At 43.3% G+C, this 72,089-nt stretch overlaps 1 protein-coding gene across 1 annotated transcript; it reads left to right on the top strand.

Annotated features, from left to right (window-relative positions):
- The first annotated feature begins 27,585 nt into the window (after positions 1 to 27,585).
- Positions 27,586 to 64,267, top strand: GATA5 (GATA binding protein 5). Its single transcript, XM_066585825.1, has 7 exons — positions 27,586 to 27,668; positions 28,008 to 28,622; positions 47,371 to 47,540; positions 61,118 to 61,243; positions 61,331 to 61,412; positions 63,121 to 63,242; positions 63,506 to 64,267. The coding sequence occupies exons 2-7, from the start codon at positions 28,130 to 28,132 to the stop codon at positions 63,653 to 63,655; spliced, it is 1,143 nt and encodes a 380-aa protein (XP_066441922.1). The 5' UTR covers positions 27,586 to 27,668; positions 28,008 to 28,129; the 3' UTR covers positions 63,656 to 64,267.
- Positions 64,268 to 72,089: the final 7,822 nt, after the last annotated feature.

The following is a 72,089-nucleotide window of genomic DNA, read 5'->3' as shown; positions in this document are numbered from 1 at the left end:
TCAATGGAGGCTATCCAACCTGCAGCCCATACGCAATTAACATTGTGAATGGGTACCCATGTTGTCGCTTAAGGGCAACGCAGAAAATGCAGACAGTCAAAAAAAAACTGTGAGCCACCACGGTCATACGCAATACAGGAAATTCAAGAATGCGGGGTCACCGGCCGGGCTCACCAACGGAATTAGCTGCGGGCCTCCTGCATACAGAATCCGGCCCGCCCGGTGAGCCCGGCCTCGGTCTATATATGCATGGAAAGAGGTTGTATACCAATAGGAGACCCTTCTCCTCGGTGACCTCACTTCTTCTTACCATCCAGGGAACGACAGATACATTGTGCATTTCCCTCCGGAGCCTGATAATAGGAATCAGCATAGACTGCGTTTTATAGGTTTCGGTATCTGAGGTCGTATTTCTTTTTGGTTTTCTTCTGAACATTAAGAAAAGTCTGGGGCCAACAGACTTGTCTTTTCGGATGAAGGGCCAGTAATGGTACATAAGTATTTCTTTCCTCTAGTCTCCTGCCAAGGGCTGACAGTCGCGGGGTCACTCCCAGGCCACTCACTGTATTTATTAGAAATGAGATTTCCCATTTAAAGTACTTTCTGGCGCGCTCTCCCGCCGCACACTTAATGAATCCACATTTGGGATTTTGCTTGGTGATTATAACAAATCTATATGTTAACCATATATCTGGCATATCTTCCCTCTTGTCATATTAAACAAACACGAATCACGGGGTAGTTAAAGCAGAAGGCTTCATTTTTATTGTGCCGCCGTGGAATGACCTGCGGTGGAAGGGTTAATGGGACTTTAACTTCCTTGATAGAGGACAAGAGTGCTTGAGGTCACTTGGATTCCTGCTGTCGAGCATGTAGGAGACACGTCCATGTGGTGCCTGGCTCAGGACCGCTATACAGCTCTCATTTGTATACATCACGGCTTAGCAACAATGTATCTAAGCGGGAAGCAGACTGGAAACAAAGTCCGCTTCTTTTTAAAGCCTTGGGACTTTCTAAAAACAGCCGCCATCAAAAATGCCGCAGTGACACCAACAGCCTGTGACTTGTAGTACTCTACTTATCATCTATTCTTCCACGCATCCGAGAGCGGGCTAAGCAGACATTTCAGACCATCCGACATTAAGACACATACTATCCTGCTACTAAGAAACACAATATGCATTTCTGTGCTGTGATATCGCTGTTTTAATTATACCTGTACTATGACATCACTGGTTTTATCGTTCATATAGTGACATCACTGTGTGTAGTATAGTATCCTTGTACTGTGACATCACTGTGTGTAGTATCCTGGTACGGTGACATCACTTTGTACCCAACCATATCACTATGATACCATTTCATTTATTATTGGTAAATGGTGATATCACTACAATATTATTCCTGTACTATGACATCACTGTGTGCATTATCCTGGTGCTGTGACATCATTATGTGTATTAGCCCTGTACTATGACACCACTGTGTGTGTTATCTCTGTATTGTGACATCAGAGTTTGTATTAGCGCTGAACTGTAACATCACTGTGTGTATTTTCGCTCTACTCTGATATCACTGTGTGTAATATCCCTGTACTGTGACATCACTGTGTGTATTATCCTAGTACTGTGACATCACTGTGTGTAATATCCCTGTACTGTGACATCCCTGTGTGTAATATCCCTGTACTGTGACATCCCTGTGTGTATTATCCCTGTACTGTGATATCACTGTGTGTATTATCCTGGTACTGTGACATCACTGTGTGTATTATCCTTGTACTGTGACATCACTGTGTGCATTATCCTTGTACTGTGACATCACTGTGTGTATTATCCTGGTACTGTGACATCACTGTGTGTATTATCCCTGTACTGTGACATCACTGTGTGTATTATCCCTGTACTGTGACATCACTGTGTGCATTATCCTTGTACTGTGATATCACTGTGTGTATTATCCCTGTACTGTGACATCACTGTGTGTATTATCCCTGTACTGTGACATCACTGTGTGTATTATCCCTGTACTGTGACATCACTGTGTGTATTATCCCTGTACTGTGATATCACTGTGTGTATTATCCTAGTACTGTGACATCACTGTGTGTATTATCCTGGTACTGTGACATCACTGTGTGTATTATCCTGGTACTGCGACATCACTGTGTGTATTATCCTGGTACTGTGACATCACTGTGTGTATTATCACTGTACTGTGACATCACTGTGTGTATTATCCCTGTACTGTGACATCACTGTGTGTATTATCCTGGTACTGTGACATCACTGTGTGTATTATCCTGGTACTGCAACATCACTGTGTGTATTATCCTGGTACTGTGACATCACTGTGTGTATTATCCTGGTACTGCGACATCACTGTGTGTATTATCCTAGTACTGTGACATCACTGTGTGTATTATCCCTGTACTGTGATATCACTGTGTGTATTATCCCTGTACTGTGACATCACTGTGTGTATTATCCCTGTACTGTGACATCACTGTGTGTATTATCCTGGTACTGCGACATCACTGTGTGTATTATCCCTGTACTGTGACATCACTGTGTGTATTATCCTAGTACTGTGACATCACTGTGTGTATTATCCTGGTACTGTGACATCACTGTGTGTATTATCCCTGTACTGTGACATCACTGTGTGTATTATCCTAGTACTGTGATATCACTGTGTGTATTATCCTGGTACTGTGACATCACTGTGTGTATTATCCCTGTACTGTGACATCACTGTGTGTATTATCCTGGTACTGTGACATCAATAGAGCAATGAGACTGTATAGCTCTCTCGATAAGAGAGTTCAAGAGGGGCCTGGACACCTTTCGTGAGCGAAGAGTTAGTGATCCGAGATTATTCTGATTGGCAGATTGGAGTCAGGAAGAGATTTTTTCCCCTTAAATGAGGAAAATTGGCTTCTACATCATTCGGGGTTGTTTTTTGCTTTCCTCTAGAGTAACATTGGCTGAACTGGATGGACAGATGTCTTTTTTTGGCCTTACATTCTATGTTACTATGTTAATGTATTTATTGTCTGGCACAATATTGCTACACCACAGAAATAAACAGGGCAGAATGATGATCGGGGACTATATACCCACTGGCCACTTTTCCTAGCAATAGCAGTTGGACGCATTGGAACCCCCCTGATCAGATCATTGTCGGGGGACCCATAATATAGGGAGGGGTTGTCCAAAGCATACGAACTATTCAAGTTTGTTCATCCACTTGCTCAGGGTACAGTAATCCCATCTATGAGGGCGCATAATAGTTTTGACCTCCAAAACAAATAAAAAGTTTACCTCATAGGGGTTTAAAGTGTAACCTGCTGGAGTCTGACGGCACACCTGAGGGGCCGTAAATCACCGCACCACCTCCCTGTGTCAAATGTCTTATTGACCAACAGGTTCTAAGCAGCTTCTCTTCTGTCCTGACCTCGGCTTCAACCCACTAGAGGATTGTATGGAGATGAGTAGTACATGTTGTCTTAATGCTGCACTAAGCCCTCCTCTGCTCAAGTGGAGGTTAGATCAAAGTCGCATTCCAGATCATTGTCCCGAAGCCCTGTGTGTACTGGCGGGGTAAGAGGGAAAGGACAATGCCCTGTCCAAACATGGTGCCAGCAAGATTCTCCAACCCAACAGTGCACAGTGAGCCGGATCCTCACCAGGAACCCTCCGTTATATAGTGTGTATCATTGTACATGAGAGCAGAATACACTGTGATACTGTTCTTGCAGTGTATCATTCAACTTCTGCTTGGAGGACCATGAGGGTCTGTAAGCAGGAGGTTATGAGAGGTTGTGAAGTCTGAATTGTAATCCCAAAAAGTATTTCTTTTGCCCCTCTTACACGATAATCTCATGAGTCTCATTTGCCCAACCGAATCAATACAAAATCAATAAAGTGTATTAAAAAATGCCAAGGACGAAGAATAAAAAAACGTAAACATTAAAAATGCTTTATTATGAAAAAAAAGGACACATAATTGGTATCATCGGAACCATAACGACCCGAACGATTAAATTACCACATTATGTATCTTGTAGGATGAGCATTTTGTTCTCCACGCCTTCCATTAAAATGAAACTGAAAAGCAAACAAAAAGTTGTATGTCCCTAAAATACTACAATGAAAGCCATAAGGTCGGGCTCAAATGGGCGGATTCCAATTGCTGAATCCGTGATCGGCGTGCGGAGGATCCGCGGCAAAACACAGGCATTGAAAAGCATGTACTTTCACTTTTCCGCTCACACTTGCAGATACAAATTGTGTTTTCTGTGAGTGGAGCAAAAATTACAGCAGGCTCTACTTTGTCCCAATGGAGGCCCTCCAACCCGTATGGGCTGCGGGTACCTGCGTCATCGCTTAGCGAAAATACAAGTATTGAAAAAAAAAACGTGTAAGAAGTGTAAGTATAGGGAGAAGCATAAAGTGCAGCATGTATGTTCAGCAGTGCCCAATGTGCAGGCCACGGCTCACGTCACACATACATTTGTGTGTCTTTTTCTGTGACATGATTTTGTGCATTCAGACACGCTAGTTGCAGTTCATTGTAATCTGTTGCAATTTTCTTGATTGCATCCTCCTCTGACCCCTTTCGATGACGAGTTGTTTCCATCCATGGGATCCCCTTACGCTGGATGTTCTTCCTCGATCGCGCCATTCTCGGTATACTCTCCACTCTCTTACATGAGAAAACCCCACGCGGTTGGCAGTGAGACCCCGGTTAGCCTAGCCCCGATGACCGGCCTCGTTGGAAGTCGCTCAGATTGCTGGATTTTCCCATCTAATGTGGATTCACACTGAAACTGATCCACGGAAAACTTGTCACGTGATTTTATGTTTCGGGGTCACGGGGAGAATTACCGTACAGGGAAGCGCCAATCATGAGAGGGCCTGGGGCTCTAATAAAGGGCTGGGGGCTCTAATAAAGGGCTGGGGGCTCTAATAAAGGGCTGGGGCTCTAATAAAGGAATGGGGGCTGTAGTACAGGGGCCATTCAGGGTATCTTTACTCTGTCTTGTATACTTGTCATTGAAGAACTCTTTGCATACTGATTCCCCAGTCTCCAGTACCACACGGCACAGATAGTATCAGTAGTCTCTGCAGGTACCATATAGACATGGCTTAATTAAACAAGGTGTAATGACTGATCAGCGGAGTGACTGCTCATTAGATGTCTGCTCTTCCTAGCTGAGACCTTCTAAGATTAGTGAATGTTGTCACATCACAGAGTATTCCTGGCTTATGATTTATGTGCCGGGGTATTCTGTAGCATCAGGAACATTAGTTACACCGAGAGATCACAGAATAGGAAGAACTAGAGGAAGGGCAAGAAGGAAAACAGAAACAAAACTACAGCTAAGGCCTTCGGCCTCATGTCCACGGGCAGGTCGGAGCCCGCAGCAGAATCCCACCCTGCCCGCGGCAGAGGACAAATATTTACCTGTCCGGGTCTCCTGCGTCCCTGTCCGGATCTTCTTTCTTCTGCACGACGCAGTTCATTTTTTTTCTTTTTGGACTCGCATGCTTTAATGCATTTGCGGACGCCCATACATCCCTATGTATGGCTTGATTTGCAAATCAAACCCGCCCGTGAACATTGGGCCTAATTCACACGCTGTAGCTGCGTCACAAAATCCCGACCATCTGAAGTACTGGAGTCCAACGTATTCATTCAGATAAATGATTTTTAAAAATGGAAACGGAGAAATGGAACACAGAGATGGAAAGCCCTAGAGTTGATGTGAACGGAGCCCTATTCACGTCTGTCTGCCTCTTCTTCTAGTCCTATTAGCTATCATCTTTGTCATTCTTTGTGTAGTCTTTCTCTTCCATTTTTCATCTAAGAATGTGCAGGGAATCCCTCTAGCTTTCTGATGTGTGGTTGCCCTTTTCAGGGTGGGTGCTCTGCTCAATAGGCAGTCCCTACCACATCAAGATCAGGGATAGATCCTAATTCCAAGTATGTTCATTATTTTGTTTTCGCTGTCTAGCTGCTTTACTACCTTTTGTGTTCTACATGTCACCCCGCCTGTCCCTGTCCTCAGGCCCTGTTTCTTTTGGTTAGTTTCTTTGTTGGGTCTGGCCAGACATTACAGCTGGCTGTTCATCTTCACTTTCGTTCTCTAATGTCCTCTTTGCTTTTCAGTTAGGATATGCGCTATATAGGGCATATCTGCTATCTAAAACAAAAACAGAGACATAATAAAAATGTAAACTAAAAGACTTAATGAACAGAATTCACTTAGTGCCGTCAAATGTGACCCCGACCAGGTATTTATACTGTGAAGTTCAGCCGCAGACGTACGAGTGTGCGTCACTGGCCACAAGCCACGGCAAACTGAGATTAGGTGGAAGCATGTGGAGTCCCATGGCTTGGAATTAGACACGATGGGGTCATTTTAGAGTTAAGGGTTACAATTACACAACATTATACGGGTTTTATGCAGATAAATTCCACAACTTTCTAAGGCTTTTGATATTTCTTTTTACTCACAATTATCAAGATCTCTGTTTATTGTCAATGAATGGGATTGTTCTTGCGTACATCCAGAGGCTGAAACTCATACAGAGCTCAGTGCAGGATTCACTAAATCATCCCAGACAGATATTTGTCCAGCCTTTGTTTGAACACTTCCATTGAAGGAGAACTCCCCACCTCCCGTGGCAACCTGTTCCACTCATCGATCCCCCTCACTGTCTAATATCTAATCTGTGTCTCCTCCCTTTCAGTTTCATCCCATTGCTTCTAGTCTTTCCTAGTGCAGATGAGAATAGGGCTGATCCCTCTGCACTGTGACAGCCCTTCAGATATTTGTAGACAGCTATTAAGTCTCCTCTCAGCCTTCTCTTCTGCAAGCTAAACATTCCCAGATCCTTTAACCGTTCCTCATAGGACATGATTTGCAGACCACTCACCATCTTGGTAACTCTTCTCTGAACTTGCTCCAGTTTGTCTATGTCTTTTTTATAGTGGGGTGCCCAGAACTGGACCCAGTATTCCAGATGAGGTCTGACTGAGGAAGAGTAGAGGGGAATAATGACCTCACGTGATTTAGACTCTATGCTTCTCTTAATACATCCCAGAATTGTGTTTGCCTTTTTGGCCGCTGCATCACATTGTTGACTCATGTTCAGTCTATGATCTATTAGTATACCAAAGGCTTTTTCACATGTGCTGTTGCTTAGCCCAATTCCTCCCATTCTGTATGTGCTTTTTTTCATTTTTCTTGCCCAGATGTAGGACTTTGCATTTCTCTTTGTTAAATACCATTCTGTTAGTCGCCGCCCACTGTTCTGTTTTTTTAGATCTTTTTGAATTCTCTCCTTCTCTTCCCTAGTGTTAGCTATTCCTCCTAGCTTTGTATCGTTGGCAACTTTGATCAGTTTCCCATCAATTCCTTCCTCCAGATCATTTATAAAAATGAAGAACAACACTGGGCCTAGGACAGAGCCTTGTGGTACCCCACTTGATACATTCTTCCACTTGGATGTGCAGCCATTTATGACCACTCTTTGGATACGATCACTCAGCCAGTTGTGAATCCACCTAACAGATGCCTTGTCAATCCCATATTTGGTCATTTTTTCAACAAGTATGGTATGAGATACTTTGTCAAATGCTTTACTAGTCAAGATAAACTATATCCACCGCATTTCCCTGATCAACCCAGTTGGTGATTCTGTCATAGAAGGAAATTAGATTCGTCTAGCATGACTTGTTTGTTACAAACCCATGCTGGTTCTGGTTAATTACTCCATTCTCATCCAAGTACTTGTATACATGCTGTTTAATAATTTGTTCAAAGATCTTTCCCGGTATAGAAGTCAGGCTCACAGGCCTGTAGTTTCCTGGATCCACCTTCTTCCCATTTTTGAAGATAGGGACAACATTTGCCCTTTTCCAATCTTCTGGGACTTTTCCTGTTCTCCAGAAATTTGCAAAGATTATGACGAGTGGTTCAGCAATTACCTCCGCTGCTTCCTTTAGTATCCTAGGATGTAATTCATCTGGACCTTGAGACTTGAATTCATTTACGTTAGCTAAATGTGTTCCCTCATCGTCTCTCTGCTTATAGATAGCCAGCATTCTTTTATTCCCCCAATAGCACAGGAAGGATCAGTTGATGTTCCATCTACTTTTTGAGAGAAAACAGATACAAAATAGGAATTTAAAAGTTCGGCCTTCTCAACATCATTCTTAACCAATTCACCATTTTCATCTTGAAAGCATCCAATAGCATTGAATAGTAGTGATATAATATGTTAGGCTGAGAAAAGAGAAATGTCCATCCAGTTCACCCTGTCCCCTCCCCCCCTCCTAGTTTATCCAGAGGAAGGCAAAAAAAACTTAATGAGGCAGAAGCCAATTTACCCCAATTTATCCCTGGATCAGCGTTTGATAGTAACTAGAGATGAGCGAACGTACTCGGTAAGGGCGATTTCGCAATTGAGCACCGCGATTTTCGAGTACTTCACTACTCGGGTGAAAAGTACTCGGGTGCGCTGTGGGGCGTGGGGTTGCAGAGGGAAGTGGGGGGTAGCAGCGGGGAACAGGGGGGAGCCCTCTCTCTCTCCCTCTCCCCCCCACTCCCCGCTACAACCCCCCGCTCACCCACAGCGCCCCCGAGTACTTTTCACCCGAGTAGTGAAGTACTCGAAAATCGCGGTGCTCGATTGCGAAATCGCCCTTACCGAGTACGTTCGCTCATCTCTAATAGTAACATATGTCATCAATATTATTCTCCCTTGAAAACCCCTTTAAGCAATTTACAAAAGTTATTATTTTTATATTTTATGCTTTAAATCTCTAATTGTTATAAACTAAGAACCCCTAATATGTTTGATAATTGCCCCTAGTTTATGATTTTTCAGTTACTCTTTAGAAATGTTTCTTATTGATGCTGTCTGTCGTAATTCACTAATATCTCTTCTGCTTTTACTATATTGTATAAATATCACCCAGACAACATTTAAAGGGGTTTTCCACATAAATTCTATGGATGACCTAGCTGCAGGAAATCAATTAAATCCTGCAGTTACAAGAGCCAGCCACTACGCAGAGGTCGGAGCAGCGGCTTCCAATCCGACCCCAATGTATACCGACTAGAGATGAGCGAGTATACTCGCTAAGGCACATTACACGAGCGAGTAGTGCCTTAGCCAAGTATTTCCCCACTCGTCTCTAAAGATTCGGGGGCCGGCGCCGGTGACAAGTGAGTTGCGGCGGGGAGCAGGGGGGAGAGGGGGAGAGAGAGATCTCCCCTCCGTTCCTCCCCGCTCTCCCCCGCCCCCCACCGGCCCCCGAATCTTTAGAGACGAGCAGGGAGATACTCGGCTAAGGCACTACTCGCTCATCTCTAATACCGACACAACATAGCAGACGCCCAATCAGCTGATCGGCCAGCGGCAGGTCCCCGGCCGATCAGCTAGTGATGTTGTATCCTGAGGACAGGTCATTGATGGTATCCTCATGGATAACCCCTCTAGGAGTATATTCACACATGATGGATTTGCTGTGGATTTCCCGCAGATATGGGCAGGCTTGCCTTCATACTGTAATTTACTCCAATTTCTGGTGTACATATAAACCTGTTGAGCTGTGGGAGGTGCACCCTCTAATACTGCGCCCGAGGGGTGTTCAGAGCGATATTTTGGGTTCGCTCAAGCCTTACCTATGATTTCTATAAATGTTTTGATGAACGTCTGATAATCCGGAATATGTATAATCTAGCAGCTATCTGGCCCCTCTGTTGCTGGATTATATGACATTGTTGGAGTCTATTAAAGGGCTTTTCAGAGACTCTAATATTGAGGGTCTATCCTTCGGAGATTGTTGGGGTCCGCTGCTTAGGATCCCTGCTGATCAGCTGTTTGATGAGCACCGCGGCCCGTTCTCAGACCGCAGACATCATCGGTCACATGACCCGGAAGCAGTTTAGTCCCTTTCAAGTGCATGGGATTAAGCTGCCATACCAGGCAGTGTTGCCAATTATGAGCGCCGGCCAATACACAGTGAGTCCTGGCATGGACAGCGAGCGCTGCCTGGATAACCCCTTTAAATAAAGGTGATCAATATCCAAGTCCTGGAAAACCCTTTAGGCCACTTGCAAACGCGGATTTGCATTGTGGGATCCGCGGTCGACGTCCGCCTTCCATAGCATGCTATGGAAAAGTGATTCTTCCTGCACACGAGCGGAAATAAATTGCAACTTCAGCCTGCGGAGGAAAAATCGCAACAAGCTCCATTTGTGTGCAGTGCCCACGAGGATGGCTTCTGTTGAAGTCAATGGAAGCATCCGACCCACGGCCCTTCGTGGGACCCGCATCATCACCTAGCAGGAAAATCTGTACTGCGCATGCGTGTCCAACGGAGAGCCATCCGGACTTACTGCAGTACAGAAAAAGAAGGCGACTGACGGGTACGAAGGGTCGCGGCCAGGGCCGGATTCTGCTGCACGAGTCCACACACGGAATCCGGCTCTGCCGTGTGCAGGCGGCCTTGGGGCTTATTTACATGGATGCTTTACTTGTGTGAGTTTTGTGCATTGCGAGATTCACAAAACTCACATTACAACAGAACCTATTACTTTAAATGGGTCTGTTCACATGTTTGATTTTTCTCTTAGGCTGGGGTCACACGGGGTGGATTTGCAGCATTTTTTCCATTGCAGTTTTGCCGCAGAAGAACCGCTTCTATGGCAAAACTGCTTCAAAGGTTCTTTTTGGCTTGTGGATTTTCTTGCCACTTTTACATTTTCCTATTGAAACTACAGGCGACTTTCACGCACATGAAAATTGGGATGTACCGCAATGTGCTTGAACAGATATCGCCCTCGCCCGTGTAAATCTGGCCGTAATGATACTGTTTCCGACGGTGCGGTTTGTCGCGCTGCACTGGTTCATTCTTGTATTAAACATAAATCATCGGAAAGCGGAGAGCTAGGGAAACAATTCTAAAGGATCTGCAATCTCTCCACTATAAATTAATGGGAGTTAGATGTTTGCGGGGAGTGAGCAATGAGATAGGACTGTGACAGAGTGCAAGGAAAGTCGGGGTTGGGGGGAGTCAGCAGTCAGACAGGAGCCTGGCGCTCGCCCTGGAAGATTACTCACCCTCCTCTGTAGAGCCCCCTGCATTCCCTAAAATCCTAGCAACTTCATGCTCCCCCTGCAATGAATCATGTGATATAACCTTTACCCCGGCCACCGCCAGGTTAATCTATCAGGATCCGCTCTTCCTGCTGTACCTTATTACTTAAGCCATCATGAGATCACCAGTAGAGCGCCTGTCAGCAGCTTCCATGGGGGATACAGTGTAACAACCACTTCCATAAGGGCCTTTCCAATCTGCCCACCTCCGCTGGTGCCCAACGTCAGCCTCATCACTACAAGGTTGTGGGTCTGGAATCGGATACATTGATTTTGCATTTGATGAGCCAGAAATTTGTAATTTGTTTCCAACACAGAAATATAAAACAGTCAAAAATATCACAAGAGCAAAAGCCGTAGACTGAGAAGAGGGAACAAGAGGGAACGAGTGTGTATTCGGGCACCTTAGTCGGAGCTCCAGGGTTGTATTCAACTGCAATTTGCCTGGCTGTGCAGTTGTCAGGATGATTTTTGACTCCCCCTCTGACCCCTTTCAGTGATGTATTGTTTCCACCCACAGGATCCCCTTCCGCTGGATGTTTTTCCTCGATTGCGCCATTCTCTGTATATTCTCCACACTGTTACACAAGAAAACCCCATGAGGTTGACGGTGATGACCCGGCTAGTCTAGCCCCGATGACCCGGCCTCATTGGAAGTCGCTCCGATCGCTGGATTTTCCCATCTAATGTGGATTCATGCTGAAACTGATCCACCGAAAACTGGTCACGTGATTTTATGCTGCACTCCGGGGTCACGGGGAGAGTTTCCATAAAGGGAGATCCAATCAATAGAGGACCAAGGGCTCTATATGATGTAGCCATTTAGTGTATATACATATATAGCTTGCACCATGTGTGTGCAGTATATTGCAATGAACAATCACTGTATTGGGAATAGTTGGCGAGTGGCATCTTGTGATCAGTAATGCGGTCAAGAAGATCAAACAGCAGCAGACCACATGTAGTTGATCTTAGAGGTGAGTGTTAGGTGGCACATCTAATATATCAGTAACAACGTGCCACAGTGGACCAACTGACCCAACAGAAGGGAAAGTTAGACAAATGTCCACAATGACCATGTGACGTACCTTGCATCAACTGGGTTTCAATAGCCGAAGACCAACAAGGGTGTCTCTGATGACCGCACATAATTGTATTGGGCTCAGGAAAGACGTCAATGGACACATGGTAGAAGGTCATCTGCAGTGACAGGTCCCGTTTCCTGCTGAACCATATGGATGGCCAGATCTACATCTTGCATAAACAGCATGAAGCTGTATCCCATGGGTGTACTAACCGTTGGGGTTCAATAGGCTGTTGGTGGTGATGTCATGATCTGGGGAATGTTTTCCCGGCGTGGCCTAGGACCATTGGTCATTATACCACAATCCTTGAATGGTGAACCGTACAGGGACCTGCTAGCTGACAATCTGCACTCATATCTTCAGGAAGTCTTCCCCGACCACAGTGCTATCAACAGGCCATGCTCCTTGTCCTCGAGCTCAGATCACTAGGGAGTGGTTGCAGGAACATGACAATGAATTCTCCACACTGCCTTGGCCCAAACTCATGTCCCAAACTCGGACTGTAACCCTATCGAACATATTTGGGATATGCTGGAAAGGGCTGTGGGATCTGCTCCCGCTTATCCGCAAAATGTGCGCCAACCGACGGAGTTTCTTCAGCGGGCGTGGGGTGAGGGGAGTATAGAGGATGTTCACTACCTCATGGAATCTGTTCCCTGATGTTTAAAAGCTGTGATCGCCCACAAAGATGGACCAGTCCGTAACTGAGTAGGTGTTCCCAATGCAGTGCTTGTTCAGTTTATACTAGCAATTACTAGAAAATTATAGTACCAGTTTTTCTGGTGGCGCAATGCACCACACAGCTCTGCTACACGCACATCTCACACACAGCTCTGCTACATGCACGTCTCACACACAGCTCTGCTACATGCACGTCTTACACACACGTTACTGCTACATGTACATCACATACAGCTCTGCTACATACATTATTCATCCCATACAACAGGGATCACAACAAGAGTCCTGCACACGCTGATCACCACCTGGTCATGTGACCCCGGATTCCTCCCACACAGGTGACTGATCACATGATGGCGACATCATCACAGGTCCTATAAGCATACAGCTGCTATCTGGGGGTTTGTAGGGGATGTAGTCTGCACAGGGTTGAAGGACTTATGATGATGTCAATGTCACGTGATTAGGGGTGGAACATGTAACTCACGTACGGACGGACAGGTGGTCATTAGTATTTGAATTGTTGGTACCGTGCAGCAAACCATATATAACCAATATATATATAACCGATATGGATCAAAAGAAAAATCCCTGGCCTGTCCAGAAATATCTAATCAATATGTATATATGGGGTCATGTGTCCGAGGGTCCAAGTGGCAGAAGTGACCTCCGGAAAAATGAAGCCGAGAGATGCAAAAAAACTAAAAAATTCCTGCGCTCACAAGAAGCTGATTTATAGATGATAACCAAAGTTGATACTAACAATTATTAAGTATTTATTAGTATTAACAGAAGCATAAAAATAAAATGACGGGGTGTTATGTAACGCGGCGGCGAGAATACCGCACCTTTCTAAGCATATATCAAGTAAATGCCATTCTCACTGCAGATTCCCCTCCTTGCATTACATCGGGCGAACCCCACTGCTAACCTGGGGCAGCGACCGCATCTGGGCGGCTCCCACCATATTTATTCTGTGTCTGTAATATGCAGATAATCAGCCGTTCACAGATGCCCTTTTTTCTCAGCTGTATTTAACCTCTTCAGGACCGGAGATTTTGCTTTTTTTTTGTTTTTTCGCCTTGCAAGACACACAACATTTTTTCCTTTTCCATTGACATTAAGTATAAGGACTTCTTCATTACAAGACAAGCTGTATTTTTTAATGGTACCACTTAGAATATCATAAAATGTGCGAAAAAAAACTTTTAAAAATTGGGGAGATATTTAAAAAAAATGCAATTGCCCCATTTTTGGTGGGTTTGGTTTTTATCGGGCTCACAGCGCAGTAAGAATGTCAGTTGTGTTTTCTGGGTCCGTTCGATCGCGAATATCCCAAACTGATATCGTTCTTTAATGTTTTTCTATTCTTAAAAAGTAAAGAAATGTTTTTTTCCGGCTCCGTATTCTGAGACCTGTACCTTTTTTATGTTTTCGTCAGCTGGGCCGTGTGTTGGCTAATTTTTTGTGGGGTGAGCAATTTTTCCGTAAAAAAAACAAACCCACTGCAATGGAAGCCTTTCTGTTCACTTTCACTTATTTTTGAAATCCCATTGAAATCAATAGGAGGAAAAAACCGCATTGTTTCCGTTTTATTTCAGTTTCTTTCCTCTAAAAATGGAGCAGGGAGACGGAAACCCTGAAGTGACCCCGACGCAGGTGTGAGCGCGGCTGACCTGACACCAGCATGCAGAATCATTTTGTGCCAATCATTCTAACTTCCTGATTCTGCAAACTGCTGGAAATCACGTTTGTGCTGATAACGTGTGAAGTTCTGTAGAAAGCAGTAGGAGTGCGTAAATAAGTGCCCCCCTCCCCTTTCATGGTTAGAGGTAGTAGTTTACTGTATAAATACCAGCCTGTGTCATATCTGCTATTTCTGACAATGGCACATTTTGTGTACATGACGTACAAGAATAGAAACAGAATTCTATTTATCCCCCCCACCCCCCGCAACACCCACCACCACCACCCTGCATTCCCCCCCACCCCCCACCCCACACACCACCCTGGACTCCTCCTCCACCCCCTGCACCCCTCACAGAAATTAAAGAAAATCCAGAGCAAAATTTCCTACATAATGTCAGACGGGGAAGTCATTTCCACAAATCTTTCGATTTGACATTACACGTATATTATTTAATGCCCCCTTCACACATGCAGGATGCGCTGTGGAACTTCCGCTAAGTCGCAGCTAATTCTGCACGGCTGTGTGCGGATTTTGATGCAGAATGAAAATGGCCTAAATCAGCCCGCAATTCTGCATCAACGTCTGCAGTTAGCTCTACGCATTTTGATGCGGAATTCCGCAGCGGCAAATTTTGCACACGACGCCCCAGCTGCGGTAGTTCTGTTGCGTTTCTGCAGATGGCCGGAGTTAACACGCCGTACAGAATGTGGTTCCCTTTTCTGTAGTAAATTTCGCATATGTAGTTGTGTTTCTATGTACGGATTTTCCGCCGCGGATTGTGATGCACTTGTGTGATCTGGTTATTCCTGCACTGCGGTCACTCGGGCAAACTTTGAAACAGTGAAAATCAATTGTCTATGGGCTTCGACAGACAAATGTATGCGCAAATACATTCGCGGCAATGGAGGTTTTTGCACATGAACATAGTTTTGAGATGGCAGTAATCAGGCGATACGTATCTGTCACGCTTAGTAATGTCATTTTTGTACTCGCAGGGCCAGTTTATACGCGTGTGATACTCCCTTTCTGTGGAATAGAATGGCTATGTAAAGCCTAATAATGGTCGCTGTCTTCTCTTCCTCTTGAAGAAAGAGAGGGCAAGTCCGATCTTTTCTCATGCGCAATTTTTGAAACCAATGAGTTTTATTCGCCACATTTACAGGTGTGAATATGTTCGTCTGTCGGAGCCTTTTCAGTGAAGAATGGAGCACGCTGCTGATTGAAGAAAGGAGAGCGGTTAAACCCGATCACTTAGGTTAAATAGCCATTTAAATCAGGGTGTGTTTGTCTGCCCAACGCAAATGGCCATGCCCTGTGTGCGCCAAAAGTACAGTAAAGTGCGCTGATACGCGTGCAAACAAATCCTTGTACATAGTACAAATACATAGCGCTGAGGGGAGCGCCAAAATAAAAATATACCCATGTGAAGGAGCGATAAGTGTTACAGTGGCTTAGCGCATTTTTTGTAAAACTCACTTGCAGTTTTTTGAGCCAAAGCCAGAAGTTGATCCATCTGGAAGGAGAAGGAGGCGTCCTTCCTTTATAGTTCTCATTTTTTTAATCCACTTATAGCTTTGACTCAAAAAACTGCATAGACTTCTATGGCAGCTTTCTGCGTAAAACGCGCATGTGCAGGAAATGCATGCGAGAAACACGCTCTTGAAAATGAACCCATTGAAATCAATAGGTTCGCTTCATCACGTTTTGCAGGCGTGAGTTTCAGGCGCACAAAAACGTGCGCAAACACGTTCATCTGTTTAAGCCCTGAGATCACACTAGCAGTCCTGCAATTTCTGCTGCAATGCATTTTGCAAGAATAATGCATCCCATCGTATCTCTGCAGCATGCGATATTCATGCGTGTTTTTCATAAATGTGAAAAGCGCATATTGGTTTAATAGTTAAAAAAAAAAAAAGCTTCACGATTGCATAAAAATCACGATGATGATGATGATCTGTTCAGTCACTCCATGGATCAATGAGAAAAATCATATTAACATGCAAAATTGGCCAGAAGTATCTGGGAATATTGGTCAGAGAGAGAAATTGCTCAGTGAATTAAATAATAATAAATAATATACTTTAATTAAATCATTTAATTCCATTAGCAAATTGCAGGCAAGATGTCTAACCATACCTCTATCAGATAGGAGATAGATATGAGGTAGATAGAGAGATAGATAGATAGATAGATAGATAGATAGATAGATAGATAGATATGAGATAGATAGATAGATAGATAGATAGATAGATAGATAGATAGATAGATAGATAGATAGATATGAGATAGATAGATAGATAGATATGAGATAGATAGAGAGATGTGAGATAGATAGATATGAGATAGATAGATATGAGATAGATAGATAGATATGAGATAGATAGATATGAGATAGATAGATAGATAGATAGATAGATAGATAGATAGATAGATAGATAGATAGATAGATAGATAGATAGATAGGGGATAGATAGATATGGGATAGATAGACAGGTGATAGATAGATAGGTGACAGATAGATAGATAGATAGATAGATATGGGATAGATAGATAGAGAGATAGATAGATAGATATGAGATAGATAGATATGAGATAGATAGATAGATATGAGATAGATAGATAGATATGAGATAGATAGATAGATATGAGATAGATAGATAGGTGACAGATAGATAGATAGATAGATAGATAGATAGATAGATAGATAGATAGATAGATAGATAGATAGATATGGGATAGATAGATAGAGAGATAGATAGATAGATATGAGATAGATAGATATGAGATAGATAGATAGATAGATATGAGATAGATAGATATGAGATAGATAGATAGATATGAGATAGATAGATAGATATGAGATAGATAGATAGATAGATAGATAGATAGATATGAGATAGATAGATAGATATGAGATAGATAGATAGATATGAGATAGATAGATAGATATGAGATAGATAGATATGAGATAAATAGATATGAGATAAATAGATAGATATGAGATAGATAGATGAGATAGATATGAGATAGATAGATATGAGATAAATAGATAGATATGAGATAGATAGATATGAGATAGATAGATAGATAGATATGAGATAGATAGATAGATATGAGATAGATAGATATGAGATAGATAGATATGAGATAGATAGATATGAGATAGATAGATAGATAGATAGATAGATAGATAGATAGATAGATATGAGATAGATAGATAGATAGATATGAGATAGATGGATAGATAGATAGATAGATAGATAGATAGATAGATAGGAGATAGATAGATAGATAGATAGATAGATATGAGATAGATGGATAGATAGATAGATAGATAGATAGATAGATAGATAGATAGATAGATAGATAGATAGATAGATAGATCCATCGATCTAGAGATAAATAATGACTGAAGGATGGGAATTTTCATAATTCTGTAGGAATAAATCATAATAACTGTAGTAGATATTCTCCCTGCACTGTTATTACATATTACTGCTAGCAAATAGAATTGTTTCTAGACGAGGACCAGCGCCGAACACAATGTAATAGATACTTAGTGATTATTAATTAGAAGCCTGTTCAGATGAAGAACATTTGTTCACAACTAAAAAATGTAATGTTTTGTACTAATAATAATGATATCCCCGGACCCCGGCATCCGGTGAGACCCTGCAGTGACTGGGGATATTATATCATCTTATTATATTATTAGCCTTAATAAATGAGGTTATCGTCCACATCACATATTAAACGTTGTTGGATTATTAGAGAAGGTGTATATCCCTGCTGACCAGCGACCTGGGACTTTCCAAATGTAGTGAAACTACAACCCCCAGCATCCCCTGACAGCAATAGCTGTGTGTATAGCAATGGTGAAGGACGAGGGATGCGTGGTGACCGTATATAGTGTGTAATATAAGGTCGGTCCTGCTATTTAGATGTCATCTTTAGATCTCATTTAACGGGGATATCGTTTTACCAGCTTGAGTATGAATATGTAAGAAGTCATGGATACAGCAATGGGGACACTAATGTGCTGCAGATGGGGTGGATGGTGTAGGCATGAATACAAAGAGCCTATGTAGCAGAGCTGAAGTGTAGCAGAGCTGAAGTGTAGCAGAGCTGGATTGGAGTTCGTTTCTTTTGGTGATAGTGGATTTTAGTCCTTTAGAAATCAGCAGATGACAAAGTCACCTCTGCTACACCTGACCATTCTGTCTCTGCTCCAGCCCTTAATGAGAATGGGATGCAAATTATAGAATGCTACCCACCGCATCGGCCGACAATATACCCAGTGCTGGAGTGGAACAAGTCCTGGGTCCCCAAACACAACTAATGGCCGAACTTCAGGCAATCTCTGGTTTTCTTGTAGTGGCCAAACAAAATGCTTCACACTTTAATTCAACGTTTACATTTTTAATAGAAAAACAAATAACAACAAAGAATAATAATTAATAATAATATAATGTCATTACTAAGAAGAAACTATTATAATGACAGAAACTGTTCCTAAGATACAAAGAGTAATAATATTGAGAGAAAAAAAACAAACATTGCTAGAATAAACCGATATAATGTGATACTGCTACAATAATGGTAACAAATAATCATCACAAGACAAATAATACCAAATATTTTGATAATATTTATGTAAAACTACTACTACCCTGTTTCCCTGAAAATAAGACATAGCACGATTTTCCAGAATTTTTGAGGATGCAATATGATTTTTCAGGCTTTTTGAGGATGCTTGAAATATAAGCCCTACTCCAAAATTAAGCCCTGCTAAGAGTTAATTTAAAAAGTCAATTTAAGTAGTGTCCAGGCAGCTATACATGTAAAAAAGTTAAACCTTTTTGAACAAAAATTAATATAAGAAACTGTCTTATTTTCGGGGAAACATGGTAATAAGTGCAGGGTGCTCCTGACTGCTGATATCAGGACAGGCAGGAGTCCTGCTCTTGGGGTTATAAGGGTCCTTTCACACGGGACTGAATTAATCCGCGCGGACATTTCTGCGTCACAATGTTATCTCTATGGAGCTTGATTTCCGCACCTGTTAATATTCGCGCGTCTTTACTTCAAAACTGCAAGAATACGTTCTGCAACGGAAAAGCTTTCTGCTGCAGAATTAAAGATGTCTTGCAGAATTTCCGTTGTAGATTTCTAGCATACAGGAGATGTCAGTCCACAATTAAATTCTGCGCCAAAACACCAGAAATTCTGCAGAACGTTCCGCAGAATGCAAAAAATACAACAAAATCTGCACTAATTGACAAAATCGGCATCTGCGCTGCATCCGTTCCCTGTGAAGGATCCCTAATATCTCAGGATGTGTTGTGCTGAATGATTAAGAATTTCGATGTGCAAGGAGTAAATTGTTCGCAGCCCTGGCAGCAGCTCCATAGTGAAATACTAGGTTGGGGGCAGGAAATATTTCACATCTCCCTGCCCCCAAGTGACTGACAGCTCCCTATACTGGGGGTGCTGCTTGTTTGTATATACTTCACTGACTGGCTGGAGATAAACACTCATCCTGATAATAGTCATTACTAGATTACACTGTCTCCAGCTCATCTGCATGTATAATGATCCCTACTGTGCACAATGAGAGATCAGACTCCATGTCCCAAGGTCTTCTTCCCAGGACTAAAAATACAAGAGGAGGCCCCTCCAGAGTGATGTGTGACAGGGGACAGCTGGAGACCCGCACCCCTCCCACCCCATTCAATAAAATCTCTCTTCTAGGCTTTTTTGAGTATTTTCTATCATTAGATATAAGAATACATCATATACTATAATAATGCAGTAACTGCTATACTGCGCCTTATAATATACCTACTAAAGTGCAAAAATAGCGAGCAGCACTCAATTGTGAATATTTGTGGGAAAAGACAGTACAAGCCCTTTCATAGGGTGCTTTCACCTGGGATAGAATATGCAGCGGTGCGGAATATGCCATCCTGGAATTCTGCACCAAATCCGCAGCGGATTTTGATGCGGAATCCGAAGACCACATCCTGGCTGCTTTAGGAATGTTTGTGATGCAACTTTCTTTTGGCTCCCATTGAAAATAACTAGCAATATTGGCAAAAAAATAGCACGTTGCAAATTCTCTATCCGGCTGCATCGCTGCATGGGAGCAATCACCCATCGCAAATAATGGATTCTATTTTCATGCAAGTTTTGTGCAACTCGCCATGCATCAAACTCGTGCATAAAATCACCCGTGTAAATGCGCCCTGAGACAATCGAAACGTCACATGATAGAGAAATAAACCGGATTCTTGAATGCACCCGGGGGGGCGGGGGGGGGGGGGGGGGCTAGGCTGCTTTCAGACCAGTGTATTTCACCTCTGGATTTGGAATGTATTTGTGGACTGTAATCCATAACTAATGTGAATTTATGTATCTATTCACATGGCCAGATTTCGCACCTATGTTTTTCTTATTTGGCTCTCTATTTCTTTTCTACGGATCAGTATTTGCCCAGCAGAAAATAGAATATATGGAGCCAAATACTGCTGACATACGGTTGTAATGTCATCTGTGACACGTTTGTAATACGGATCCGTAATACTGATGTGTTTCCATATACTAGTCTGAAACTAACCTTATAAAATACCTATTGATCGTCCTTTGGCTTTATTTACATGAGCGTTTATCAGCTGCTGTTTTCATGGCCGGCCGATATACGCTACAGTCTGGATTCCAATGCATCAGATCAGCCGGACGATTTCCGCTGTGTAAAAGCTAGCTTAGGAGCGCACTCCGGCCGGGCGCTTTTATGTCAGCCAGGAAAGATAGTTCATGGACTATCTTTCCTAGCCGGAATACAGCGGCCACTGCCTTAGACTCTTATGGGAGCCTATGGGAGCTGCCAGAGAGGAAAGGTGGGAGGTAGTTTAGCAGCGTGTTTGCAATTGGAGGGGGCAGGAGCTAGTTACTAAGCTCCCGCCCCCTCTCATTGATGGCTGCCAACAAGGGGCAGACAGGGGTAAGGAGCTTAACACACTAGCTCCCGCCCTCTTTCCTGGCCAAGAGCAGGTGAGGGGGCTGAAAGCGAGAAGGCAGTTTAGCAGAGCTAGGCTGTCTCCCCCCACCTGATGGCAATCCAGGCTTGGCGTATATGCACCCAACCCGGGCCATCTGAACGGGCGCACAAATGGCAGATTTGTATACCCGTTCATGTATTTTTACGACATCAGCGGGCGCATTTAAAAATGCCTACACTGGTATAAATAAGTCCTTTAGTTGTACTCCAAATAGTGAACTCCAATGTTTGGCCCTTCAAGTGTTGTGAAACTACAACTCCCAGCATGCCACTGGGTGCAGTAAAATGTATCAGTGTGTGAAGGAATAAAATAAAGTAAAAAGAAATGTTTTTCAGCTCGTTAAACATGATGTTTCATACATAATAGAGGAAGCTGCGTGGGATTTAGAACATATACAATGTCTATGTGTGATACAGAGTAATGTAAGTGATGTCAATGGATATCGGGTTGTAGATGGTAATATACTGCTACTGATTTAGGGCTTTTACCCACTAGCAGTTTTTGCTAGTGGGTATAAGCCCTAGATCAGGGCTAGCAATGCTGTGGGGATCTCATATTTAGTGCAGCTAGTCAGGGGCCTAATAGGGCCAGCAGAGGATACATATCCAGAGCTGGCTGCCACTTGGATACACAAGATAGTAACACAGCATGTAAGGGCGGTTTTAGACGCTCGTATGCTCGCCAGCACAGAGAGTAGCTGCACATGAACCAGGTTTTTTTACCTCGACGGACATTCCAATGCCATAGCACAGGAGTTTGAAAAAGATAGTGGGGAGATGGGGCCGGTCGTATCTTTTCTCACCCGTACAATTAACGATTGAGAATCCCGATAGTTAAAACAAAACCATTAAAATCAATTGAAATCACTAGTTTTGTTTTGCCCCATTATGTGGCCACGATTGTCACAGCTGCATAATCGGAGAAAAACTCATTCATGTGTATAAGCCCTAAGGCCAAAAAAAGGGATCTGTCCATCCAGCTCAGCCACCCTTCCCCCCATTATTGGTCCAGAGGAAGGCAAAAAAGACCCCAATAAGGAAGAAGCCAATTTTCCCCAAACAGGTCTTGTTGTTTGTTATTTCCTTTATTTTGGTATTCAATCACTGCAGACTGTGGTTACATTGTATCTGGCTGAGTTATTACACAATGTGCCTAAAGGCTGATTTACACGCAACGATTATCACTCAAAATTCATCCAAATGACGGCTTTTGAGCGATAGCTGTTGCGTGTAAATGTGTGCCCATCGTGTATACTGTGCATCCTTTGACCCTGCTCAGCGCAGCATAAAAATCGTCGTCCCTGATAAGAGGGACAGCATGCTGTGTTCTCCTTGAGCAGCGCTGATAGCATTGTATGCAGCCCACAGCAGAACAAAAGTGATGTATTTAGAGAACAGACCACCCACTGTTCTTTAAATATATGCAAATGAAGCTAGTTAGTTTGAGAGATCATCTTTGCCTGCAAATGGACTTTTAGTGCTTAAACAGACGAACGCGACAAAGTGAAGCCATTGGTTTCAATGGTTTCATTCTCATGAGTGTGTTTCTCGAGTGCAATCCATGCGCATGAGAAAAGATAGGACTTGCCCTATCTTTCTGCCATGGAAGTCTCTGGCAGGTTAAAAATTTGAGGGGAAGGGTGTGAAGACTCAGAGTAGGCCTCTTGTTCATTGCTGTGAGTGTATTTGTGTATATGTTCATCTGTTGAGGCCCCAAGTGCTGACCGTTCTTATGTGGTCGGTTCTTTAGATGTTACTACGTTGCACTTATGTACACACAATTGTGGCGACTTTTTGCTACATTTTCCGTTGTAGGATGCATGGACTGATAACAATTTGCGTTTGAGTTACTGGGGCACAGCTTACATTGGGCAGCACACGGACATCTCGCCTGTCTGCTGTCCGACGTGCAGAAGACCATACATTGATATGTCATTTTTGTCTGAGAATTGGAATATAATAGGACATGCTGCGATATCAGTCCAACTAAAACATAACCCTTTGTGCATACACCCATCCAAATTAATGTTCATGTGCGTGTACTCGAAGGCTAATGTGACACAAGCGAACGCAATATCAGGCCGTGAATCACGGCATGATATCACGCTCGCCATCGTGCAAATTTCCTGTGGATTTGAGGCATTTTTATGTCAAAACTACCTCGCATCACTTCGGGAATGTAGCAATCCTCCTTCGCAGCTGACAGTTTCTCCCATTGTTTTCAATGGGAGGCCGCACATTGCATTGCGTGCACCTCGCACATGGTGCGATGCAGCTGCTGGCCTCGTTGGGGGGTGATGCGAGAGCACACAGTAAGATAGAACATGCCGCGACTTGTTTCCCGCATCACATCGCAGTACCATGCAGGAAAACCCAAAAGAATGGGTTCATATTTGTGCGAGATTCATGCTTCTCGCCCGAGTGAAGGCAGCCTAAGGCTATAGGCACACGGATGATTTTTTCATCTGATTTTCACAGCGGTTTTGGTCTTAAAATTGGACGTAAATAGAACCCATTCATTTGAAAGCATACGTAAAAAATACTGCGTAAAAAAATTTCAGCATGTTGTATTCTTGTCTGATTCTCGGGCGAGAATAGTACATGCAGATATGCGGCGTTCCAGACATCAGACCGCACACAGATGGGGTCTGCTGTCATATACGAGTTGAGCCCGAGAATCTCAGGCACAACTTTTAAATCGTTCATGGGGAAAAAAACCTTCGCTATATTCACGCAAATGATTTTTTTTATCTGATTTTCTGTCCGTAAAAACTGAACCAAAATTGGCAGAAATAAAGTGTAGAATTAGATAATGGTTTATTAACAGGGGTGGTTTTTAATCAGCCAAAAACTCTGAGCAAAATCATCGCAGGATGTCATATTTTGTAACGATTTTCAGACAAAAATCACCCATTCAAGTTTATTTGTCATTTTGAAAAACGGATCGCACTTATTGGATATGATTTTGATCCATTTTTATTGCATGTAACCATGGCAACCTTGAAAAAAAAGTGTTCAGAACCCATCATGCGTTTTTTTTATATACATGTAAAAATAGCATGCAAAACGAATGAATAACACTCAAAAATGCAGAAATGCCAAAAATCAGGTGAAAAATACATGAAAAAAGGATCAGATTTATCAGAACCGAAACAATGCTTATGTGAATATATTCTGAATATGTTACATTGTACTTATTCTATATTTTACCTTGTATTCAGTGGGTATTAGCATTGACATATATTTACATTGTCTCTCGAGCTGACATATTGTCCCATTGTATCCTGAGAGCTGCACATATTACTGCTATTGTGTTTGTGTGCTTTGCAGTTTGTTACATTGTACTTTGGAGCCACAATGGTCACAGTTTATCTTACTGGTTTTACATGTTGTTACGTTTTAATTAGAGGGTGAACATTGTTGTTCATTGTATCAGGTTTTACAATTTTTGTTAGTCTGTATCTGGAGTCTGTACATTGTATTCACATTGTATCTGGTTTACATACTGTACCTGATTTACATGTTCTTGGATTATACTAGGTCTGTGCACATAGTTCTTGGTGTATTTGGGAAGTTTACTAGATATATTTTACATGATGCATTATACTACAGTAGGTCGGTGAACACATTTGCTATCTTCTATCTAGTGTCCCTGTATTGTATCTGCACACTTGTTACAGTGTATCCAGCTGATTAGATCACACGGTACAATATCTAGGTGGTTTGGTTAAATGGCACACAGTATAATGTGCTCCCCCTTCCTTGTTCAGTAAAGGTGAACCGCGTTTACAGCCTCCACCGAAAGACAATGATTATCAGCAGCGCAGAACCTGACAATATCATCAGCATCTGATATTAATTATTATCACCATCAGCACTAATATTATAGATATTGGAGCCTCCCGTCTCATACATCATTTTCCTGCCACACAAGCGGTACACATGGCAATAGGTTCGGGATTATTGTCGGTGATTTCTGAGCTTTTGATTATGACTATAAGATCATATTGTATATGCGGATACTGTATATACTGCATGATTCAATTGGAGCCGAGGTTTGTCAGCTGCCACATGCTATATACAGGCAACTAAGTTCATTAGCTGTATACAGTTATTACAAATCAGTTATGTCAGTGATATACATTAAAATACATTCATCCAAATTATAAGAATAATTAAGAACAGACCAGTTATAATATACACCGAATCTTATATCTACGGTATATAACTTATATCGATATACTGTAGAACGGGTGGTCTCTATAGATATGCTATAATTTACACTGAACACACACACATACATTATATATATATATATATATATATATATACTGTACACCGACGGATTCCTATAGATCCAAGCTTCGTGCGGCCATACTGCAATACAATCCTTACTACAGTTACGGCTATAAACTTATTTAACGGGAGAAGCTGTATTATACTATATATATGGGACTGTACATTCCGATATACTCTCATCCTGCATTAATTCTAGTCATAAATGTAGTGTATGTACAGGATATACTGGTATTTTATAGCTTATTATAGTCACACTCACGGCTCCAATAATTGAATGTGTAATATAGTAAGAAAGGAGGGTCGGTAGATAGATAGAATATATGAGGTATATAGATATTAGTGCAACATAAAATAATTAGTATAAAATATTAAAATATATGTGGATTACACACACACACACCTATATATATATACATATACATATATATTCAGACTATAGGGTACAGTGGTGTAGGCATATCTAATTTGTTAAAGCAGGTGTTGAAAAAATGCTGCACAGTAAGAATACTTTCAGAAATAGAAGTATTAATAGTTTATTTTTGTCAATTAACAAAATACAGACTGACTGAACAACACAGACATGTAAATCCCATGAGTATTTGCTGTGACCGTCCTTTAACTTGCACACAGTTGTTGAAGGATAAATCTGACAAGAATTTGCTCATATGCAGTACTGTGTAAAAGATTTAGGCAAGTGTGGAAAAATGCTGCAAATTAATAATAGAAGGTGTCTGATTAGCTCCAAGTGTATTCTGCAGCAGGACAACGACCCCAAACATCCAGCCAATGTCACTGAGAACTATCTTCAGTGTAAAGAGTCCTGGAAGTGATGATATGTCCCCACAGAGCCCTGATCTCACATCATCCAGTCTGTCTGGAATGACATGAAGATAGAAGACTTGGAGCAAGCCCACATCCACAGAAGATCCGTGCTTAGTTGTCCAAGATGTCTGCAACAACCTCCCTGCTGAGTTCCTTCAACAACTGTGTGCAAGAGTATCTAGAACAACTGAAGCTGTTGTGAAGGTAAAGGCCGGTCACTCCCAATACTGATGGGATTTGCATTTCTCTTCTGTTGTCACTACACATTTTGTTAATTGCCAAAAATAAACTAATAATACTTGTGTTTCCGAAAGCATTCTTATTGGACAGTACTGTATATGTAGTGGGAGAGTCAAGTTATATATATATATATATATATATATATATATATATATATATATATATATATAATATGTGTGTGTGTATATATGTGTGTGTATGTCTATATATATATAATTTGCTCATATACAGTACTGTGCAACAGTTGTATACATGGTTTCATACAGCACTGTCCACACAGATAAATGCACTTTACAGACACATTAGTATTAGGTCTACAGCCTGGTGGTCAGCTGATCATGAATGCAGTGAGGTACACATCGGTAAGTTACCACCAGCAGCTGGGTACACTCAGGGCACACAGTAGACATCCATTGCCTGTTGCAGTCACCAATCCCCTGGGACACCAGGTGCTTCTCTGCACGTCACGTGACTCTGCCCATACAATCGCCCTGCAGTACATGTGGCAGTCAGTCAGCAGTCGCTCCCAGGTCAGCAGCAGAGACAGGAGGGGAACCAGCTGCAGCAGCAGTCCTGGGAGGCAGCCTGGAAGTATCCGCAGGAGTACTCGGAGCAGAGTGAGTATCTCTCCCCTCTCCTCCAGCCTGTATCTCAGCAGCTCTCCTCCTTATCTGACAGCCGGGTGGCATATCTGCAGGACGCTGCCTGCTATCTTCTATCGTCTTATCACTCTACAAATGTTTGCGCCGCATGCCCTCACTCCATGCAAGACTTCTCCCTCCTGCTTGTGCCCTCAGCGGTGCCCGTGGGCACAGGGCTGCTGCTCTGGTGCATTCCCTAGAATGCATACCTATATGTGCTCTATAGGTGTCCTCCATCCTGAGTGCCCCCCATCTCAGCCCCTCCCCCTCCCTGGCTGCAGAGTTGGGTTTCCTAACTTTTTCTCCTCCACACAGTTTACAGGTACTTCAGCTGTGGATGAAGCAGGACGTGGCCTCTGTCTAGAGCTGGATCATCATAACCACCATCACCCCCTGGGCAGGATCCGCTCCACTTTTTGGATATAAGAGGATAGACCATGTACCAGGGCCTGGCACTCACGTCTAACCACGGCCAGTCTGCCTACCCTCATGAATCTGCCAATTTCTTACACCCTTCTGCCAACCCTTACATGCAATCAGGACGTGTGCCCACTGTGCTGCAGCCCTTACCCTATCTGCAAAGCTGCGACAGTGCCCACCAGGGCCACCACCTGGGCAGCCACCCGGCCTGGACACAGGCGGCGAATGAGAACCATGCTTTTAATGCCAGCAGCCCGCACACACCCGCCGGCTTCTCCTACTCTCACAGTCCACCGGTGGCCAACAACGCTGGAAGGGAAGGGGCTTTCCAGAGCCCCCTGATGAGCAGGGAATATGGAAACGCACTGGTGCGATCGGGCTCTTACTCTACCCCTTATCCTTATGTCAGCCCCGAGATGCCACCCAGCTGGGCAGCGGGGCACTTTGACAGCAGCATGTTGCACAGCTTTCAGAGCAGACCGGGTTTACCTGGGAGACGATCCAGCCTGGGTGAGTATAAAGCAGGGGGCCGCTGAGCCCCCACCGGTCTATACATCATATAATAACTACTATGTAATAACTATACTACTAATGCAGGCCGGGGGCACAGGGGCAGCTGGTACACATAAATGCCCAGTTGTTGTTGCTCTTTCTATGTATTGTCCTTTGTATCTCTTGGATCATGTTAGTAGATGTATAGGGAGGTCGCAGTGCTCAGGCCTTGGGAGGGTCCGCATTGTTATATTAAGGACTGGACACTTTATACTCTGTTTATCTAGAAGGTTTATGTTGCACTTTGATCATTGTGTGACTGACTGACTGCTACTGAAACCGCAGGACACAGCAAGCCGGTTATTGTGTGCAGCCTGAAGTCATGAATGTGTAGTCAGCTCTAATAAACTGCAGATGCTACATAGATAAATATTACATTGATTGGTACTAGATAGAAAAAAATAGATAGATGACATACATAGACGATGGACAAATGTATTCGATTAATATAGATAGATTACATATATATTCGCTGGAGAAAGAAATGTAGTAAATACATATAGTTATTAATTAGTATAGATAATAATAATGGACAGGTTAAGGTGGGTAGACACGTAGATAGAAATATATGCACTATTTATAAATCTATATCTTCATTGAATAGATAGAAATTTGATAGAAATAGATATTTATTAGTGTAGATAGGTGTGAGGTAGATTATATATATATATATATACACACACACACACGTATATATATACACATATACATATACATAGACACACATTACAGAAATATTGTAGAAATACTGTAGTAAAAGAAGTTTGATAAATATTTTATGAATTAGTATAGATAGAAATATTGGACAATTTAATATAGACCGACAGATATGATACAGATAAATATGAAGCAGAAGGTGGATCAATAGAAATGTATATAGATTGCATATATATTCATTAGAGAAATAGAGGTTTGATAAATATAGTTATTTATTAGTATAGATAAAAATATTGAGGTAGATAGATGCATAGATATAAATATTAGATTTATAAATACAGTACACACACATATGAATATATACGTGTGTATCTATCTATCTATCTATATATACATTAAATAAATAGAAGTTTGCTAGATAAAAATAAGTATTCATTAGTATAGATAGACAGAAGTTTTAGGTTAATGTAGGTATTTATTTATTCTTATTGATTTACTACAATTTATACTTTATTCTTTAGCTTTCCCAGTTTCTCTTAAGTACATATATTATAAGAGTAGAACTATACATTATATTTATTTACAGCTATTATATATCAGTCTGGTAAAAAGTATAGATAGTTGAGAAAGGTTGAGGGGAACTGATTTACATCGAATAAAAATTGTAAATAAGAAAATGTTACAAAAACGATAACATTATAGCTAGTAGAGATACGGACATATGTGTGACATTATAAAACATAGCTGTACGAATATGGCAACATTCTGGTGCATATATATGTATGTGTGTGTGCTTATATCCGACTGCCGTATGTCTGTATAGCTCTCTAGTACTATATCACAGAGTGATTACTAATGAGTTGTATGATAACCTCTTTGCAATTGCATCTGACATTAGAGTGGAGATACTTGATATTTACTGCAGGGATGACAACAATCAGAGCAGATAATCTCCCCTGTCACACCTCTGACACTGGGATGATAGTGCTCCCTCATCCTCGTATCACAACGATATTCATATTCAATACTGGGAGGTGGATGTGTCAATAATATTATCAAGTATCGTCAGTGATAGGAATGGATGGTTCATTGATTGCATTACAGTAACAGTGCCATGCCTGATGCTAATAATGTAATAAATGATTGTTCTTACATTATTATTAGCCCGTGCTCTCAGATGTCAATATTAATAACAATAATAACAGCTCTAGAGATTCTCATTAATTACTGCTACTACTAGTGATATGTTATATTTGATTACATCAATAGTAATAATAATGTTATGGATGATGATCCTTACATATACATCCCCTGTACTCTCAGAAATGACTACTAGTGGAAATATGTGATGTATAATTACAACAATAGTGATAATAACCTTAGAGATTATCCATACAATATATCCTGTACTCCCAGGTGTTAATAACAAAAATTAATAGTTCTACATAATTATCTCATAAAATATAGGTACTTCTATTAGTACTGGTGTTGCTACTGCTAGTGATATATGATATATCATTACATCAATAATGATAATAACCTTGCAGATGATTATCCTTACAACATCCCTTGCACCCTCAGGTGTTAATAATAATAATAGCTCTAAATAATTATATTATAAGTTACAGGTACAACTATTAGTTATATATGATATATCATTACATTAATAATAATGTTAGAGATTATCATCCTTACATAAAAGTTCCTGTGCTCTCAGATGTTACTAATATTCATGGTAATATGTGATATATCATTACATCAATAGATATAATTAATAATCTTATAGATGATTAACCTTACAACATCCCCTGTATTGTCAGGTGTTAATAATAATAATAATAATAATAGCTCTAAATAATTATCTCATAAATTACAGCTATTAATATGTGATGTATAATTATATCAGCAGTAATAATAATGTTATAGATGATTATTCTTACATAACAGCCCCTGTGCTATCAGATACTGCTAATAATTGTAATAATAGCTCCAGATAATTATCTCATAAATTATAGTTACTGGTGCTGATACTACTGCTACTAATATGTGATATATCATTACATCGATAGTTATAGTACCATTCTAGATGATTATTCTTATATAAACGTCCTCTCTGCTCTCAGATGTTAATAAGAATTAGTAACAGCTCTAGAAAATAATCTTAAACTATAACTACTACTAATCATAATAATGTGATATGTAACCACAGTAATATTAATAATGTTACAGTCTCTTTGGAATTGATATGTTCCTTGTAGTAATAATAATGACAACGACACATTCAATAATTGGTTTTATTACTGTCAGTAAAATATTATAATGTCTAAATGCTGCTGATATCATTATTATTGCTAATATTATCTGTAACTGGGAAAAGTTAACAACAATAATACTTTTATCTTATTATTATGCCCCAAAAGTGGTATAAGACGAGCTCTAGATGACAGAATAAATAATAACTGTAATAAATAATTATCCTTGTACTTATTACAACAATAATAATAATAATAAATGTTTAACTCGTTAATACCGGTATCGAGCCGGACAACAGTCAAGGCAATTATTATTATTATCATCATCACAGTCAATATACTTAAATTTAGAGGAAATCTTAGCATACTGCTAATGAGAATATTAGTCATAAGAGTGATAAATAATAATTGAGACAAGCAGTAATAATTGCAATAGCAGTAATACTAATCATCTGTGGGATCCAGAATATAACCGGCCTCCCCTCTCCTGCTCCTGCTCCCCCTCTACTCTTATATATTGACCATAATAATTGGGATAAATAATAATTCATTGTCCAAGTTATGGCAGCGATGAGAATCCTTTCTGTGTACTTACATGTAATAATGCTTCATAGTGTTCCCATCCTATAATAATCGGGGTGATACATCTATTCTCTACTACTAGGCATGTTCTCTACACTGAAGCATTATCATTACAGCGGCAAATAATACTAATACTAATACTAATAAGTATTCTTATTATATCATGGCGATTCACATCCTCGTCTGTATCTCTCATAGTAATAAGAGGGAGAATTATCTAATATTTACTACTGTTGTCATTATTTATTCCACTCTTATTATGAAAATCCCATCCCTTCTATTATCATTTAGTAATATATATATATCAGCACGGGGAAGATCTCTTCATACATTACCTATATTTATATGTGTGTATCTCTCTCTCTCTCTCTCTCTCTCTCTCTCTCTCTCTCTCTCTCTATATATATATATATATATATATATATATATATACATACACACACAATATATATAGCAGTATACTAGCAGTGTAATGTGACTGGAATATATATATATATATATATATATATATATATATATATATATATATATATATATATATATATATATATATATATATATATATATATATATATTCCAGTCACATTACACTGCTAGTTTTGCTTTCAGAGGGAAGATAAATATGCAAAAGTGAATTGTAAATATATATATAAGATTGTGTCTATCCACAGTTGTAATGTTCTTCCAAAATCATGTCTGTCTGTCCCATCTATCTATCTCATATCTATCTATCTATCTATCTATCTATCTATCTATCTATCTATCTATCTATCTATCTATCTATCTATCTATCTATCTATCTATCTATCTATCTATCTATCTCCATCCATATATAAATGATGTGTGACCTGATATGATGATGCTGGCTGTATACTGTGGGCTCCCTTTGCAGGGACTACTTCCCCATCCTCCTCAGCCCCTGGCAATAGCAGTCATCCTCCAATATGTAGCAGTCAGGGCTCTGAACCTCCATCCTCTGTCAGTGACATAATTACATTGTAAGTAGGACACTTGTAGTTAAGTGACTGGGGAAATCTGACTGTCGGGTGGGCTGTGGGCTCTGGCTGCAGCTTCTCCCCAGGATCAGTCATGTGGAACTACAAATGCCAGCATGTCTCTTCTCAGAGTGCTGAGGTTGACTTGAATTATACTAGTAACCTCCTCATCATGCAGATATGATCATCCAGTGGTTCACCCCCCTGATGTACAGCCTGCTATAAAGCAGCAGAGCAGAGGATACAATGTATCAGTGGGGCAATAACATATTTATGTATCAGAGCTGAAACACTGCAGGGGTAGAGCCTCCATATACTGGATGAGTCCAGTCTCCTCCTGTGGGTGTATTTCCCTCCATATTGACCTGCACCCTCAACCTACACATATACATATATCTCTGTAAAAACAATTCAAGCACCTACACCAGGGGTGTCATACTCATTGTCACCTAGGGCCACATCAGTCTTAGGGAGGCTTCACACAAGTGTAATTTGCTGCATGCCAACTGCGAGACGCCATACAGCATATACGCAATGACAAAGCATATTTGCTACGTGCCGCCAATCGCCAAGCGATTTATGCGCATGTAAGACGCACTAAGAAAGAAAATGCTGCAATCATTCTTGTGCACGTATTTCATGCAATAGGTGTGATCAGTAACATGGGAGGCTATGGCAGATTGGTACAGCGTATTACGCATGCAAAACCCCCATGCGTAATATGCTGTCACCAAATGTTTATGTGAAGGAGCTCTAATGTTGCCTTCAAATGGCCAATCGCAATTATAATTTCAGCGGCTTCGTTCACAATTTACCACGAAATTGCAATTTTGCGCAATCGCCATTTTAACATTACAAGTCCCATAAACCCCTGGAGAAAAAAAAAACGGTGCGAATTTCGAAGTGAAAAAAAAAGTGTAGTGGGTAGTCACCCTGAATAAGAAGTGTATTTGCACATATAAAAATACGCTGGAGTATCCATAAAACAGGGCTGTAGGGCCACTCTCACACGAACGTTTTTTTCAGCGATTACCGCAGTGTTTTGAACGCCGCGGTAGAACGCTCCCATTGATTTCAATGGAGCCTCGCAGACATGCGCTCGGATTTTCAGGCGCGGCCTGTTCTATTTTTTGTGTTTAGCGCACCTCATCAATGATGGCGTGTGCTAAAGCTGCTGTCGGAGGCAAGAATGCTGCCTCCAAAAATGAAAGTAAAATCGCAGTGCTCTACCGGGGCTGTCTGTCAGAGTGGCCTAAGTGATTTTCGGTTGTGATAATACACTACGCTTATAAACGAGCCCAAATAGTGACCCCATAGTGGCTGCAGTAGTAACATTGACCCCCACAGTGGTCCCAGTAGTAATAGCGTCTCCTATACTGGCTCCAATAGTAATAGTGACCCACATAGTAGTCCCAATAGTAATAGTAACCCCCCTATTAGCCTCTGGCCGGGCAGCATGCCTACAGGTATTCCACTCTACCTGTAGCTCCCATCTTGCGGTAGTGCAGAGTTTGTGACCGCTGACCTCTCACCTCAGCGTCTGCGCTGCCTGCAGGACGGCGCACGCAGACACGGGAAGGGTGGGAGAAGATGGCGGTCACAGACTCTGTACTGCGGCAGGAGCGGAGCTACAGGCGGAATGAGCAAATTCCTGTTAGATTGATGCACAGTCAGCGGGGCGGATTCGGTCTGTGAGCCTTCTGTTTGACATGTGTGACCTGGAAGGAGTTGTCATTTTGCTGTGGAACGGGGCATGCAGTTCCATCTCAGGCAGATCTGTAAATGATGAGTTGTGGCGATTAGATGGACGGTCTTGTCACCGGAGGCCCTAAAAGTGGTTCCCCCCTTGGCCTATAAGAGGCTCTCGGAGGCTCCTTGTGTGTAGTGACCTCTTCTTCTGCTTGTAGAGCTTGTTGGCCACTAGACGCCTCTACGACGTAGAGAAGAGATGTCACCCCGTTACCAGAGTCTGAGAGGGGCACACAAGGTGACCGGGCCCAGGACCCCCCTACAGACCACCAGTAGAGAGGAGCGTCCGACCAGACTGTTGGGGGGTGTTGGGACCAGTGGATGTGTGAGGGCACACAAGGTGACCGGGCTCAGGATGCCCCCTACAGACCACCAGTAGAGAAGAGCGTCCGACCAGACTGTTGGGGGGTGTTGGGACCAGTGGATGTGAGGGAACACAAGGTGACCGAGCTCAGGACGCCCCCTACAGACCATCAGTAGAGAGGAGCATCTGACCAGACTGTTAGGAGGTGTTGGGACCAGTGGATGTGTGAGGGCACACAAGGTGACCGGGCTCAGGACCCCCCGACAGACCACCAGTAGAGAGGAGCGTCTGACCAGACTGTTAGGGGGTGTTGGGACCAGTGGTGCAGATATTTTCTGCAATGCATCTGCATTGTTTTGGAAAAATGACGTGGATTCCAAATCCGCAGCAGGTCTTTTTATGCTGCAGAATTTAACCCTTACTATACAAGGGTTAAATTCCGCAGCTGATCTGCAATGAAGAATGAGGACAAATCTGCAACATTTATCTGCGGATTTGGCCACCATGGATTTCCAGCATAATTGCTGCGAGTAGTCCTTTGTGGAATGCCCGCAGTGATTTTGCCACATGTGACGGTGGCCTGAGGCTTTGGCGCATATTCACACGTGCCGAAGTTGTAGCAGAATTTCTGTGAATCTCATCTGAATGTGGTTAGCTTTGGCGCAGCAGCAGGGGTTTCTGCAAAGTCACATTAAAATGTATTGGACAGTTACAGAACTTTCTGCAACAAATCTGTCTGGGGCGACTGGGCGAGTTTGGCTGTGTTGGGGGATCGCCGTGTAGCGCTGTGACCTCGTACCGCTATCGAACTCATTGGAGTCACATGTCGCTTGCAAAAAATTCATAGAGGATTATTTGAGACCGCAGTGTTGCGGTTAGTGCTCCCTGTGACTCACACTGCGACATCGACTTCAACAGCAGTGCGGGGTCACAGGGCTACACAGCGATCTTTTGTGGTGTGACCCCCATCATGGCCAAGGTTTCTATTTAGCCCTATCCTCGTTCCTGTAGGATGGTCTCTCCTAGTTACCCCCGACTGCCACAGAAGTGGTAGTTTAGTCACAGCTGGTGACCCACAGAACTTTATAAAGCCCCCATACCCCTCCAGATCACTATAACTCCCAGCCTGCCTTGCAGCACACGCTGAGTTGTATCGGTGAAGATCGCTACCTTCACACGCGGCGTCTGAGCTGTGAAATCTCTGTTTCTGCAGATGGTCAGAGTTCATCAGCTTAGCGGCATTGGCTGCAGTTTCAGGGCTCGCTCACATGGGGGACCTTAGTGCGCAAAGACTCTGTGCGCAAACAAAAATGTGGCTAACTGCGCAAAAAATTGTGTGAATGGAGGACTTTACTGCGCTGAAGTCCGGAGTTGTATCGGCGTTAAAAAACAACGCTGCTGAGCGACGGAAAAAACGCTGCTGTTCAGGAGTTTAGGGACGAGAGAGAGAGAACGCAGAACAGGCCCGAAGTCCATATAAAGTTTTCACTTTTCTAAGTGTCCTGCTGTCAGTTCCTGTTAGTCCCCGGCAGCGATGGAGGGAACCCCCAGGGCTTCCCTTCATCCCCGAGATGACACAATGCCTCTGGGTTTAGCAGACGCTGCTAATCTCCCTCCCCCTCCCTTTTACCTATAGGAGTCTATGGACGCTCCTGCGCTTTGCGCGCCACAGTTAGGTCAAGACATATTTTTGAGCTGCATGGCGTTTCAGTCGCTGATGTCACATCTTTTAGGTGCGATTTTATTTATTTTTTCCATAGGGAACCATTGGTTCTAATTTTTTGCGCGGTAAGTTAGCTGTGAAATTCCCTCGTGTGAACGGGCCTTTATGTTGCGGATTTTGTGTATATAGATGTATTTTTAGGTGCGGATTGTGTTGTGTTTTTGGGATCCGGTCGCGGTCGTTCCTGCACTGCAGTCGCACTGGCAAACGTTACTTTCAGACATCAACAAACGCAGATTTCACAGAAGATCCAGCCCGTTTACGCAGCGGAAGCACTTCGAAATCCACAGCAAAAGTGAATGCAGATTCTTTTGCAGTTTTTGAAGTTCTCCATTGATCTCTATGGCAAGAATCCACTGCAGTTCTGCAACATAAATAGACATGCTGCGGATTAGTTATCCATGGCACTTTCTGAACTTCTGGCGTTTAACATTGCGAGGATGAAGGGAGTCCCCCAGTGCAGATTCTCTATATGCCTGCGGTAGGGGACTGCTTTAATTCCTGCAGGGACTCCCTTCATGCCTGCAGTGGGGGAATCCATTCATCCCTGCGAGGGACTCTCTTCATCTCCACGGGGTCTCCCTTCATCCCTGCGGCGGGGGATTGCCTTCATCCCCGCAGGGACTCCCTTTATCTCGACAAGGACTCCATCCCTGTGGTGGGGGACTGCCTTCATCCTTGTAGGGACTCCCTTTATCCCTGTGATAGGGGATTCCCTTCATCCACACAGGGTCTGCCTTCATTTTCTGGCGGTCGAGGGATTTCGGGGCTGCGATGTCAGTGCACTGCAGCCAGCCGGGTAAAATCGTGAAAAATAGCCGTGTCTTGGTTGTGGCTGTCTTTCGTTCACACGATTTAACACTCTGATAGCCATGATTTTTTAGCACGGCTATTGGAGCGCTAAAATGACGTTCGTGTGAAAGAGGCCTAAGGGTGCCCTCATGCAGGCTGGATTTAGTCCTCACAGACATTTCTGCGTCACCATGTTATCCGGATGGGGCTTAACTTCTGCGCCACCTAAAATAACTGCGTCTTTACTTCAAAACTGCAAGATTAAATTCTGCAGCAGAAAGCGTTCTGCGGGATTAAGGGCGTCTTACGGATTGTTGGGGGTTTCCAATATACTAATATAATATGATATAAAATCTGCAGAAAAAAATGTAAGAAATTCCGCAGTTTGGCCGTTTTTACACGGCTGAGAAAATAAAGCGAGATTTGTGTGTTGCAAAATGCACGAATATGAACCCCATTCTTGAGCGCTTTTTCCTGATGCAATGCGGGAAACAAACTTTCCTATCCTTGGGCGTGCCCTTGCATCGCCCATTGCCCTCAGCGCCGCTGCGGCAGCATCGCAGCATGTCGCATGATGTGTGATGCGAGGTTTCTCAATTGAAAATAATGAGAGAAACTCCATGACCCTCCGCTGCGGCCGCAGGCGCGGCGGAGGACCACTAACTCCCCGGAGTGATGCAAGGCGGTATTGATATAAAAACGCCTAACATGTGCGGGAAAATCGCATGTTGGCGAGCGACCCAATAAGACGCTCACCCATGTGCAGTTAGCCGAAGATGGCGCAAGACCAAGCTTTGGGCGCAGCGTATAAAATCGGTGAGCCTGTCTGACAGATGGGCTCACCGTGGAGGATCGCGGGATGCCACAATTTGAGTCCCACAAGCAGAGAATCGCTATGATTCTCCGCTCGTGGACAGTCCAATGCAATGGAAAGCGTGCATTGCGTTATTCGCAGACGGATTTTTGCCGCGAGTAACACAATGCACCATCATCCGTGGAGCCCTCACTGTCTTCGTGCTGCCTGGATCTTGTTCTGCAGCTGAAAACTTGGCTTGATTTGACAGGTGAAGATAAGGGAATGGCTGCAGCGCCGTTATCAGTAAGCGATCGCTCCACGGGAGTAATTGACCCTAAATATTAGTAATGTCAAAGCCATCGCAGAGAAGGCTGCAGCCAACGGCCGGGTTCAATCACCACGATTTATACAATCGCCATTATCAGCAATCGCCTTATTATTCAGCTCACTGTTGGCAAATTAAACGGAAGCAGCTGGAAGTTTCTCATTAATCCGCCGTCAAACCGCAGGAGTAGTTGTGCAGGGATGATGGGGGTTGTATTACTGTATGGGGCGAGAGTCGTCTTACACAGTTTATTCTGGATGAATTATATAAATGATTGCATCTTTACTCACGTCTAGAAATGTGAGTGTAAAATCCGTAAATCTGTTGAAATCCCCGCCCCCATTTGTAAACCCCACCCCCTTTCTTTGGAAAAGTGGAATTACGCTGCATGATTAAGCCAAATCTGCAGCTGCGCAATTGTATGTCATGTCTGCGGAATGAGATGCAGAATTGCAGGCAGGTTTTAAGCCATGTCCAATGACATTTCCGAATTTGGCGTGGTTCGCTGTGCGTCGTGCGGCCTATTCTTTCCTGCTTTAAAAGTCCCTCGGGAACCTTTCACGTGGCGGAATATTTCCGCAACACACAGTAGAATTTGCCACGCCGGAAATTCTGTTTGTCTTAGAGTTTGTTCACACGGCGGAATTAACCGCGCCATTTTCCGCAAGAATTCCACTTTAAAAAATCTCATCAAAATCCCCCCTTTTTTGCGCAGATCCGCCATGTTAGCGGGCAAAACTCGTGTGCGGAATTCCCATCACATGTCGCTTCTTTAGCTTCTGCATTGGAATTCCACACTCGGATTTTGCTCATTGGCAGGACAAATTCGGCATGCGTAGCCGCAACATAAACTGTGCGAAAAGCCGTGGATTTGGTCGCGTTTCTTAAAGTGGAACTAATATTGAAAACTCCGCAATGAATTCCGCGGTGAGACCGGCCCCGAATGTGCATTTTGATGTGGAAATGTCGCAGAATCCTGCCATTTTCAATTCTGCATCAAAATCAGCATATTTAGGACACGCTTACACGGGCCACGAACGCGGCGGACATTCCGCAACGCAGTACTGCAATAATTCAACTGTAAGCCAGACGTAGTTGTGCGCACAATTTGCACGCACAGGGACTAAAACTCATTGTGCACAAAAAAAAAAAATGACAGCATACTCTATTTTAGGTCTCTGGCAGACGAGCGCAGGCGTATATATGCTTACGAGAGCGTGACGTTATTACGCTGTGAAGGGCGCGCTATCACGTGGAATACACCAGCGGCGTGATTGAAGCAATTGTCCCTGGTGTTATTGATCAACACTTGAGATATTGTACAGTTTGGTGTGCGGCTTCATGCTGACGGCGAGCACATTTGACTCCCATGGTGCCTTGGATGCAGAAAAGCGCACAAAAATAGCGCATGTTGCATATATTTTCACACACGTGAAAATAAAGCACAAAAATGCTGAATGGGAAAGAACCCATTGAAATCAATGGATCGCATTGTCTGCGGTTTGGATGAGCGATTTTATGTGCAAAATCGCCCGTCTGCAGGACCCTTAATGTATATTTGTGCACCAAAGAGCTTGCATCTGTAAGCGAAAATCATCTGGCGGTCCAACGGTAAGCGTAGAAACAGCGGAGATTCACATGAAGTCCTCAGAAATCCACAGTCACGGTCTACGTGGAGCGTCCAGGCGACTCCGCCGCGGTGAATGCGTTCTGCGCTATAACCTGCAGGAAGGTGTGCGGCCCCTTCTTACTACATGAGGAAACTATCTGGGAGATCTCGTACCTGGATGCTACAGATATGGTGCCTGCCGCAACCGGAACAGAAAATCCCACCAGGATCCCCCACCGCCCCATTGTCACAATGAGGTCAGAAGTGAGTGGCGACCACCATACAGATGGATCGGCCGTGCAGGTGGTGACTATGGTGAACGTCTTCCTCAGTCTCCACGTTCCCGGACCTTACACCTTGTGATTAGAGTCTACATCCCCCTTACAGCCCACTATGATCTGCGGCATCCCAGAAGTCATTGCATCCGTCAGTCAGGATCTGCTACAACATGTATGGCAAGAACTTGACTACAGGCTCCATGTGAGTCCGGTGACAAAGGGGTCACACTGATCACCGCTGATGGGGAAAACATTCTTGATGTTGTGCAACAAAACTTTTTGAGATTCTGTTTCCATTGATATAAAACTTTTGTATCGGAGAGTCATTTACAAAAGTTCTGAGGGGTCACAGCGGGGGGATCATCTGTAATAACTCCGTACTTTCCATAAGTCCACTTTCCCATTAGTTCTGGCGGTGTGGCACCATTATACCTTTCATTACAGCCAGCCAACAATAAATCTCCATTTATCCATCAGCGACCGGTCCATTGGCCCTGTATGGCTATACTGTCTGCCTGCATCAAAGTGACCCTTCCACATCCTCCTTTATCTCCTCGGTCGGGGTCTTCCTCAGACAGCAGGATGCTCGCCGCTCCTTAGATTGCCCCCTCCTCTTCCTCCCACTCGCAGGGTCTGTCATTTGTCAGCTGCAGAGCCGGGGTGATAGATTTGTATTGTAGGAGCTCACCAAAAACTGTCCTGAACCCTGAGCTGTGAGCCATAAGCCTTCCATCAGCCCCCCGCCTGCCTGTCGCCAGCAGACAGCATGGAAAACTATGTGATGGAGTTCAGGAAAGTTTCCAAAGCCCCCCCCCCCCCCCCCCTCCTTTTATCATCCTACAATAACATTGAACTAATCATTTATTGTCCGGCTCTGTGGGGACTTCTGGGGAAAAGTTTTTACGTCTTGCGGTGCAAAGGGGTTAATCTTTTTTCAGGTCTGCATTGCAAGGGGTTAACAAGACTGCATTCAATCCATCTTCATGTGCCCCCCCCCCCCTCTGGAAATTCACCCTTGTGCCAGTGGGGCGCTATGTATCACTCACACAAATTAATAGATGTTAGCGTGTGCCGGGCTCGGCGGCTTACGGAACGCGCCAGATCTGGTCCCCTATACATTAGAGTCCGCTCACCGCCAGCACACCCAAAGAGTCATTACGGCATTTAACATTAAGCGGAGTGCAGCTGAAATGTGACAAAAGTGTAAATGTGGCGGTAAGCGAGAAGGCCAGATCAGAAAACAGCGCCGCTTATTAACCCCTTGGTGACGGCCAATTCGCCTTTTTATTGACCTCACTAATGGACTTTAAACCTGCACATACATCTAGATGGATTGGCTGACCACTGACAGCCAGGCTCCGGCTCTAGCTGCCAGGAAACCTTAACCCCTTACATACCATAACCAATAGCAACTGCAGCAGATAACAGGGGGAGGGAGTCCTCCATCGCCACCCTATAGTGCAATCGCAAAGTAGCAATGAGTTCGCATGGCAGTCGTAAGCCGGACTCCATGTTTGCCGTGTTAAGCAGCCAATTAGGCTCTGCCTCCTGCGCAGTTTAAGGGCTCCTTCACACAGACATATTTACGCAATGCTAAAATGGCGTGCGCAAACGGCAAAAAATCGATCCTATGGGTATCAAAGGGTTCATTCTCATTCACCCTTTTTTGTGCGCGCATTTCCCACACTCTCAGCTCTGTTTTTTGCGCAATTGTGCACCAAAGATCCTCATAGAAGTCTGTGAGAGGTATGTAAATGCGCTCGCAACGTGAACAAAAGTGCGCAATTCAGTGAAAAAAACACGTAGACCTCATTAGGTTAAATGGCCATTATAATCAGGGCGGGGGTGCTGCACGTGCGTGTGAACATACCCTGCGTGCGCAAAAAAAACTACAGTACTATGTGCAGACACGGGGACAATTAAATGTTCGTAGCTCAAATACGTTGCGCTGAAGTGCGCGCAATTGCGCGTACGCTCCTACGAAGGAGTCCTTAGGGCTCAGACTAATTTTACACGGGCGAGTGTGATATCGGGCTGTGAATCTCGACCTGATTTCGCCAACGGGTGACGTCCCCGCGGATGAATGGCGTTTTTGTGTTAAAAATGCTTCACATCACCTCAGGGAAGTGTTCATTGGGAGACATCACACTTATGCGTATGCTCGGCGTGTATGCTGCCATCTTTTTTGCACATGTATTTTGACCAATATGTGTGAGTGGCAACATGGCACCCCCACCCGCGAAGTGTAATCGGATTTCGACAGCACATTATATGGACCTCGTACAGCTGACAACAAGTTATGCTGCTTCCAATGTGACAATGTTAGTCGCTTGGTCCTTAAGGCACAAAATAGGCCGGTCACTAAGGGGTTAAACATTAACCCGCACAGTTATGTCACTTGTAGCGTCAAACAAGGCGACCTGAAGTCAAACAGAGCCGGGAACATTCCCATGTCACACAATGATCCATCATCCGCTGATGGTTTATGGAGCAGCGCTCTGCCATACAGCATTCATTCTCCAGCCAACTCTGCGGCCTGTTTCCCCGGTGGGTGCTGGGGGGCGGGGGGGGGGGGGGGGGGTTGGGGTTCTTCGCTCCCCGAGCATTTCTCCACCCTCGAATAATATTGTGATAGTGGCTTTACAATTACTTTTCTGGTGCCGGAGTTATTTATGATTTCATTAAAGCTGCAGCAGAACTGCAGCCCGGAGCCTCCGGATAATTGTAGAGAGAATAGTCCGAATGTCTGTGTTGTTCTGTCTACCTGTCCTACAGATGTAGCAATGGTTAATCCTGGCAGCTCCATTCACAGCATTGTACATCTATCATCTATCTATCTCTCTCTCTCATATCTATCTCATATCTATCTATCTTCTATCTATCCCATATCTATCTATCTATCTGTCTATCTATCCCATATCTATCTATCTATCTATCTCCTATCTATCTATCTATCTATCTCATATCTATCTATCTCATATCTATCTATCTCATATCTATCTATCTCATATCTATCTATCTATCTCATATCTATCTATCTCATATCTATCTATCTATCTCATATCTATCTATCATCTATCTCATATCTATCTATCTATCTATCTCATATCTATCTATCTATCTATCTCATATCTATCTATCATCTATCTCATATCTATCTATCTATCTATCTCATATCTATCTATCTATCTATCTATCTCATATCTATCTATCATCTATCTCATATCTATCTATCTATCTATCTATCTATCTATCTATCTATCTATCTATGTCCTATCTATCTATCTATCTATCTCACATCTATCTATCTATCTCATATCTATCTATCTATCTCATATCTATCTATCTATCTATCTATCTATCTATCTATCTATCTATCTATCTATCTGTCTCATATCTATCTATCTATCTATCTATCTATCTATCTATCTCCTATCTATCTATCTATCTATCTCATATCTATCTATCTCATATCTATCTATCTCATATCTATCTATCTCATATCTATCTATCTATCTCATATCTATCTATCTCATATCTATCTATCTATCTCATATCTATCTATCATCTATCTCATATCTATCTATCTATCTATCTCATATCTATCTATCTATCTATCTATCTCATATCTATCTATCATCTATCTCATATCTATCTATCTATCTATCTCATATCTATCTATCTATCTATCTATCTCATATCTATCTATCATCTATCTCATATCTATCTATCTATCTATTTATCTATCTATCTATCTATCTATCTATCTATGTCCTATCTATCTATCTATCTATCTCACATCTATCTATCTATCTCATATCTATCTATCTATCTCATATCTATCTATCTATCTATCTATCTATCTGTCTCATATCTATCTATCTATCTATCTATCTATCTCCTATCTATCTATCTATCTATCTCATATCTATCTATCTTATATCTATCTATCTATCTTATATCTATCTATCTATGTCATATCTATCTATCTATTTATTATATCTATCTATCTGTCTATCTATCTATCTCATATCTATCTATCTATCTCCTATCTATCTATCTTATATCTATCTATGTCACATCTATCTATCTATCTATGTCATATCTATCTATCTATTTATGTTATATCTATCTATCTATCTATCTTATATCTATCTATGTCATATCTATCTATCTATCTATCTATCTATCTAATTAGTATGGGCTTCAGCGATTTCTGTAGACCATATTTAGTCATTGTATCTGCATGCCTTACACTATCAAATGTAGCTAATATATACACATGCTACATTATGTAATCATTCATCAGTACTAAACTTTCACAATGATTTGCTACTTTTCCACTGCCATAGGGTGTAACTTCAGGTGTTGCCTCCGGTGATTGGACAACCACACATTTTTTGTTCTACTTTGCACTATTAATAAAGATAACACTGAGCTGGTCCCTCAGAAAGCGGACAATAGTGACTTCACACAGTTGATGTCTCTTGTTCTTTCTCGATGATCACCACTAGATCCCGGTAGCCTTATTGCCAGTTCTAAATTTAATGGAGTACCAACAAGTTGCTGTTATTTATCATTAGTCTCCAGTATTGGATTCTTATTTATTTTAAAGGACCATTAATTCCGCGAGTTAAACTACATGACATAAATGACGGGAACGATAAACATCCACTAAATTAGTGTTTCTCAACTCCAGTCCTCACAGGTCATGCTTTAAGGATTTCCTCAGTGTTGCACAGGTGATGTAATTATTGTAAGTGCCTCAGACATTGCCACAGGCACTGGCGTAACTATAGGGGATGCAGTTGTACCCGGGCCCAGGAGCCTTAGGGGGCCCATAAGGCCTCTCTTCTCCATATAGGGACCCCAGTACTATGAATAAAGCATTATAGTTGGGGGCCCGGTTACAAGTTTTGCATTGGGGCCAAGGAGCTTCAAGTTATGCCTTTGCGTTAAGGGGTGAAGACAAGTTGGGGGGCCCCAAGATAAACTTTGAGCCTTTAGCTATACCCCTGCTCTCTATAGGATATCCTAAAACAACAGGACCTGTTGGGGGGCAACGAGGACTGGAATTGAGAAACACTGTGACTAAATGACTGACAAACTGATCTGGAGGGAGAGAGGACCCTTCCCGCGAGGGCTTACAGTGTACAGGGAAGGAGTCAGTAGATGAGGGTAGAAGGTCTTGTGGTGGCAGCAGCGTTACTGTAGGTTGTAGACTTGTCTGAAGAGGAGGGTTTTCAGGTTCCTTTTGAAGCTTTCCCAGGTGGTTGAGAGTCTGATGGGTCACGGAGCGGGTTCCACAGTATAGGTGAAGCACGGAAGAAATCATGGAGATGATTATGTGAGGAGCACACTGGGGGCGAGCAGAGAAGACCGGAGGTTACATGTGGCGAGGTATCAGGAGATCAGGTTGGAGATGTATGGAAGGGGCAGGTTGTGAACGGCCTTGTATGTCATTGATAATAACGTGGACTGGGTTCTCTGGGTAACAGGCTGCCAGTGAAGGGATTGGCAGAGGGGAGAGGCAAGAAAGTAACGGGTGGATAAACGGGGCAGCAACGTTGAGGATGGATTGGAGGAGTGGAAGTACATTGGATAGGAGGCCACTGAGAAGGATGTTGCAGTAGTCTAGTCGGGAGATGATGAGGGCATGCACTAGCATTTTGTTGACTCAGGGTTCAGTAAAGATCATATCCGAAAGATGCTTTTGAGCTGGAGGCGGCAGAAGGTGGCGAGGGGTTGCACGTGCGGTTTGAAGGAGCCGGCAGAATCAAATGTTACACCAAGGCAAGGACTTGAGGGACCGGTGAAAGAGTGGAGCCATAGTACTAAGAGATGATGTTTTACTGTCAGATTGAATCATTCAGTCCATTCATGATTGGGCCGATCTGTACATCCAGTCATATTACTCACAGCAGAGCTCTGCTACTCCTCATCCTATTTACATGCCAGTAATTGTGACCATACGGTCGGTTTCAGTGAACTTAACGCAGATACGTTGTAGGATCCATTTTACGGCCATAACACATGGATGGACCTCCTTCTGATGTTACCTGGAGTTAAGTGTTCGGGTTTTGTGCATAATCATATTTACAGGGATTGGACCATAATTGACTTATATTCCCTATTCATAGGAGAACTGATAAAAGTCTGATCAGTTGGGGTCTCACCGTTGAGATGCCCACTAATTCCAGATTCATTCAATCTGACATCACTATGGAAGGTACTGCAAGCCTGCAGTGGAGAGAAGAGGGGGGCATATTACCTCATTCTCTGGATCGATTAAACCTTTATTCCCTATCCTGTGAATAGGTGATAAAAGTTGATTTTGGTACAACCATACACCATACACAGTAGACAAATCAGCCAAACCCAATGATTTCAGTGGGTCCACCCGATTATCTAATGTGCATGGAGGCCTAACTCTCCCCTGAGGACAAATGTTGGAAGAAATAGGAATCAAGCAATTACATTTCAACATGGGCGATATTTAGTTCTCTGGAGATAAGCCGCTGCCGGAGATGTCTGGCAGCAGCGTTCTCCAATGGGGTATTATGCAAGATAGCTGTTGGCTGAACAATTATGTGATGTATATTGGCGGCCATATTACTAATTGTAAAACACCTCCCCATCCACAGAATACTTTGAAGATTTTCATGCAGAGGGAAGAGAATGCGTCAACTGTGGAGCCATGTCCACCCCTCTGTGGAGACGGGATGGCACCGGACACTACCTGTGTAACGCCTGCGGATTGTACCATAAAATGAATGGAATCAACCGACCTCTCATCAAGCCCCAGAAAAGACTGGTAAGAGACGTTCTTCACTTAAAGGCTATGTTCACCTTTGTACTATTTTCTTTTTTTTTTTGTGATCAGTGTGTCTTTGGACATGAAGACTTTTTGTAATTGGTTTTCATTAAAAAAAATCTGATTATTTGATTTCTGTGCTTGGAGACTGGAGGACTGAAATTCTAACAAATTCCATCAGAGTAAACTGACAGATTGTTTCTCAGCTCCTCTCCTAGCCTTCTCCCCTGTCAGATCAAGAGGACAGAGAGCAGAGCAGAGAAAACTACTACTACAGAGGGCTGTACGACAGTGCTAAGGGATGGTGAAGGAGATCAGGAGCTCTTACCAACAGTGAGGGGGAACAGGTCCAGCAGCTCAGAAAGACGATGAGATAGTAGAGATAGCTGTGTAGTATTGAGTGGGTGTGGTTATATTACACAGTCTCTAAAAAAGAAGAAGAGAGGAGGAGCTAAGCTTGTGCACCTTTATGAGAGGGATCAGCTGATCAGTGCTGAGAATGCCCCAAGCCAGAAATTTGAATGTAGGAGAACCTACAAACCAAGTATGAGGCTTTCTTAATACACCAATAGGAAAAACTCATTGTAAAAAAAACCAAATAGATAAGTGTATATTTTTTTCTGCAGGGACTTAGTAAGACATGTGTGCTTTGATTTTTCATACACAATGGTTTCTATTGCCTTTAAGTTACTTATTAAGGTTTTGCCATCTAAAGCTGGGGTCTTCAACCTATGACTCCCCAACTGTTGCAAAACTACAACTCCCATGGCCTGACAGACTTGGTTCATGGCTTATATTCCATACATGATTTTGTGAAGTACTTCAGAATAAAAACAGCTTTGCCTTATGTCCCAAACACTGGCCTCTGCTCTATGATGTCCATATGCCCTAATTGTGCATATGAAGAGTAGTAGTGGAAAACATAGAAGACAAGGAGACCCATAACAAAGATAAAAATGAGGGCCCTTTCAGGTGTTGCTTGACACCGCCACCTGAGACAAGAGGACCTAGTGCCTCCATCTCAATATCCTGTGCAGGGAACAAACCTGGTAGGCGCTCCCTCCCACCAGAGGCTCCATTGTAGGTGCATGGTCAACCTGTATATTGTCCTATTATAAACAAAAGCCTCCATGATACAGAATGTGAGGGAAATCACAGATACAATATGGGCTCCTAAATTTCTATGGTCACTGTGCAATGAATAGGCACTTTATTAGAGACCCCCCATCTAGATGGTCCATGGCGTTTATTCACAGTTCTCAAAGGACCCAGGGTGCGCCTAGAAAACAATTCCCCACACCATTACTCCACCTCCATCAGCCTGACAGGAAGGGTCAGCGATTCATGCTGCTTGCGCCTAATTCTGACCTCCCATTAGCACAGTGCAACAGAAATATTGTTGATCCATCTGACCAGGAGATTATTTACGCTGCTCAGTGATAGAAGTTTTGCAATCTTTTGCCCGCTGGACTCTCGCCTTCCTGCTTCTCTTAGACACAATGACGCTGGAACTGGTCGTCCACTGCTATAGCCCATCCGTGCCGAGGACAAATTAGTTGGAGCTCCAGCGTTGTATTCAGCTGCTCCTCACTGTGCAGCGTGTGTTGGTCAGAACGATTCCTGACATCCTCCTCTGACCCCTTTCAGTGATAGTTATTTCTGACCAGCATTCCCTTTTGCTCGATCAGGCTATGACCTGGGTATTGCAGAGTCATGCTCTACTAATAAAAACACTTAATCTCTCCCCCCCAAAATACACCGACCACTAACCCCTTAACCCCATTTACTTACTAATAGAAAACAGAAATAACTATTTATTTAGGATAATTTGGCCACTACAGCCATGTTATTCCGAACAATGTGAAACATAAATAATTCTTTTAAGAAAATATTAATAACATTATACGCTACGAGGGGAGGTCCTTGGAGACCCAAAATCTGGCACCACAACTTCAATGGAGTTATCTTATTTACCACCAGCCAACCCCACAGGCTCGGAGGCACCACTAGCCCCTATTGGGCTAAGTGATAAAAGTCCACCAGCTCTGAGGGACTCCCCCTTGTCAGAGCCACAAAGCGCCAGACCCACCACACACATTTCAATAAAGGGGTTCTATCCTCACCCGGACTCCCATCCAACCAATTAAAAACTGACTCCAAACCCCCCCCCCCCCCCACCTGCCAACCACTGCCATCACCCTCCAATTACCCCTATCCATACCCCTTTTGTACTCAACCAGCATCCGGTTATACAACAACTTTAGGGCAGGAGGGTGCGTCTTCCCAAGCTTCTGCTGTTTTCCCTGCCCTCCAGTCCCCAAACCTTAACCCCCTAATGCCCCTCCTATAAGCCCTCCCCCTAACCACCTTAACCCTTAATCTCCCACTTCTCCCAGGTCATGTAGGCCTTCACCCACGGCCCTCCCCTAAGTTCCGGCCCTTACTTTCTTCGTATACTCTCCATACTGTTACATAAGAAGGTCCCACACGGTTGGCAGTGACATCCCGGCCCCGGCTGGTCTAGCACCGATGACCGGGCCTCGTTGGAAGTCACTCAGATCTCTGGATTTTCCAATCCAATGTGGATTCACACTGAAACTGATCCGCGGAAAACTGGTCACATGATTTTATGCTGCACTCCGGGGTCACGGAGAAAGTTTCCATACAGGGAAGCTCCATTGGTGAAGTAGTGGGGGCTCTAATAAAGGGGCCGTTCTGTATTATGGCTGTCTGCATGAGCTCTGGGATTAAAATATAAAACTCGTGCATTTATTCTGACCCTGGAATACACTTTAGACCAGAGTAAAAGTTGTGGCCACCGGAGCTGACAATCCCGTATGACCTTCCATACCAAATAATGCCGCCATCTATATGATTATTACAGGGGGTCCTCTGAAGGTAACATAACTCCTGCCGGGTTCGGTTTCTGTTCGCACCATCTTTTTCGGCTTTTACTGTTAAGCACCAGATGGGGAAGCCGTCAGCAGTAAACCTTTTATACTACAGTTGCTTTAGATTAACACCAGAGAAGTCAGATGTCCTGCGAGGTGCCGGATCTAAGATCTCCATAGAGTTTGATATGTGAGGCTGAAGAGTTATGGGGGGGCCCCCGCCGCCCTCTCTGAAAACGCTTCACCACGTTCCCTCCAGAGAATAACTGGCGTTAATGTCGGCTTCTGGGGAATCCATCACACGATACCTGTGCGCACGGCCGCGGTGAGAATTTACGCAGCAGAGACCCCTGTGTCTGCTCCGCTACAGAAAGAGCGACAAAGGTGAAATGTATCACCGCACTTGCGTTTAAAAAAAAGTTGCACATTTTGGCGCAACCCTTTCTGTGCACAATTTTTAAAAAACTTTTTCCATTTTCTTTTTTTTTTTTTTACTCCGTGGAACTTGCCGAAAGATTTTGAGGGCTATACATTGAGGGCTCAGTCAGATGAGCAAATTTTTCATGCATGTATAGGCGCCGGGAAAAAAAAAATCGCACATAGTGTGTAGTAAAAATCGTGTGACCGGGTGCATTTGCACTCACATGTCCTATCTTTTGGAGGTGCGAATTTTAAGCGCTTCTAAAAAAACGGACATGTGAGCGCTTTCATCGGAAAGCATTGGTTCTAATAGAGCCATTTTTAAAACGCGCCTATACACTGAAGGGGTGAACTCTGTGACTTGTCTACAACATAGGAAGCGTCTAAAAACCTGTGCTCGTTTTTCCGTACACATATTGTATTGTAATTCACTGGATTACTGCGCCGCAAATCTACAGCGTGTGAACATTTGTTTTCTCCCGCGCATTTCAAGTGTGGGGAAAAAAAACACAACATGCTCTATTTTCGGGCACAATTGCGATTGCGGGGTTAAACTGGGCTACAAGTCAGCTGTCCCACCTACTCAAGCATGGCGCTGCTGGGATCACGCCGATGGGAGTGGCAAGTACAGCAAAATGCACCAATCCGGGTGTAATAACCCGCGATCGTGCGCCATGCATAGAGTATATACGCCTCATGATAGCGAGCGGGTATACGCTTACACCTATGTGCGGCTGCCCCAAGGGCTTAAACACATAGGCATACTTTAGTCCCATTATGTGGCCGTGAAAATCATGGCCGCATAACGGCCGAAACGAAACCATTAGTTTCCACTATCCGGATTCTCGTGCATATTTTTTTTTTTTTTACGTGTGAGGAAGACAGGCAGGACGTATCTTCTCACTTTTTTCTTCAAGCTCTCGCGCACGAGCGTGGAGTAGTCAAAAAAACAAACAAACCCGATTCATGCGCTAATACTCTCCATGGCGGCGAGCGTATTAGCGCATACGCCAATGTGTTTTTGCCTTAAAGGGACGATGCAGAAGTGTGCAAAATAGTGCGTGTCATAGAGGCCAATACCATACTTGTTAAAAGGATGAGCGGAGCTCCACTTCAAGACTCGGTAGCGGAAGATGCATAGAGGACTACTTAAAGTAGTCCTGGGTGTTCATGGGTATTACCGTGCAGAGAGAGCTGCCAATCAGTGGCCTCGGCATTAGCCTGCAGCTCACGAATATGCGGGACGAGTTGTCATTTTCAGTGGTATTATGTAATGTACCTTATAATGTACTGAAAAACGTGGAGTGAAATAGAAAAACCCGCAATTTTGCCATCTTTGGGGTGTTAATGCTTTGGCACACTACGGCAAAAATGACATGATAACTGTATTCTGCGAGTCCGTATGATTACGTGATAAAAAGTTTATTTAGTTTTTTTTGTTGTACTACCCTGTTTCCCTGAAAATAAGACATAGCATCATTTTCCAGAATTTTTGAGGATGCAAAATGATTTTTCAGGCTTTTTGAGGATGCTTGAAATATAAGCCCTACTCCAAAATTAAGCCCTGCTAACAGTTAATGAAAAGAGTCAATTTAAATAGTGTCCAGGCAGCTATGCATGTAAAAAAGTTAAACCTTTTTGAACAAAAATTAATACATAAAGACACTGTCTTATTTTCGGGGAAACACGGTAGTGTTTCTTTTCTACTTTTGCCATCTTCTGGGCGCCACAACTTTCTTATTTTTCCGCCGATTATGCTGTGTGCGGGCTCATTTTTTGCGGGATGATCTGTAGTTTCCATTAGAACAATTTCGGAGTGAATACAACTTTTAACCACTTGTTATTAAATTTCTTCTTGGAGACGGTGTGACCAAAAAAGCGCTATGGTGTTTGTATTTTTTTTTACGACAACATTCACTGGTCGGGATAAATAATGTGTTACTTTGGTAGGTTGGACTATTCGTGATACCAAATATGTTTATTTTTTTCAAATATGGGAAAAAAGCGGATGTTGAATATTTAATATCCTTTATTTTTTGAAATAATTTAAAACTTTTTTTTGTTGCTTATTTTTTAGTTCTCTAAGGGGACTTGAACTTGTGATTGTTTGATGGCTCATACAGTATAATGCAATACCATTATAGTATTGCATCATACTGCATTCTCACAGACAGTCTATATCTTGATAGGCATTCCTTGATGACAGCCCTAGGGGCCTTTAGAGGGTTCTGGACTGCCATTACAACCGAATGACACCTCGATCTCATCTGTGGATAGGCCATCAATAGCTTAATATTGTAAGATTGTATCTTTGTATAGCCAGTTTACTAGATTTCCCTATAATCAATGATTCAGACATTGGGTTAATTTGGGCCGAACCTTGTGTCCGTCCGGTTTCAGACATTGACCAACCTAGCCGGAGGTGGCCGCGGCGCTCCCCATAGCCGTCTCCGTCCTGCTAGTAATGAAGCTGTTTGGGTCTTGGCCCCGGCTCTTCGCCTTCTGTGACATCTGAGATCTCTTTATAGGAAATTATTTTTTATTCTGGAAATATTTTTGGCAATCAGACTTATTAATGTAAGACAATTCCAAGGAGAGAACTGCGGAGCGAGCTTAGATCTTCACATCGCAGTAACTCTTGGCTGACTGATAGTCCTCTACCATACAGGAGACTACTGGCCTCCCAACTACTTTGTAAGGGGGGGGGGGGGGGGAGGCAAATTAGGGGTCATTCACAGAGGGTCAGTGTGCGTTCAGCTATGTCTGCACTTATAGATGTACACTATATTTATGTCCATCGTTCTCTATTTGCTGACTGATTGACTGTGTGGAAATATTGTACATCCTCCATGTTGGGCAGGAAGTGGTATTTTCCGTATGTACCGCTAGTCCATTGTTGAGTAAGGGTAACTGGGTGAATAGAGTTACACTGACTGACGAAAGAGATAATGCACCAAGTAGGAATTGTTGGGGTCCGATGAAACTTTCTATGTACCCTGTTGAGCCATCTCTAGCCTGGATACATAATATGGGCATAGAGACATATAGGTTCTGTATGGTATCCTGCAGCATATTTGCCCACAGATGGACCTCTAGGTCCTGTAGGCTGGTTCCATAAATGCTCAATCATCGATAAATGTGCAGACTGGGCCGGCCAAGGAAGTGTGGCAACCTGGCAGAGGCGTTCCTGGGAAACCCTTGCCGTATGCGGCCGAGCATTATCCTGCAGAAGCCTTGCCATGAGGGGCAACACACGTGGGCACATGATTTCCGGCACATATTGCTGAGCTGCAAACGAAGGCGATGGTGGGTGTCATACACAGTATATGTAATGCCTTTAGCCAAGCCCTTTTTATAGTCCTGTGTAAGGTGACCAGACGTCCCGAATTAGGCGGGACAGTATCGATTTGGCACCCTGTGTCCCACTTTCTCCAGGGTCCCTAAGCCGGACAGTCTTTTGTCCTGCTTTTGTCTGGTCACCATGAAAGTGATTACCAGCTGAGGTGCCACGGCTTCCCAGCTGGTAGTCACTCAGTGGCACTGCTGTGGGATGCACACGCTGACAGCAGTGTGTGCACCCAGGATCCTCCTCCCCTGACCTCTCCTCCGTGGTTCTACAGGAGAAGGGAGAAGGAGTCTGGGCGCACACACTTCTGCCTGCAGCAGTGCCAAGCAGAGGAGCAGACAGCGCTTTGAAGACAAGGAGGAGGTAAGTATATTGGTCTCAGGGGGCACTATTACTACTGGGGCTGATATAGGCGGACACTATTACTACTGAGGCCACTGTGGGGGTTACTATTAATACTGGGGCTGATATAGGTGGACACTATTACTACTGAGGCCACTGTGGGGATCACTATTACTACTGGGCTGATATAGGGGGCACTATTACTACTGAGGCCGCTATGTATGTGGCAGCATACCTCAAGCTGACTTAGGAGCTGTTCAGGTGAGGCCACTACAAACTGCAGAATTTTCTCCCAGTCTTTTGTGAATCAGCGCTGTACTTTTTATAATGACAGAGGTAAAATCATATGTTGTGATAAGCCCCGCCCCCGACCACACCCCTCTGTCCTGCTTTGACCATGTGAAAATCTTGTCACCTTAGTCCTGGGTATAATAGATGATGGGAGAGATCTTTGTATTGTCCCCTGATATATTATGCATAGTTATTAGATCAGCCCTCTATTTTTATTTTCTGATTGTAGATGGGGGGGCATTTTGCATGAGCTGCAAATAACACCATTTAGAGATAAGCTTTGCAGCAGAACTCACAGGCCATAGACACAATGGACAGGAGGAAACCTATTAACGTCTATGGGACAGTGTTGTGTGGGCATGATCCGTGCTGCTTGCAGAGAGAGGAGGAGGTGAGCTGTGACCATCATCTATAGACTTGTATGGAAGAGTGTTTTAGGTATGCTCTGTGACCTGGCCAGGGAGTGGGTAGAGGTGAGCACTGACCATCACCTATAGACCTCTGTGGGAATATTTTCTAGGCATGTTCTGTGACCTGTGCAGGTAGGGAGAGGAGGTGAGCTGTGATAATAACCTAGAGTCTTCTATGGAAGAGCATTACCTGTGTGAGGAGAAGAGCTTGCTATGATGTGAACATACAGGCCGAACAGGATGGACCCTATTGAACCCTGTTCCATCTATGTTTCCACCGGCTCTTATCAATTCTTTAGACCTATCTTAGCCATAAATATCCTAATATCACCTGATTCCCATATTGATATTATGAGACCGATGGAATGACTCAGCTTTGGGTGCGAGATGCTCATCTTATTTCCAAAGACGACTTATATGAGTATATGCTATTCCAGAGTCTGTCTACTGGTGACCATATTGATTTTCAGGCAATTTAGGCTAATTTCACACTTGCATTAGTTCCAATTTTAAATGTCAAAATAGCTTAGGCTGCTGCGGCATCCAGGATAACAACCGCCCCCCCCTAAACCTGATCTATTATAAGTCAATGTAGTAAGAAATAAGGGACCCCTCATACAGACCATGGGTGCAGCAAGGAAGCGGGGTGTGAAAAAAGGAGATGATTTCCCCGCTATATTATGGATACTTAAAAAACAGACGTCTTAATGCCAATGTGAGCAAAGCCTTAGGATCCCTTCACACTTGTATTCGCAGCCTCTGGGGGGCGCTGTCAGCAATTCTGTGGATTTTGTAGCAAGAATTGTGCAGTTTTTGACATTATTTTTTAGTTTTCCTCCTTTTGGAGGAGAGCTAATTTGCATACTTTCTCCCAGGAAGCACTGCTTGTAAGAATTTCTTCACCAGCTTAATCACCTCAAGGAGAACCAGTACCTTCCCAGATTTGTCATATGACTGGCATGCCTCCCAACCTTTGAATAATGAAAAGGCCGACAATTATTTGCTGGGTGGGTTAAATATTTTTTGTCCCCTCACAGTAATAATGCCCATTGGTGACTCCCTAATAGCAATACTTCCCCTAAGTGCCCCCTGCACCCCTCAGTAATAATGCCCTTGCATGCCCCCTTTTATGCAGTATTGGGTAACACAATCACAACCGCCACATGATCGTCATAGCCAGAAGTGAATGAGGGACGAGCTGCCGGTAGCTGCCGCGGTCAAAGCTCACCATGCATTTAAACAGTCAGCAGGAGGTGGCCCCTTTCTCCACCCATCAGCATCCCCTGCAGAGCGATCAGAGGATGCCAATGCAGTCAGGAAGCAGTCTGGAGCCTTCTGAAGGCTGTCAGGTCTGCCATGCATAGATGCCTATCAAGCTCTACCCAAAGCAGGGCTGGAAAGGCAACATCGAAAACTGATATATACTGCAATATTGCAGTATTGTAATATATAGTACCAATGATCACAAGTTCAAGTCCCAGGTGGGGACTAAATGAAAGAGTAAAAAAGGGGTTATTCAAGTATTTTTAACGACTTACTTTTTTTTTTTTTTTAAATGAAAAGTTTTAAAAAAAACCTTTTCCCATTTCTCCTATAAAAAAAAAACTAAACAAATTAAAAAAAACACCCATTTGGTATCACTGTGTACATAAAAGTCCGAAGTATTACGGTAAACGATCACAATATTTATCCTGCTTGGGGAAGGCCTTAAAAGAAAAAAAAAGAACGGAGTGCCAGAATTGTACATTTTTTGGGGAATCCTGGCTTCCAAAAAATTTGCATAAAAAGTGATTTAAGAGACGTTTGTACCCCAAAGCAGTACTCATAAAAACTACAACCCACCCCAAAAAAAAGCGAGCCCTCACACAGCCCAAAAGCCGAAAAAATAAAATAGTCTCAATATTTGGTGACGGAAAGTAATTTTTAAAGAAAAATAAAAAGTATTTACTTTTTAAAAATAGAAAAACATTAAAACAACTTTTTACATTTGGCATCCCGGTAATCGCGCTGACCCGGAGAACGAAGTTTGTCTGTCATCTTTACTGCACTGTGAACGCCGTAAAAACTAAACCCATCAAAAATGGCGCAATTGATTTTTTTTCATTTCTCCGCACTTAAATTTTTAAAAAAGTTTTTCTGTACATTATATGGTTCCATTAAAAAAATACAACTCGTCCTGCAAAAAATAAGCCCCGTCAATGGCAAAATTAAAAAGGATCAATTTTGGAAGGCGGGGATGAAAAAAAAGGAAAAAACAAAAAGTGATAAGTCTCTGGTCCTGAAGGGGTTAAGTGAACATCTTACTGATACGGGAGAGGGCTTCTCTTGGCTGCTCGCCCCTACAGGACGTGTCTGCTGGGACTGCCCCGAAAACCCAGGACTGTCCCACTAAATCAGGGACAGTTGGGAGACGTGATCCTGACGGAGTCATATACAGGAAGGATGGTAACATAGTAACATAGTTCGTAAGGCTGAATGAAGACAATGTCCATCCAGTCCCGCCTGTTAGCCTCCTGTTTTGTTGATCCAGAGGAAGGCAAAAAAACCCCAAGATCGGTCATCGTCGCCACGAATCCTGCATTAACGGAAGACCTGATGTTGGGGGCGAACGGGCGCAAGGACTGATCTTAGCATTTTTTTTTGCGCTTATCATTTCAGTTTTCCGCCTGTAGACGTCTTATTGTTCCCCTACACCGGGGATAAGACAGTAGATGTAAGGCCGCCCCTTCCATCGGATCAAACATCGCGGCCTTCCCTTCTATATAAATAAACCGCACAGTTCAAAGTTTGCGCCTGAGGTTCCTCCAGACAAGGTCAGACGTTGCCAGGGGGATGTGAGCGGCCCCTTTAGTTTAAAGTAAACTGAGAGGAAATTAGGAGTAAAATATGGTCCTTCTGCCGTCCTTGACAAGCCCCGGGGCCTTGAGATCGTCCATCACTGGCGGCTCAAGATTTAGGATCTAGGAGGGAGAAACATTTGCAGAGACAATATTTTTGGAAGCGGCTAATGGAGACTCTGCCTTTCTCCGCCTGTCTCCAGCGCCGGGGCTGCCAGCGAAGGATGACTTAACCCTTCACATCGCAGAAATAAACACCGCGCTCATTTCACTGCGTTATCCATTAGCGTAGCCGCAGAGCGGCGCCCCCGTTCCGCCGTGGGCTTTATTACGTGCTTTATGCAGAGGTCGCAGGTAGTCGGCTCCTACAGAAGGGAGGGCGAAACTTTTTTCACCTTGCAGGAACTCAGACAAAAAGGGGGACCCTTACTGCCCTACCCCCCACTATAATGGTGCAGCTCTGTCCTGCCGGACCCCTGAGCGGGCCCTAAGAAACAATGATCCAGAGTACGGGCGGCTCTTCATAGTCGTCCTCTACAGGTGGTCACATACTCCTTGTGATACAATAGGCATTTCCCTCTGACGGGTCTGTAAATAGTATTGGGGTGCACTTTATATTCTGATGTCACAGAGGTAAGTGGTGCAATATTAGGCATGCTTCTGTGTTCTGCATCCCAGCGTCTGCAGAGCATCATAATACACAACTCAGCTGCTGCAGAACATCATAATACACAACTCAGCTGCTGCTGAACATCATAATACACAACTCAACTGCTGCTGAACATCATAATATACAACTCAACTGCTGCTGAACATTATACTGCACACCTCGGCTGCTGCAGAGCACCATAATACACAACTCCCCTGCTGCAGAACATCATATACACAACTCAGCTGCTGCAGAACATCATAATACACCACTCAGCTGCTACAGAATATCATAATACTGTACACCTCAGCTGCTACAGAGCATCATAATACACAACTCTGCTGCTGTAGAACATCCTAATACACAAGTCAGCTGCTGCAGAACATTATACTGCACACCTCAGCTGCTACAGAACCTGATAATACACACCTCAGCACCTGCGAACCTTAATTATGATAAGACCACCAGCATTACCCCTCCAATACCCTAAACCATAAACTATATAAAGCACCCTAGACCTCCAGGGTTATTAGATACTATTCCATAACCATCATAGACCACCATAGATAAGAGATAGTAATATTATCCCCTTCATCACTCTAGACCACCAGGGATACTAGATATTAACCACTAAGCCTCTCTAGACCACCAGGGATATAACAGGAATATCATCACTAACCATGTAAAAGTGTGTGATGTAGGACATATAGAAGGATGGCAAAGTGAGTATAATCGGGGTGAGGGGTAGGGAGCAGAATTCAGTTTTTTCTGCATCAATGCACTTGGAAACCCCCCATCCTTAAAAAGAAAAACCTTTTAACTTGCAACCCCCCCCCACTAACATGCATGCTATGTCATGAGGAGGGGGTTATGGCTAGCAGATACCTCTGGCACATGTGGGATTAGTTCCCCATTAACACTAGATGTGAGATCTGCCAACCAGCATTTAATGTCTATGGTGAGAATCAGGCTGGGTGGAGTGAGTCGTTTGATCTTCTCCTCGTCTGCCATAAAGTCTCGCTGTTCCCCGTCGCCGGTCCGCACAACTCTTCTCACTTCTCTACAAACTCTTCTGTCTTTCTCTCTTTTCACTTGCATTAGGCAGAAGGAACAAAGGTCTCATAGTTAACTTACTAGCAGGTTACAATGTTTCCAAGTGTTGCCATAGCAACATCATATAGAAAGATTAGGTGCCGGAGCGTTACAGGACGGCAGCGCGCATTATTCTTTCTCTTTTCTTTTCCCACCATCATTATTTCTAATTTCTCATCATGAGATAAAATCTTCTGATCGTTCGCTAAACCCTTTAACTCCTTATTTCTTTGTCATCTCTGATTAAGCCATAAATAACATGCTTCGGTTCGGTCTCGTTGACCACTGCATGCTTTTACCGGAAAAAAGCCAACGTGCCGCAGTTCTGAGCAATTACCGTGTTTCGCCGAAAATAAGACAGTGTCTTATATTAATTTTTGTTCAAGAAGGTTTAACTTTTTTACATGTATAGCTGCCTGGACACTATTTAAATTGACTTTTTTTAATTAACTGTTAGCAGGGCTTAATTTTGGAGTAGGGCTTATATTTCAAGCATCCTCAAAAAGCCTGAAAAATCATTTTGCATCCTCAAAAATTCTGGAAAGCATGCTATGTCTTATTTTTAGGGTATGTCTTATTTTTAGGGAAATAGGGTATATGAAAACTTTTCTGACGCTTCTGGTTGCGCGGGGAGCAACGATGGCAAGAAATAGTTTAAAAGTGGCAACTTTTTTTATAATCCAAAAATGTGCTCAGCGGAGTAGTCACTGCCCTTCCCCCACTCCTCTTGGCGACTTTTATAAAGGGCATTTACACAGTAGGGGGCAGCAGTGAGCACAGGAAAAAAATCTGTATGCATGGGAAAGAGAATATGGAATTTGTTCTATCCTTGGGCATGATCTTGGTACTAAAAATGAGCCCTTTTACCGGACCCTTTATGCGCCGGACAGTCATCCTAGGGATATTCGCTCCTGTGCTTTTTTACACAAGAATGATCATTGCTCGATGAATGGAGGCGGATCGGGGATCGTTCTGGCCAGCCCGCCTTCAATCTCCGTAAACATGCAGCGGGCCAATCATTGTTGAGGAAATAGAGGCGGAGAGGGCCAGGGATCGGTCTGACCCGCCTGCCCCCATTTACAGTTCATAGATGTACAACTGCCCTTTTACATGGGCCAATCAGCGTTCTGATTTTATGCATTATCTTTCGCTGTCGGTCACTCCAGGCGTTTATACTAAGCAGTTCTCATTTAGATTCTCGCAATCGAGTGAGAATCTAAAGGATGATCGCCCCATGTATAAGGATGCTTAGTACCTAAACAGCATTTTTATGACCCACACCTTTATTCTGCATTGCAGTCCTCCTCCAGACGGGCCGGACTTTGCTGTACAAATTGCCACACAACCACTACAACCTTATGGAGGCGGAATTCAGAGGGGGAACCTGTATGTAACGCATGTGGCCTGTACATGAAGCTGCATGGGGTAAGTACAGAATCAGCACCGCTATGTTATACAGTGTCCATAAGATGCAACACAAAGCAGAGACTCACGCCTTCTGTCTGTCTCCAGGTCCCTCGTCCATTAGCCATGAAGAAAGAAAGTATCCAAACTCGAAAAAGGAAACCCAAAAATGCTAAAGGGAAAACTGCAGGTAATAAAAGATTGAGCAGGTTGTAGATGGAGAAGACTTCCATAACCAATAACTGAGCATTAGTGATGAGCAAACTCTTGAAAGGTTTGGTACTACCGATTTGGCAAACTTTTGAAAAAAGTTTGGTTCAGTCCGAATTAGTTTGAACCAAACCAGAAGTTCACCAATACCCCTAAAACTGGTATATAACACTCTGTAAGAGCCATGAAAGCTGCTCTCTGAGTGTTATACAGAGCTTTCATGTCCCTTATACAGTGTTATACTCCAGTGTTCAGTACTAGTGTTGAGCGAACTGAACCAGTAGAACCGTGTTTCAGGTAGAACATTGCTAAAAGCTCGGTTCAGGTTTATGCTGGACCAAACACTTAGTAAAGTTCAACCCAATACAGGGTTCTACTGGTTCAGTTTGCTCAATAATACTTCTTCTATAGTCCTTTAAAGATATGTAATAAGGTCAGTAGACTCAATGGTCCATTGGTGCTTTCATGGGAAAGTTGATGGATGCTGGTCTAAAACTAGAATTCTTTTCCTCAAACCCACACGTTTCAGACTCAGATTGAGTCCTTTTTCAGGTGTGCAAATGGGAGATGGAATAATGCCTCTGCAGAACCAGCTGATGGAAAGCTTCCCAATTAGGCAACATCCAACCACCTAACAGGCCTTACAACATGACTAAGCCTATAAGCCAAATCTACTCCATAAGGAAAAGACACCCATCTACAGACGGCTGTTTCGAGGGTCTTGCACTCATCAGTGCACAGTAGTTGCTGGGTGAAATGTCTGTGATATGTGTCGGAAGGGGTACTGTTTCTTCTTGTGGAGAAGTCAGACATTGACTTATAATTAGGTTTCTTCCAATAGGTGGCGCTGCAGAGGCATTATTTCATCTTGCATTTGCATACCAAATTTACCAGGCAGCGTTGCATGGCCTATAAGTCTCCTTATGCCTACTTGGCACTTGTGTATGAAATGTTGGTCTTAATGAATCTCTCCCATCCTCTATAGATGGAGGCATTCTTCCTTTGGGGTTACCCATGTTAAGCACAACCCCCCCAGGCAGTGCACTAGGCATACATAATACAGTGGGGCAGACTTAAGCTGTCTAATAGACAGCACAAACTTAGACTAGACAGTCTTAAAATGCACCAGGTTTATCACAGTGATTGCTGGATGCTTCGGCACATTTTTGGACAACTTTGTCTAACTTTATACCATCTGTTAGTCGGCTTAGTCAACACCAGTGTTTGCGCCAAAATCATGGTGCATGATGGCGCGTTTAGACCTCCTTTCATACTAATCCAGGTCCTCTTTCTGCACAGTCACTGAGAATAGCACATATAAATGTACAGTCTCCTGCACATTGGACAGTACACAAATGGGACGTCCATGTACTGACTGACCAGAGTCCCATGTGGTGCAGAGTGCTAAGCTCTCACTCATGACCTGACGTTTGTGAGTTCAATTCCCATGTGGTTCAGGTAGTTGACTCATCCTCCTGAGGTCGGTAAAATAAGTACCCAGCTTGGTGGGGGGTCATAAATTATTTGAAAGTGCTGCAGAATAAGTTGGTGCTATATGAAAAAAAAAACAAAAGAGTTGCGCCTGCGAACCTTGAGCACAACCTTTTAGTCGTCCGTGTGTAAATAGCCTAAATGAAAAAGTGTAGACTTTCCTCTCGGCAATTATATCCCTGTGGCTTCTCTCCCAGGCGCACACACATCAGCGAACAACTCTCCATCATCAATTACAACAGACACCACTCCGGTATTAAAGACAGAGCCAACGCTATCCATACAGTACCCGGGACAGTCAATAGGACCCGGCTCTCAGGTAAGAAATGATAAGAATGAGTAATGAGCTGCGTCTATTCAACTTCAACGTAAATAATACATTAGTGAATGATAAAAAAGAACATATATTTGTTACTAATGAACCAGCAGTCCAATGAGGAGATAACAACGTCGGGAGAATGGAACCCATCTGGCGGCTTACGCACCTCTGGAAGGCAGAATGGTTTTCCGACTACTTGTTGGGCTGGAGGTCATCCAGTCTGGAATTCATCAATCTCATGTATTCTTTTGTTTCGTTTATAGGGTGAAAGCCAAGCAGACGAAATCGTAGCTGGGTCTCACGAGCTAAAATATATTTCAGATGAATATCCCTTTAGTCCAACACTGAACCAACAGTCAGGACTCGGCGTTCCTCTCCGTCAGGACTCATGGTGCGCGCTGACCCTTGCCTAAAACTCTGAACTTTCCTGGAACACTTAGAGACTGACGCCTCTACTTGCTCTGGTGATATGTGCAGAGAGGAGCGTTCTCTTCACATTGCTCAAGGGACAAGGAACAAGACTGGCACTTTTTGTAGTCTGAGACTATGAGCAAGAACTTGGTGTTCTTAAGATCCTTCACCTCAGGAGAAGAGGACGCCTATCCTCCAAGAGGTAGTAGCATCTCAACAGGGATCCAAAAGGTGGTGGGATAGGGTCCAGATGACAATCGTGGACGACTTGCAGTGATTTGTTGCTCTTTTTGGAAGCCTTGATATTGGAATCACGGCTACAAAGGGATTTGCTTCTTAACTAAAATTTTTGATACCTTCGACAATCAAAAGAAACTCTATAACCTTCAGCCTTGGAGACTACAAAATGCAAAGTGCGACCAACCTGGATAATAAAAAGTATTAAAAAAAAAAACCTTGAAAAAACCTTTCCTTTGATACAAAGACTATTGACGAATTGCCAAATATTGATTCCTCCCTTTCTATCCCCTAAAGTGCAATTAGTTCCACTTTTAATAAAGACTGATATTGTGCCACAAAGAAAAACTAATGAGTAACGATTGGCGCGATTTCTGCTGCACCTTTCCATGTAAATTATTCCGTTTTTTTTCCAGCTTTCAGATTTATCGTAAGAACTGATTTGATAAACTTCTTGTTTCAGAAAAGTAACGGTTACTTTTTGTGAGGTTTTCTTTTATTCATTGTTATAGTGCCTGAGCGATTGGTAATCACTTAGAGTTAATGACGAGATTAGAACGCTATTTTATCTTTGAACTCTGAATAGTTTAACAATTCTGTATTAACCCTTTCCAATCCACCGTCTGACGTCTGAAAACATTCTGATTGAAGACTGTGCAGCTCCGATGTCGGAAGACGTCCGGCAGGGTATTCTTACTGTATATTACTGGCCGCTCTGTTATCGGGGGCCTCTCCAGTATGTCCTATACCACAGTACTGGCTCTAGCCAGCAGATGGCACCATAGTATAATGACAGAAAGAGAAAGCCCTCTAGAAAACCCTGAATCCAAAATTGGATTTCAAAGGGTTAATAATGGATCTCTCTGAGCTCTTTTTTTATATAGAAAGCTCTAAAACCCCTGCAGAATCACAGAGTTAAAGGGGCCATCCCACCATTAAATCATACCTAACTCTTCAGATGATTTTTCAGAAGAAGCAGATATGTGTATATGAGAAATAGCACCATTTCTAGCCATTATGAGATACATATCTTCCCTGAGCTGATGGGTGTAGACTGCTGCTATGATGTCTTCATACACTGTACACATAGGAGAGCAGGATCTCTTCTCTATCTCTGAGCTGGTGGGTGTAGACTGCTGCTATGATGTCTACATACACTGCACACACAGGAGAGCAGGATCTCTTCTTCTCTATCTCGGAGCTGGTGGGTGTAGACTGCTGCTATGATGTCACCATACACTGTACACACAGTAGAGCAGGATCTCTTCTTCTGTCTCCCTCAGCTGGTGGGTGTAGACTGCTGCTATGATGTCTCCATACTCTGTACACATAGTGGAGCAGGATCTCTTCTCTATCTCTGAGCTGGCTGGTGTAGACTGCTGCTATGTTGTCTCCATACTCTGTACACATAGTGGAGCAGGATCTCTTCTCTATCTCTGAGCTGGTTGGTGTAGACTGCTGCCATGATGTCTCCATACACTGCACACATAGGTGAGCAGGATCTCTTCTCTATCTCTGAGCTGGTGGGTGTAGACTGCTGCTATGATGTCTCCATACTCTGTACACATAGTGGAGCAGGATCTTTTCTCTATTTCTGAGCTGATGGGTGTAGACTGCTGCTATGATGTCTCTATACACTGTACACATAGATGAGCAGGATCTCTTCTCTATTTCTGAGCTGATGGGTGTAGAAGCTGCTATGAAGTCTGCATACACAGTACACATAGGAGAACAGCATCTCATCTTCTCTATCTATGAGCTAGTGGGGGTAGACTGCTCCTATGATGTCTCCATAAACAGAGCACATAGGAGAGCAGGATCTCTTCTTCTCTATCTCTGAGCTGATGGGTAGATTAACTGCTATGATGTCTCCTTACACTGCACACATAGGAAGGCAGGATCTCTTCTCTATCTTTGAGCTGGTGGGTATATACTGCTGCTATGATGTCTCCATACACTGTACACATAGGAGAGCAGGATCTCTTGTTTTCTATCACTGAGCTGGTGGGTGTAGATGACTGCTGCTATGATGTCTCCATACACTGCACACATAAGAGAGCAGGATCTCTTCTCTATAGCACACCCTTATAAGTAACATCAACATTGAGGACGTTATACAGCAGTACTGAACAATGTAGATGGGATCTAGTAACTGTGAGCGAGTCAGAAACGCTATCCTTTTCTCCTTAGGGAGAGCACTATGACGTTGAGTGAGGTGACTTAAAAGGCCATTCATGCTTCTCTGGGTAATATGTAAATAAGGCAGATGGAATAGTACCTCCACAGTGCCACCTATTGGAAGGCAGCATTCCTTCAAGCCAAAGATAGACTCTTTATACTTTTCCTCCTGTCTATACTCTCCATAGACTTTTTTGAGCAGTATGTAATCTGATCTGTTAGTGAGTTGTTGTCCACCAAAATGCATTTTAACTGTTTTTCACAGCTTAGGAGGAAGGGAGACAAGGAAAGAAGTCTGAAAAGTGGAGAAAGTGACAGTTTTAGTATCATATTCATTGTATAGATAATAAATAATTAAAGGGGTTGTCCCGCGGCAGCAAGTGGGTCTATACACTTCTGTATGGCCATATTAATGCACTTTGTAATGTACATTGTGCATTAATTATGAGCCATACAGAAGTTATCAAAAGTTATTCACTTACCTGCTCCGTTGCTGGCGTCCTCGTCTCCATGGTGCCATCTAATTTTTGCCGTCTAATGGCCAAATTAGACGCGCTTGCGCAGTCCGGGTCTTCTGCTTTTCTCAATGGGGCTCCGTGTAGCTCCGCCCCGTCACGTGCCGATTCCAGCCAATCAGGAGGCTGGAATCGGCAATGGACCGCACAGAAGCCCTGCGGTCCACTGAGGTAGAAGATCCCGGCGGCCATCTTCAGCAGGTAAGTAAGAAGTCACCGGAGCGCGGGGATTCAGGTAAGCGCTGTCCGGTGTTCTTGTTTAACCCCTGCATCGGGGTTGTCTCGCGCCGAACGGGGGGGGTTGAAAAAAAAAAAAACCCGTTTCGGCGCGGGACAACCCCTTTAACAATGTTGACCATTTACATGCAGCTAGGGATGAGTTTTGACAATTACTTCCATAGCATGGTGTCGCCTGGTATTCACAGTGTGTAGCAATCTGCACATCCACCTACTGAGTCGAGTGCTGGAGGACACACATGCTCAGTTATTCTCCACACAGTCAGGTCTCCGCCTAGCAATCCTCTATTCACTGCAGAACAGCCAATAGAAATAACTTTCTCCCTCCTGGTCAGGAAACTGCAGAATGTTATGTTGTACATAACAGTATAGGTGAGAAGACTCCAGCAGGGTAAGTCAGAAGGGACTATATTGTCAACTCCCAGAGGGGGAAGGAGACTGATTCTGCTCAAAACCCAAGCAGCACAAAGGGGGACATGCAAGAGAAAAAAATGAAAAGCTTATTATATGTTAGAAACATTACAAATACTGGTAATAACAGCCTTTATTATGAAAACAGTTCATGAGATGATCCCTTAAGCCCTTCATGGCCAGAGGTGTTTTGAGCCTTTGTGGCCAGAGCAAAATTTCACCTTTTAGAATACTATATTTTAAAGGTGATTTTTTTCGCTTTCTTAGTCTACACTAAAATGTTTTCTTCCTTTATAATTGGAGTGGATATTAATTAATTTTGTAGTTTTTCTTAGGGGAAAAAAATGCACATTTCTCCGAATTTTCCCACATTATGTTTTAAGGTAGTTTATTCAATTATTAATATTTACTCCAAAATGAATCCTCAATTTCCCCCGTGTACAATGACATCATATAGGGGTAGACGGTATGACGTTGCAATAGTGGCGAGAAAGAGAAACCCTATTATAGTCAGAAATGTATCCTCCTCCCTTAGCTTTAGCCACAACCTCTGTGCGTGCATGATAGCTATTCACATACAGAAATACATTTAAGTACTTGACATGGGAAAGGCACACACTTATTTATAGGGGTATTTTTTAACCTTTATTTTTCATATTTTATTCATTATTATTTTTAGAACACTTTTTTTTTCTTTACTATGGGGACGCAGGTTAGCAGGCAGCACATTTTCTATGTGTTCCCTACTGTCCCCATATACAGACCACTGAAAACAGAGCTCTAATGGTAACAGCCCATTAGATCAGTATTTGCAGTGATCTGTAGTCACAGACATGCAGAGAGGATTTGCATCCTCTCTGCATGTCTAAAAGCCCCGCTATGCAGTCAGAATACCAATTAGGTTGTGATGTGAGCACCCAGATCAGAGGCTGTTAGTTACAGCCATAGCTGGAAGATAGCAATGGCTTAGAAAAGGGGAGCCATAAATATATGGCAGCTCAGCAAAGTAGCACACTGCTGGCCATCATATATTTACTTGAGCTGGTCCAGAAGGGGTTAAATGATGAAAGCGATATTCTGGCTATGGAACTTTTTTAAAAAAGTTTTATTTTCACTCATCCAACTGCTGGGAACCCCATCGCTACCGTGTCCCCCTTATTTCATAGTTTAAGTTGCAGCTTTCTATTTCTGTAGTGTAGTGGGGAATGGAGACACCGCTGCGCATATGCGCAGCACCAAGTCCATTGCTCTCAATGGTGCAGGCAGATAGCAGAGCGCTGTGCTCGACTATTTCGGTTTTCCCCGTTGAAATGAATGGAACGGCGCAGCTCTAATAATTTCACTGGGAAAATAGCTGTGCTTCACTATCTCTGTGTGCCTCATTGAAATTAATGGAGTATGCCACTCCATTTATTTCAACGGGGCCAACAGATATTAGGGCACAGTGCTCAGCTATCTGCCTGCGCCATTGAAATGAATGGAGCCGCTGCTGTGCATGTGCGACCAGCGGCTCCATTTCCCACTTCGCTACAAAAAGGGAAGGCTGTAACTTGAACTGTGAAATAGGGGGGACAAACTCTTGGGATTGGTGGGGTCCCAACAGTCAGAGCCTCATTGATTTATGGGTTTCACCCATCCGCTGGATGGGTGAAAACTAGGAAAAAAAATCCCATCGGAGGAATACCCCTCTAATAGATTGGAGCACACTACATAGTATGCAATAAGCTCTTGAGCTCCCTCTAGTGGTGGCTGCAGGTAGTTAGAATTTTAACATTTATCAGACAGTTAATGATTTCTATAATGAAGATGTCAGACAGCTGAGTAGCTCGAGTTAGAGGACGCATTAGAAGAATTTTCTAATCCCATAGTTTGGGGGCTTGCGGGTCTGATTTTATGTATCTGCTGTGGTCTATACTGTTTTGTATAGCATCATGCAAATAATTCCAATATAGTGCTGTCCCGCCAGCGTGGTATATTTACTGCCTGCAAATATCTCCCGTCACCAGCAATTTCTGCCCCAGATAAAAGTCGGCTCCACACTTTCACTAAACGACTCCCTAAAAGAGATCTTCAAAAGGACGACTACAGTTTCTTATCCGTTTTATTAACTGTGCAAGGAAGAAAACAAGGTCCTTCCCTTCTCAGCCTCTGCTTGACCTCTGCACTGCAGGAATAGCTGGGTCTGCTCTCCGCAGAAGATGTAATACTCCTGGAAAGGTGGATTTCACGAAGAATTTATACCTTCGCTCTCACTCTGCGGGATAAATCAAACTGAATTAAGGTTACAAGTCCACAGAAATTAATGGCCCGCTTTCCTCCTTTGGCTCGGTAGCTGACTCGCTTGGGATTTTTTTGGAGGCTGCTATAAAATTAAGCGCGGCCGTATATTTACTATGACACCGCTGCTCCTCGCGTTTTGGACCTTATTTGCTTTATATGACATACGATTTATAAAACTGAATGCAGTGGATTTATGCAGGGAAGGACCTCGGTTACTTATTAGGGGGTCAAACACATAAAATCAATTTAAAAAAGCTTTTATTGTTATCTATGTATCGGACGGAGGCTTTCTGCTCGCTCAGGCGCTCGGCACGGGGGGCAACAAGGCATTGGAGGCAAAATCTGCTGGCAAGATATTTGTATTGTATGAATATAATATTTTTATACCAGCACTAAGATGTAATTATAGTAGCCACAGTAACTACCGTGTTTCCCCGAAAATAAGACAGTGTCTTATATTAATTTTTGTTCAAAAAGGTTTAACTTTTTTACATGTATAGCTGCCTGGACACTATTTAAATTGACTTTTTTAATTAACTGTTAGCAGGGCTTAATTTTGGAGTAGGGCTTATATTTCAAGCATCGTCAAAAAGCCTGAAAAATCATTTTGCATCTTCAAAAATTCTGGAAAATCATGCTATGTCTTATTTTCAGGGTATGCCTTATTTTCAGGGAAACAGGGTAGTACCAGCCATACTAATACACATACAGTGCTGTGGTATCAGGGTAACATTCCCGAGCACAGTACCCATATATACTGATTGGCCACTTTATTCGAGACCCCATCTAGTTGCGCGTTGGACTCCTTTGACTTTCAGAACCGCAGCAATTCATTGTGGTATAGATTCTACTAGGTGATGATATCGTTCTGCGGGAATATCGGCCCCTGCGGACAGGAAGCTTCTTGTAGTTGCCGCAGATTAGATGGAGGTGCTGACATGTTCTGACCAGCTGACAGGAAGGGGTCAGCGATTCATGCTGCTTGCGCCAAATTCTAATTTCTTATAAGCATGGGCCAACAGAAATCTGAATTTATCTGACCTCAGGCTCTTTTGCCTGTTGGAGTCTTGTGTTTCTGGGGGTTTTTTTTAGACATCATGTCGCTGGAACTGGTCATCTGCTGTTGTAACCTATCTGTGCTAAGGAGCAATGATTTGAGTGTTCAGACATATTAGTTGAAGCCCCAGGGTTGGATTTGGCTGCTCTGGAATTTGCCGCAACTGTTGGTCAGAACGATTCCTGACATCCTCCTCTGACCCCTTTCAGTGACGAGTTGTTTCCATCCGCAGGATCCCCTTACGCTGGATGCTTTTTCTCGGTCGCGCTATTCGCAGTATACTCTCCACAGTGTAACACGAGAAAAGCCCACAAAAGGCCACGATTCTACGGGGTTAGCCTGTCTATTAGATAGGCCATCGCTGAGACCTGTCAGTGTTCCCCCCTCCTCCACTGCTAGCGATATTCCGTCATGGCCGTGGACAGACAGCCTTTAAAGGGTTAACATAAAGTAAGGTATGGGGCATGTGGAGAAGGGGAGGGCAGATCGTATTTGGTCTTTTCCCTTCCCCATAGGTGATATAAAGGTAGTGTATTAGATGAATGGTAGCCAAACATACGGATTTTTGTGGCAAATGTCAGGGGGAGCTCAGCTGCCGACAAAACGGGTGAAGGGATGAGCTTCACACAGATCTAAGCCGTTGCCCAAACTACCAACAGCCCCAGTTACTGACGCAGCCAATGCACACGGGGGGACACTCAACCGCCAGGCTCCTTCAGTCCACAGTCCGAGCCCAGGAAGGGTGGGGTAAGGGTCGCGTGGAGACACGGGCCACCATGGGTGTTGGGGAGGGCATCATTGCCGGACCAGGACTCTCACTCGCCGGCCCTCTCACGCCACCCCCTCACAGAGGTTCTCGGGCTCGGGCCTACGGACATCAGGAGCCATAAGGACCGGCCTACGGTGTCGACGAGCTCCCGTCGGACGATGGACCAACGCCGCCCCGTGTGCAGCACGCGAAAGAGGCTCCGATAGGAATTACTGTTGTGTTGTCGGAGCCACCAATAGCAGCAGGGCCCGGTGACTCTCTAGTGTGTATTGGGTGGCTCAATTTTATCTGACAGATAATGTTGGCAGAAAGAAGGATCTTGAATTTTAAAACCTGATACTTTTGTTCTCTGGGAGATAAGCTGGTGACGAGCTGTTTGACTGCGCCTTACCTCCCTAAACACATAAACGCACAGCCGATCCAAACATTCATGTGAATGGGAGAGCTGGGGAAACTCTTGTTGGCTGAAATAATGTTGAAGGTTTATGGGCACCTTCCAGTAGACACCACCATCATCAGATACCATAATGTTAGCAACCTAGAGAGAGGGCAATATTGGTTTCTCTGCCACGTGATATGAAAGAATAAAAGCCTGATCCAACACCAAGAAGATGACACCTATTTAGATTCTACTGTAGCACCCTTACCCCTGGGACATTCCAGGCTTAAGGTGCTCTTAATAGTAACAGTGCGGTGGGTCCCCTTAGTTATTTCTGCATCCTGCTGTGCTCCCTTAGTCATTTATAGTTTCT

Source organism: Eleutherodactylus coqui, chromosome 13, assembly GCF_035609145.1.
Source record: "Eleutherodactylus coqui strain aEleCoq1 chromosome 13, aEleCoq1.hap1, whole genome shotgun sequence".
NCBI lineage: Eukaryota > Metazoa > Chordata > Amphibia > Anura > Eleutherodactylidae > Eleutherodactylus > Eleutherodactylus coqui.
Note: the sequence above shows the minus strand (reverse complement) of the source record. Positions and strands in the feature narration are given on the sequence as shown.

Coding starts and splice junctions, on each gene's coding strand:
- GATA5 (XM_066585825.1), top strand. CDS start 28,130: ATGTACCAGGGCCTGGCACTCACGTCTAACCACGGCCAGTCTGCCTAC. Junction 47,541..61,117: donor TCAAGCCCCAGAAAAGACTG/GTAAGAGACGTT, acceptor TCTGCATTGCAG/TCCTCCTCCAGACGGGCCGG. Junction 61,244..61,330: donor TGTACATGAAGCTGCATGGG/GTAAGTACAGAA, acceptor GTCTGTCTCCAG/GTCCCTCGTCCATTAGCCAT.